The sequence below is a fragment of the Amblyomma americanum genome, chromosome 11 (assembly GCF_052857255.1).
Source record: "Amblyomma americanum isolate KBUSLIRL-KWMA chromosome 11, ASM5285725v1, whole genome shotgun sequence".
Taxonomy (NCBI): domain Eukaryota; kingdom Metazoa; phylum Arthropoda; class Arachnida; order Ixodida; family Ixodidae; genus Amblyomma; species Amblyomma americanum.
Genome location: NC_135507.1, coordinates 57,174,662 through 57,246,381, shown reverse-complemented (window position 1 = coordinate 57,246,381; position 71,720 = coordinate 57,174,662). Strand labels below are relative to the sequence as shown.

The window sequence follows — 71,720 nt, the reverse complement described above, 5'->3', positions numbered from 1 at the left end:
TGCGGTTGAGGTGTCCACCGAGATGAGACAATTAATGCACCACTTCCTCTCCTCAAACAGCCTACTTTTCAAACGCCAAATTTCACCTGCCGCGATGGCTCAGTGGTTAAGCGCTCGGCTTGTGATCCGGAGTTCCCGGGCTCGAACCCGACCGCGGCGACTGCGTCTTTATGGAGGCCAAACGCCAGGGCGCCCGTGTGCAGTGCGATGTCAGTGCACGTTAAAGATCCCCAGGTGGTCGAAATTAATCCGGAGACCTCCACTACGGCCCCTCATGCTTGCTTTCTTCTTTCACTCACTCGTTTATCTCTTCCCTTACGGCGTCGGTTCAGGTGTTCACCGACATATGAGACAGATACTGCGCAATTTCTTTTCCCCAAAAACCAGTAAAGGACAATTTTTATTGTACAGGACACGGCAGTTTTTTTTTTTGCTGTTCGTCATCAACAGGTTAAAGCAAAATGAAGAGTAAAAATATCTGTTTCACCTAAATCTGAGATCCTAATATGACATTGATTAAAACTTCCATGCAATGCCACCAGTACACAATTAGCATTGAAAACGAGCAAGGGTTCCACTTATAAGTTGAATTTGTTAAGCAGAAGCCTATTACCGGACCATTCATTTTTTGTGCGCTGAATGCAATTGCTAGCGGTACCTAATCGAGGAAGCATAACTCCATTTGCGGTTCGTTTCCTCCGAGGTGCATCAACAAGAGCTTAACTTGTTTCGCCACCAGTTGGGTTTGTAACTAATTGTCTCGGCCATAATATTATGTGCTCGGGGTGCCCTTTATTGTACACATTGATTGCTGGCCTGGCGGTCAAATAAACTAACCTTTTTATATTTAGAAAGCGTATGCAGCTATGGCTAGCCTGCCTGTCTTCATAAACATCTTTTTTTTTATGAACTGTACCAAAACTTGGGATCACGTAAATTCACCTTGCAAATATGGCGCGATAGTTTCAAAGTGTCCGTGCGGTCGGTTTGGGATTCCGTGGCGCTCCATTACGCACATATCGGCAAGCTTTCCACGTGACATGCCATCCTGCTGCAATATACGCTGTCGCATATAATAATCCGTGACGCTAATTAGTGGCCCTTAAAACTAAGTTTTCCCTGAATGCCTTTTGCGCACACAGCTATGCGATCTGCTTGTACAAACCTTCTGTTTATCCTCCTCACCGAACAAACTGATTTGCGAAGTAGATTGCACGGCTCCCGACCGAAGGGTCTCCGGTATCGCTGCGCTGGACAACCTTTCGAAGCAAACGCTGTACTAGCCTAGTGGCGCCGATTTCGCTGCGTCTGCACGAATGACCTTGAACAGGAGGAGCGGAGCTGTGTAAGTAAACACGTGACGCACTACGTGACCCTCAGAAGCTGCAGTCGCGCGCTCCGCCGTCGTCGCGGCGGCTGCGCGCTGCCTATCCAGTGTCTCGCTATGGACGAAGCAGGTCAGCCGGAGCCGGCGTCCTCGAGAGTGCGTACTCGCAGACGTCGGGCCGAGTCTGATCACCCGGTGGACATTGCCAACCGTGCGAGGTATTTAGCAATCGACAGCGAGCGTAAAGGCGCTAAACGGCCAGCAGAAAGCAAGGGAGGGCGGGAGCTTCGCCTGGCTCGACGGCAAGCGAAAGATACCGAATGTAGACAGCAGCGACGAGCCTTGTTAGCAACCGAGGAGGAGACGGGCGACCCGGACCCGTTGGAAGTGAGTTCTCGCAGTGCGGAATGCACGACTCCCACGTGGTCCGTCGGTCTGTCAGACTGCGCTTCGGCCGCGAAAACCTTAAAAAGAGACTTTACGTGTAATTCATGCTTTCGTTTACATAACTATGGTTATCTCAGCTGAGCCGCAGCCATTTTTTTTCTTTGCGGCGAACCTACTTTTCTACGTCACTACAACCAATCAAGGAATCTAGATTTTTCCAGTCCCGCCGATGCGGGGTTTTCCTCCGAACGGGACCATTAGCGCTCTTGCTGTAATGGGTGGTGGTGAAAAACTTAATTTATTGAAGGTCAAAAAAGAAAAGAAAATTATGATGCTGCCGCTCCGTGGGTGGCCTTCCTGCTGCCGCTCGTGGCCTCCAAGTCATGCCTGGTGGCGACTTAAGCTGCTCAGGTCGTAAACCGTAATTGCATATACGGCTCCGAGATGGCCAAAGATGCCCCCCACAGATGCGGACTGTTAGGTTGACATCTCGGATGGCAACGCGTTTGAAAAGATGTTTGAGATCAAGAAGGAAAGCACTTTGGAGGTTAAACAACGGTATTCGGCAGGAGTGACCATTACCGAATTGATGACGGCGTGTAAGCTGGTCAGTCGTGCTCAGCAATAACCTGACGTTGTGGACGATGGTAGCAAAGAAATTGGACCTTCCACCTCCGCTGATAATAGTAACACTGTAGTCAGCCAGGTGGAGACGAATGATAACAGTGAGTTGCCACCAGCGAAGGTGCCTTCGAAAGTTGTGTCTGGAACTTGCCATGGTGTTCGGCGAAGAGATGATGTCATTCCACTTGAAGACTTCTATGTTCGAATGAGAATGTTTAACGACAGAACAAGGGGTGCTATTGTGGCAAGACATTTATACTTCGGTTGATTATAGATGCGTATAGTCGCTACTGCCGAAACCGTACGATACGTATGGACATGATCACGATAACCGTGCTATTAATGCACATGTAGCCTGTGCAACCACCGGCAAAGCGGCCGTGGGTTTGAGTGGAGGGACCGTACACTCAGCATTTAGAATTGTGATGACAAACAAGAGAGAGGAAAATGGCCTTTCAGCCCACGATTTGAACACGTTTAGGACGATGTTCAGAGACGTTCGTTGTATCATTATAGACGATTTTTACATGATGTCATGAGGCTTGCTAAGACAAGCGGATCTCCGCCTCAGAGAAATTCGCCTCTCGCGCATGAGCGAACCATTAGAAGGCTTTGATGCCATTCTCAGTGGGGACACGAGGCAGCTTCCTCCTGTGCGTCGCAGTGAGGTGTGCAAGAGGCCGCGTAAAGGCGGGAGCGTCTACAATACGGTCATGCTCCACTGACACCATCTATCTGTGCTACTTCCCCCTGACAGAGGTGGTGAGACAGAGTAACAGCACGTTCTCTTCGTTGCTCACCAGGATTGAAGGTGGTACAGATATGACTAGGGAAGAACTACAGATGCACACTGGACGCTTCCTTATTCGGGAACTTTCTGATATACAGTGTCCCACTGCCATACGTCTTTTCTTCAGAAATACAGACGTTGACGAGCCTAACAAGCTGGTCGCCGAAGAATGTGAATTTAGCGTTACCAACAGTGCCAGGCATGTCGTAGTCGGTCATCCGAGCAGGCAGCAAGAATAGCAAACTCTCAAGAACATTGAAGAATTGGGCCGGGCGGACAGTGGGCACCTACCATTGGTCGTCACCTGCTGTGTCAACAGACCGTACATGCTTGTCAGGAGTATCGATGTGACAGATGGCTTGGTCAATGGCATGGTCGGCACGCTTGTGGAAATCGAAAGAGACGTGGGCGATTCAGTGAAGAGTGTGGTCGGTATGTCCTGCATGGGTAGGCCTTGTAACCAAAGCAAAGATAAGTTGCTGTATGCGTGTAAGGCGGTACGGACCCTGGGTTCCCATCGAACAAATAACAATGTCCTTTACAATTAAGAGTAAGGCATTGAGACACGTTTCAATGAAAAGAATGCAGTTCCCTTTGGTTCTGGCCAGTGTCATGACCACCCATAAGTCGCAGGGTGGAACCTTTGACACGGTGGTTTATGAATATTGCAAGAACCATCCTCACAAGTTGGTTTACGTGATTCTTAGCCGTGTCACTGGTATTCGGGGCTTGTATCTTACGAACGAGGAACACGATCACTGCTTCTACCATCATCTCAGCAATCAAGACAGAACGTTAGCCAAGGAATTTCGCGCCTCAAACAGCACGCCCTTGACACGGCCTATGCGCGCTGTGAAGCGCTGCTCACAAACTCCACCACAGTTCACAGAATAGCTCTACTTAACGTTAGACCACTGAGGGCCCACATAACTGGTGCGTGTTCAGACCGACTATAACCAGAGCTGATGTCCTCGTGTTTACACAGACTGGTCTTACAACGAAATGTATATCTCTTCCAATCGCCGGCTACAGCTTGGTTGCTGACGCCAGTCGTGTTAGTTAAGGAGGCAACCCGACAGTTAAGGAGGCAACCCTATCACCTCGTATACTCAGCAGGGAGCCCATGATGACAACGCTCGACGCAATAATGTTGCAGGACGTCACCGACGGGGACAACCTCGACGTCGTCGACTACCTGGGGCCGTATTCCGAGTTTGTGCCATAATAAAAAACATCATAATCATAAACATCACTGTCCGCAGCGGCCGCACCTGATTGGTAGAAACGCCGGAAGCGGATGTCGGCTCGGTTGCGACTGTGAGCGGCCACAGGATGTTTGTGCGTTTTGGTTGCTGCAGCGAAACGTCCAGTGTCGCTATTACTCTTTACCGACAAATGGAATGAGACCAGTGCCAGCCGCCGCGACTGCAGCTGCTGCGAGTCACGTGGTGCTTCACGTGGTTACTTACGCAGGTCCGCTCCTCCTGTTCAAGGTCATTCGTGCACACTCAGCGAAATGGGCGCCGCTAGGCTAGTAAATCTTTTGCTTCAAAAGGTTGTCAAGCGGAAGTGAACCGGAGTCCATTTGATCGGGAGCCGGGCCTCTACTCCACAAATGAAGATGTTCGTTCAGGAGGATAAACAAATTTTTACAAGCAGGTCGCACAGCACTGTGCGCAAAAGACATTAAAGGGAAACAGTTTTTTGGGCCACTCATCTGCGTCACGGATTATTATGTACGATGAGGTGTAATACAGCAGGATGTGATTTCACGTAAAAACATGCCGATATATGCATAATGGTGTGACAAGGAATCCCCACCTGACCGCACGGACACTTTAAAACTATCGCGACATACTTGCAAGGTGAACTTAAGTGATGCCAAGTTTCGGAAGAGTTTATAAAGTAAAGAAGTTTATGAAGACAGTCTGGCTAGCCACAGCTACATGCGCTTATTAAATACAAATAGGGAAGTTTATTTCACCTCCAGGCCAGCAATCAATGTGTGCAGAAGAGAGTACATGTGACATGGGAGAACATGATATATCTGGCCGAGGCAATTAGTTACAAAGCCAACTGGTGGCGAACATCAGCACGAGAATTTAAGGTAGTGTTCATACAGAGGTAATAATAGCTAAGATGACATCAGATGAACATACCGCAAACGGAGTTATACTTACTCGATTAGAAACCGCTAGCCAATGCATTCAGCGCACAAAAAATCAGTGGTTCAGTAAGAGGCTTCTGCTCAACAAACTCAACACATAAAAGGAACCCTTGCTTGCTTTCAGTGCTGACTGTGTACTGGCGGCGTTGCATGGAAGTTTTAATCAATGTCAGATCAGGATCTGAGATTTAGGCGAAGGGGATATATTTTTACTCTTCATTTCCTTTACTCTGTTGGTTGACGACAAACCGCAAAAAAAAAACTGCCGTGTGCTGTACAATTAAAATTCGCCTTTGAAAAGAAGGCGGTTTTCAGGAATGGAAACGGTGCAGTAATTATCTCATCTCGATGGACACCCTAAACGAACCGTAAGGGAAAGAGTTTTGAAAGTAGTAGTGAAAGAAGAAATCAAGAGTTGCCGTAGTGGAACGCTCCCGAATAGTTTAGGTCACCTGTGGATCTTTAACGTGCACTGACATCACACAACACACAAGCCCCTTTCGAGTTTCGGCTCCATCAAAACGCTGCCTCAGCCGACGATTCCGGGTACTCTTGCGCAGCAGTCAACTCCCCTTATCCCTGAGGGGCAGAAGCTTCGTGGACTTGATGAACTGCAAAATTCTTGGTCACCCTCGCCTCATGTTCACAATGTAAAACATAGGGTCTGCCTCTTACATGCTCACGTTAACTTTCAGTTGTTTAATGATAATAATAATAATTGAACTTGGGGGAAGGAAATGGCGCAGTATCTGTCACATATATCTTTGGACACCTGAACCGCGCCGCAAGGGAAGGAATAAGCGAGGGAGTGAAAGAACGGAACAAAGAGGTGCCGTAGTGGAGGGCTCTGGAATAATTTCGACCGCCTGGGGAACGTTAACGTGCACTGAGATCGCTCAGCACACGGGCGCCTTAGCGTTTCTCCTCCATAAACACGCAGCCGCCGCGGTCGGGTTTCAACCCAGGAACTCCGTATTAGTTTATACAAGTGGATTTCTGCTTAATACCATTTGAATTAAGGAGTAACAGACTTATAGCGGAAATCCTCAGCCGCTACGTGAGTGAAATAATCCTGAGCTTATCATGCGAAGGTTGCATTCAATCATTGAAACCTGCATTCTTGCAAATCGATGAACGCGAACGTCTACGACCCCGCCGCGGTGGCTCAGTGGTTAAGGCGCTCGACTACTGATCCGGAGTTCCTGCGTTCGAACCCGACCGCGGCGGCTGCGTTTTTATGGAGGAAAAACGCTAAAGCGCCCGTTTGCTGTGCGATGTCAGTGCACATTAAAGATCCCCAGGTGGTCGAAATTATTCCGGAGCCCTCCACTACGGCACCTCGCTCTTCCTTTCTTCTTTCACTCCCTCCCTTCCCTTACGGCGCGGTTCAGGTGTCCAACGATATATGAGACAGATACTGCGCCATTTCCTTTCCCACCAATACCAATTATTATTATTATTATTATGAACGTCTACGAGGCATGTAACGAAGCTGGGTGCTTCACCACGAATGCAAAGAAAATTTCTTTACTGGCAGATTGCTTCTTTCACTCCCTCCTTTATCCCTTCATTGACGGCGCGGTTCAGGTGTCCAGCGATATATGAGACATACTGCGCCTTTTCCTTTGCCCCCAAAACCAATTATTATTATCAGATTTTACTGCCAAGCACAAGCTACGAGATGCCGTCTGCCCCTCAGTGGCTTGTGCTCATCCAAAAAATATAGCTGGAAATGTTAATTTCTTTAAGCGTGTCAAATTCACTTGTTTAGTGGCTGTATTCAGCTGTTTGGAGCGTTACTCAGCCGAGGCTGGTAGTTAGGCGACTCTAGAAATTACAGTGAAGACAATTCACCTCTTTCAATCTTCATGCTGCAGAAATCAGTCTGGTCTTGCCACAATAGGAATGCGATAAGAAAATTGCGTTTTTTTTGCCGAACGTTTAGCCGAGCAAAAGCACTGAACAAAGGGCAGACAATGGACATAAGATGCGCACGGTACACGAAAGGAAATTTTCGTCGACATTCCGTGCGATAACTTCTCATGCACATCCGGCGTCAGTGGCGCGGGCAGCTTTCGAGGAGCTGCCGAAAGGGTACTATTATTAGCCGAGCGTTCAAGTATGTGCGTATGTTCAATTATTCCACATATGGATCAACTTATTTTATCCAGGCTGTGGTTCTACTCAATTGAAGGATTAAACCATGCCGAATCGCAAAACAATTCCCATGCCCCTGATGGTGCGAACACCGTTCCGTCCGTAATAATACTCTGAGTTTTGGCGCTGCCAGTGCTCATCATCAGGTTTGTTTTTTTTGTTCAAAATTCACTGTGACGCCTCTGTGCATTAAGAGCGCGAAATTAGCGCTGAGCGCTGAAAATACACTACAGGTAATAAAAGAGTTCAAGGTGGATTTCTATGCCACAGACAGCGGGATAAGCTGAACGAAAAAATTTCTCGATACAAGAATAGCACAGCTTGAATGAACAAACATACCATGATCATGCAAGGTATTCACCAAGGTAATCGTTGAAAAGTTTGAGGAAAGTTAGATTTTCATTGACCAAAGAAGGTGACCGGCCTTTCTAACGGCGAAGCTTGTGCGTTCAGGACAACGCATCAGGTTGGAACACTGTCGGCAACAAAATGGCGTCGGCAACACTTCCACCACGCTCTTCTCAAGAAATCTCTCTCCAGCGAACGACAAGTGGCCATCTGCATATGGGAACTCCAAAGTGACGAAACAGTTGTGGAATATCTTGCCGATTGGTTTAACTCAACCATGAATTAAACCAAAATGACATTGGCGTAAGTCTGCGATAACTGTAGGGGATTCATTTTTCATGCAAGTGAACAAAAATCGCAAAGTAGTTTTGCCTAGAGTAGACTTGTTATGGTTTATGATTTATGGATAATGAAGGTTTGACGTCCCACAACGACTCAGGCTATGAGGGACGCGGTAGCGAAGGGCTCCGGAAGTTTCGACCTCCTGGGGTTCTTTAACGTGCACTGACATCGCACAGTAGACGGGCTCATAGAATTTGGCCCCTATCGAAATTCGATCGCCACGGCCGGGATCGAACCCTCGTCTTTCGGGTCAGCAGCCGAGCGCCATAACCAATGAGCCACCGTGGCGGCAAGGGTGGAAGATGATCCTTGAAAATATTTCAAAGAAGTATGAAGCTTACTCAATAGCCTTGGAAGGGCTGAGGACATTACTTTTGAAAACGAAACATGAATGCATCTACTTAGGCCAGATAGTCGCTGATCATAAGGACGGGATCGAAAGGACCGCAGAACAAACGCCACTTACAGGCACACTGCGGTCATGAATAGCACATTTCCAATACCCTTCAAGACGAAAGCATTAAAAACATTTTTCTTTCCTGTAGTTACTCTGAAGCGGAAACCTTGTCTATACTAACATAAAGCCTTGTAATTAGGTTGTGAATAGCACAGCGGACTACAGAAATAACATGATAGTAACAACGTTAAGACTCGGGAAGAGAGGAGAATTGGACAGAGAACAAACTCGACGAAATGACAGCGTATTTGAAATCAAGGACCAGCGTAATTGCAAGCAGATGGGATGTGAAGGCAGACAAGCGATGATCGTAGGAGGAAGGAAGCGACTCAGACGGCGGCTGAAAATCTGATCGGCAGAGGAGGTTAAGTAGTTACCGGAGATAAGGTGGCCAAACCTTTCAAAAGACGCGATTATTTTGAGGTAGAAGCCGTTGTCCTTAACTGGGATTAGGCTGATTTACAACAGGGTGAAGATTAAAGAGATAATACAGAGGGCGCGGCCTCATAACGACTCCAAGAGAAGCGTGAGCCATTTAGTAAAACAGCAGAGGTTAGAAGGGCGGTTTTAATGCATTCGCTGTGACTACACGAAATAGTTAAGTTTGTAAAAAGACAACAGCTTTAAAATGACGTCAGCAACACTTCCTCACACTTCTCAACAAATCCGTCTCCTGCGTATGACGAGTGGCCATCTGCACAGGTGAACTGCGAAATGACGAAATAGTTTTGGAATATCTTGCCGATTGGTTTGACATTACGATTAATTAAACAAAAGGGACAATTGTGTAATCCGGCGATAACTCTACGGAGAATGTTCACTGTTGCCATGAATCGAAAAATGACCTATCAGAAATCGACATGTTTCGGCAATATCGAATATAGAACACAATATTCCAGCGGAGACAGAAAGACGAGACGAAATTTGGGTAATGCTCTAGATCTCGTTTTAATATATATATATATATATATATATGTGTGTGTGTGTGTGTGTGTGTGTGTGTGTGTGTGTGTGTGTGTGTGTGTGTGTGTGTGTGTGTGTGTGTGTGTGTGTGTGTGTGTGTGTGTGTGTGTGCGTGTGTGTGTGTGTGTGTGTGTGTGTGTGCGTGAAGGAAGCCGACAGGTTCCTCCGTGGGACCGAATTTAAATCGGAGGTCGTGGTTTGTCGTGGTCGTGCAGGTCGTGGTCGTGCATGGTTGATTTTTCTGCTGCTTCATAATTATTTCCTTTAAGTGATAGATTCATGGGCGTATTATTCTCCCACGGCTCAGCACTACAAATTAAAAAGTACAAGCATTCGCCTATGCTTGGTTTCGGTGACTGTTGACATTTTTTGCACGTCACTGACGGCAGGAAAAAAAGAGAAAATATTTGAAAAGCGCACAAAAACGTCAGCCGCTGTGGTGCAATCTGAAGAAAGGCTCGTGGCCGTAATAACAAAGCACAACAATTGTAATTAAGAGTAGGCCCGTCTGGCAGAAGTTAAATAAAAGAAAAACCGAGAGCAATCTACATAGATCACTTAGAGGGTGACAGGTAACAAGACTAGTATACAAAACATTTTTTTATGCACTTCTAGAATATTCCCGTAGTGCAGCTTCAATGCCCTAGTCTCAGAATTTATAACTTCATTGGGTAGTTTTTTCGTCATCTATTGTCCTCACGAGAAAAGAATAATGAAAAGAGTCTGCCCTGTAAAGCAATGGTTTGATATGTTTACTGTGTTTTGTGCTTGACTGGATGGAACTGTCTGCCAGAATGTACCTTTCGAGGTTTACTTTGCAATAGCCACGTAAAATATGATAAAAGAAAACAATCCTATTTTGTTCCATTTTCTTAACAATGGTTAAACCAGCGTTTATTCCTAGTTCCGGAACTGACTGCATTCTAGAATAAGCATTACAAATGAACCTAAGAGCTTTTTTCTGCACAGGTTCACATTTCAAAATATTCTGCTCAGTGTATGGCTCCCAAATGGGGCTTGCGTAAGTAAATAGTGGAAGGACTGTCATTTTATATGCTAACAACTTGACATCTGGCGTGGCATCAGTTAGCTTGTTCCGTAGCGTCCAAAGCTTTCTGATCGCCTTATCACAAACTTGATCTACATGCGATGACCAATTTAGATCATGTCTGAGACACAAGCCCAAGTACCTGAACTCAGGGACATCTTTTAGAATGACATCACGAATTTTATAAGAAAATACAAGGGGTTGTTTTTTACGCGTCATATGCATACAAACGGTCTTCTCTGTGTTCATGTCCATTTGCCACCGTTTGCACCAGGTACTGATTATGTCCATATGGTCATTCAGTCTCTTCTGATCAGCACAAGAATTTACATTACAATAAATAATAGTATCGTCTGCGCAATGTTTAATCGTTATCTCTGGCGAAAAGCCGGTGCTCATATCGCTAACATACACAGCGAAAACCAAAGGACCTATCACAGCACCTTGTGGAACACCTGAACGTACATTTTTATTTGAGCTGGCAACGTCATTAAGAGAAACAAACTGCTGTCTATGCGTTAGGTACGCCTCAATCCATTTTATTACAATGTTATTTTTTAATAAGTTGTGAAGTTTCAGTAGTAGCTTTTGGCGGGATATTCTATCAAACGCTTTCCTAAAATCGATAAAGATGATATCTATTTGCCCTCTTTCATCGATACATTCGGCAATGCCATGTACAACTTCACCTAATATGGTAATAGTGGAATATCCGCGCCGGAAATCATGCTGGTGGCTTCCCAGCACCCCATTTGCTTCAGCAAATTTCATTAAGTGCTTAGTTAAAATGTGTTCAAATGTTTTGCAACACGTACTCGTCAAAGATATTGGTCGGTAATTTGTTACATAATGTTTTGCTCCTTGCTTATGTATTGGTATTACTTTGGCATACTTCCAGTCGCCAGGGACGTCACCAGGTAGAAGAGACTTGTTAAATATTTCTACAATATAGTAGGAACATCAACCTGTGTACCTTTTTTGGAAGGTATTAGAAATTTCGTCCGGTCCTACGGATTTTTTTGTGTCCAGATTAAGGAGAAGGTTAAGAATTCCGTCGTGACTAATTGTTATATCCGGTAAAGACGGTATGTTGGTGAGCCTTCTAGATGCGATGTTGTACCATCATCCCAGGTAAATACGGACTTGAAATATTCGTTAAAAAGGCATGCCATTTCACTATTATCACTAACTGTGCAAGTATCATTTTTTAAGAACGGAATGGGGAATTTCTGTTTTGACAGGTACCGCCAGAATTTTCCCGGAGATTTTTTAATGAACGTAGTCAATGATTCATTCATAAACCGCTGTTAGCTCTCTCAATTTCTGCTTTAAATGCCTGGGAAAGGTTTTTAACCCTTTCGTCTGTTGCATTTGAGGTTGTATTTGTGCATTTTGTTCTCATACGTTTCAACTGGCGCTTCTTGTGAATAATATTCCGCGATATCCACGGATTTTGCAAACTTTCTTTATGCGCATAGGAATGAAGGATTTTATGCATTTGTGAATTACTTTTTTAAACCGTTCCCAAGCCTGATTTACAGATGTTGATTCAAGAGTTACAAAATCACTGAAGCCGTCGAAGCCTTGTTCTAGACAATCCAGTACTCCTACATCGTCTGCTCTAGAAAAATCAGGGACTAGCGCAGTTTTTGCGGGGTGGGGTTTTTGACGCTTGATGGCTAGCCGGAAGATTAGCATCATATGGTCGGAAAGACCACTCATGACGTCACAGCGTGAATGGTATTGTGTTGCTGACTGACTCAGAAAGACTAAATCAAGTAGGGATTTTCCGGATTCATGCATTCGTGTACGCGTGCTGACAAGCTGAACCAGATTTATGGACAATTCGAGATCTATAAAGGCACGGGATGTCGTCACATCAACCGTACCTTCCTCATAATTTATCCAGTCTATATGGGGCAGATTGAAATCCCCAGCCATTATAATTTTCTTTGTTGTGTTAGCAAACAGGGGTATTACATAATAATTTAGTGACCGTATATAATCTTCGGCGGTACCCGGGGGTCTATACACCGCAATGACTGTGAAAGAGATAGTACGTACCGATTTTCATATTGCACAAGACGCACTCTAGGTCTGGTGGTGACGGTATTTCAACGCAGATAATACTGGATTTGTAAACAATGGCAACACCTCCACCTCTGGTTCTACAGTCTTTACGGCAAGCTGTGTAATTAGGCGGGAAAAGCTCTGTACTATCCATAAACTCGTTAAGCCACGTTTCAGTGACAACGACTATGTCTGGTTCATGCTCAAGAAGGATGCTTTCGAAATGTGAAGTCTTATTCTCTAAACTTCGCACATTCAAATTTATAACGGTTAGTAAGTCAGGAAGGCGACTCCGCTTGCTCCGGGGTGTTATAGTTTGAGCTGTGACGAGCTACCTGATAAGCCACACGCGTCGCGGCATCATCGTCCCAGTAGTACGCCTTATCATTGACTTATAACTTGTCGTGCACTAGACGCACACGTGCTCCATTCAACTTGTCATTTTTGGCACTTTCCCAGAGGCATTTTCTGCGATAAACCACACCCTTTGAAAAATCTTCGCCAACAGAAATGTCCGTGTTTTTAACCTTTTTGCAGTCTTGTAAAATTGCAATCTTTTCTTTGAAGTCGCATAATCGGGAAATCATCGGCCGGCGCGATGCTCCTTTTTTTCCTATGCGATGCATTCGCTCTATACCGTGTGGGGACCTGCCTTGCAGCCCCCTGAGTTTGCTTTCCCGCGAGGCACCGTGCAGCCGCGGTCTCACCTCGAGGCTGAGTGCATTCCCTTGTGAGTTACATTAACTGGCAAGAGAGGGCGCCAGCATCGCTGCGCGGAGACTGCCAAAGCCCGCGCGCGGGAGAGGGGTTTTTGGCTGGGATCGTCGGCGCGACCGGACGGGCCGCTCGCGGCTCCGCTCTTCGCCGGCGGAGCGAGGAAGCGACGGGGAGACAGGCTCCCGTACTCGTCCCGTCCGGCCTTCGGAGTATATATCCCTTGCCCTAGCGCGGGCGAATATTCGCTCGAAACCTTGCTGGTGAGTCGGACGACCTTGATTCATTAGCGTACCTTGTTGCTAGCTGGCGTTATTGTTTCTGTAGCAATAAATGCCTGTTTGTGTGAGCCAATGTGTCGTACCTTTGTTCCCCCAGAGCAAGGCCCGCCGTGGTCGGCGAGCGCTCGGTAGCGTACGCGATCACGGGGTGGGGTCCGGGTGGCTTTGAACCGTGTCAGCCGTGATTGAGTGGGGATAACGTACTTATCTCCCCAATTCAACCCCACAACCGGTAGGGCAGACACCAACCACCGTGAACAATTTTTCATTTACAGCTTTTGACAGATCATCAGGGGTTTCATCTTCTTGGGGCTGTCCAAATACGATCATCTACCTTTTTCTAAAGCTAAGTGATATCTTTTGTTAACTCGTTGACTACCTCTTGTGTCTTGGTTACACTGGAAAATGCAGATTCAAGATTATTTAGACGGTCTTCGTGAATTTTTATAGCAGTACCATTTTTTTAACGTCCTTTTGCACTGCTCGCTGGTCGCGCTTAATATCATCAAGCGTTTTTGTATGATCCTTAAGTGTTTGGAGAATTTGTTCCAGCTTTTCATCAATGATAGGGGAACTCGAGTTCAACTCAGCATCTCCAGTTGTTAAAAGCTTAAGAAATACAAACCAGCAATCACATAAAAGCAGGAACAGTGTGCATGGGCACGGCACAACAATAAGAGACAAATGGTTGATTGATTCGAAACGAAGGTGCACTCGGTCTTATATGCAGACAGGCAAAGATGAGCACAATTGAGGCCACGTTCGGATGCGTGCCGTGCCCACAACTGAGTAGGATCCAGATGCTTGCTTATGTAGAGAATCGGCGGAACCGTGGTCGACGGTGATTGATGAATACTTCTGGGGTAGATTCCGTTGTAGACAGCGCACCTCGCCGTCACTGACAGCGGCTGAAGATAAGGCTAGGCGATCGGCCTGTAGTCCAGCTCGCTGAACATAGTTCATGGCTTTGTAAATGCATCGGTCAATAGCGGAACCTACACAGAGGCAAAGATGAGCACATTTGAGGCCATGTTCGGATGCGTGCCTGTGCCCGCAACTATGTATGTATGTATGTATGTATGTATGTATGTATGTATGTATGTATGTATGTATGTATGTATGTATGTATGTATGTATGCATGTATGTATATGTATGTGTATGTATGTATGTATGTATGTATATATGTATGTATGTATGTGCGTGTGTATGTATTTGTGTGTGCATGTATTTGTGTATGTGTGTGTATGTAGACGTTGTTTAAACAATGGTATTCATCTGTGTTTTCATCTATCTGTTTTTTTTTTCTGTTGTTGTTCGCCTGTTGGCACAATAAGCCTTAAAAACGAACAGTCGCGTTTGTCGTAATAGTGTAGTCTCTCTCTCTCTCTCTCTCTCTCTCTCTCTATATATATATATATATATATATATATATATATGTGTGTGTGTGTGTGTGTGTGTGTGTGTGTGTGTGTGTGTGTGTGTGTGTGTGTGTGTGTGTGTGTGTGTGTGTGTGTGTGTGTGTGTTATATAGTTATATACAGTTCTGACTATATAGTGTATTTAATTTTCCAGTCAGAATATCTCCATTCCCTTTTTTAAGAGTTACCTCTTACTCATCACGTTTCTCGATTTCAAGGGGTGTGCTACCACCTGCCTTCGACATGAAATTTCCTAAGTCCGAGGAATTCAATATGGCGGCTAAGTTCGGGTGGCAATGATGAGATCAAAATCCAATGTGGCGGACAGAAGTCAAACCACGTGATATGACGTCGTATTCGAAGATCTCCGGTGGCATAGTTTTTTAGTCTCAAATCGAAAATGGCGGCCAAATTCGGCTGCCAATTGTGACGTCAAGGTCGAATATGGTGAATAGAAGAGAAACCACATGATATTCACGCCATGGGGACGAAATGGCCGCATAGGTTTGTTTTTTTAAATCCAAAATGGCGCCTTTCCTTGTGACGTCAAAGCTAAGATGGCTCGGCTAGGCGGGGTGCGCGCAGCCGTATCTTAACAACTGCCTCCCTCGGGATCCTCTCTCAGATGCAAGGCGTACCTCACTTTAAAACAATTCATTTCAATTTAATAAATTAAACAGGTAGCACTCGTTGCTTCAACGACTTCCAGACGGTGCCGGCATCTTTTTTAAGGAAGGGCGTGCCATTATCGGCGTCTATGAATATATGTATGGTGATCATTCGATTACAAGTGCAGAGTGACCTATGAGCAACGCGATGTACATTTCCCGCTACGTCTCAGCTAATGTTTTGCGCTTGCTATCCATAATATGCAGCGACGTGTGTATATTTGGTTAATATTTAATCAGTCCTCGCCTATGACGACACTTTGATGGTCATTGCACGTGACAGCGAGAGATCTGCTGTGTAACATAACTGTCATTTAGCCAAGCTGTTAAATTTCTCACGCCGACTTTCGACGACTGCTTACAGCCGTCACTACGGCGTGTGCCATACTGTCGCAGCCAATTCAAGGAATTTCACCGGGTTGAAAACCGTTATACTTTTCTTGTAAACTAGCCTTACTGTAATCGCGGACCTTGCCCAGCAAACCACCATGTTCCTCCGTGGCCAGTTCGATGCCATAGATTTACAATTCCAGCTAAAGCCTGTAACTGTTACTTCATTAATCCAAACCCGAGCAGGTTAGAGGATCTACAGCTCGCCCTCTTGATTATTGCCTCTTCAATTTTTTATAGTCAACATATTTTAAATGACACGAGTGCATTTGATAGCTGCGGTACTTATTACTGGCAATAAGTAGAAGTCAGAAAAATCGACGCCACAACCACCGACAGCAGGCAGACACTAAGTTTATTAACGCTGAAGGTCAAGGTGGCCGGATGTCCAAGAGCTTTCCCGCTTCGAGGACACAGTTAGCCCGTTACACGACCAGAGCTTCAAGGCCGTTCCACACTGCGCAGCGCGATCTCCCATTGCTCCTCAGTAGCGATTATTAAAGGGATTGCAGGCACGTCGGCTACTGCGTAGGACTAGAATTTGCGCATAACTTTGCTTAGAAAAAAATGAATGCTAATTAGCTCAGCTAATCCAGGATCCCAAGCGAAAGCTATTGGCGTTTATTGCGTTCATTGACGTTGGCGTTGACAACGAGTAGACGCCGGTGATTTCGAGGAAAGGAAGGGCGCATAACTGGCTCCCTGGGTCAGTGGACCACCCGCCCCGGTGGCTCAGTGGTTAGGGCGCTCGGCTACCGATCCGGAGGGCCCGGGTTCGAACCCAACCGTGGTGTCCGAGTTGCTCCAGTTGCGTTACAGTTGCTCTGACGGATCGTTGCGTTGCGTCACAGTTGCTCTGACGGATCAGGGATAAGTTCCGCAGACAACAACGTTAAACCCGCCTCGTGCTGTAGAGGCCCATTTGTGGCGAAGACCCTTTTCCCAAGCATCTCACCCAGAAGAGCCGAGTTCCAGGCCGGGGGAAATCTTGTGCCCATTAAAAACCGGTGGGTGCACTGCGGATCGAACCCAGCACCTCCTGAATGCGAGGAGGATGCTCTGGAGAATGGAACTCGGCCTTCAAGCTCGGCTTGTGTAACGGGCTGACTGGGTCCCTGAGGCGGGAAAGCTAATGCACATCCGGCCTACTTGAACTGCAGCGTTAATAAACTTGGTGTCTGTCTGCTATCAGTGATGGCCGCGAACTTCCAATTTCGCCGTGGCGGCGCTCCGAGCAGGCACAGACGTCACAACGCGCGCCTCACCGCGCAGCCGAACCGGTCTCGCCGGGCCGGCGGCGGCTCGTGCACTGGGCGCGAAATAGAGACGTCCTCTAAGTTTCCGCCAGTGCGGTCAGAGTGCTCCGAAGCCGCCGAACGCGTCGGCGGTGAAGCGCTGTTTTGAGTATAGAGGGTCTCGCTTTGGCCGACGTGACGTCGCCGTGCAGCGCGCTCGTTACGCAGGAGTATAAGCGTGCCTTAACAGAGCCTGCGCTTAACTGCTAACCAACGTATTCGGTGGCGGCATCTATAGGAGCAACCCCCCGCACACTAACTGAATAGAATAAAGCCCTGTGACGAGGCTCGGAATCGAACCAGTGCCTCAGGCACTGGTTCTATCACAGGGTCTGAGTCGCAGACGCTACCACTCCGCCACGACTGCTCAAGCCTAAATCATGAATAAGGGTGCATCTTGTGAATGCGCTCTTCCGATGCAGAAGTCACCGCGCTTTCGCTACGTATATCATGGCCTAACAGAGCTGGGTCAACAGCAATTTTTTTCTTATTACTATTTGCTGCTAGTAATAAGTACCGCCACTTGCAAATGCACTCGTTTGATGTAAATTATGGTGAATTTGTAACAAATTCAGGAGGCTATCATCGAGAGGGAGAGCTGTAGGCTTAGGAAAACTCAAGAGCACTGCAACTCAGACGTTCCGGGGATATAAAAGCCGCGTCATAAAGGAAAGAATGTTGAGTAGAGTGGAGAGCTGAACGAGTCGGTACATGATTGAAGAAGGAAACCAGCGCAAAACACGAAGACACAGGAACAAAGAATTACGCACCGCACACAGAGTACATCGTGCCTGCTAACCTACTCAGTTCGGGTCTTACGTAGCCACAGCTACAGACTTGAGGAAGATGGCTGTCTGTGCCTTACAACTGGCGCCGAAGGAACAGGGTAGTTTGGTGGGCAAGGTCCGAGAGCAGGGCAGTGCAAGTTTACAAGAAAAGCTGAACAGTTTTCAACCCGATGAAGTTAACTTGCTGCCAGATCTTGGCACACGCCGTATTTTGTAAGTAATGCTCGAAAGATGTGATGAAAAGGGAAACTGTTTGCTAAATGACAATTCTTTTACACAGGAGATCTCTCGCTGACACGTGAAATCACCATCAAATTGATATCAAGGGCGAGGACTGGTTAAGTATAAAGCACGTATTCACACCTCGCGTATCATATTATGGATACCAAACGCAAAAGCTTGGCTGCGACGTAGCGGTAACTGTACATCAGGTCGCTCGTAGGTCACTCTACAGTTGCAATCGAATGATCACCAGACATATTTTCTTGGACGCCCACAACGTCACGCACTTTCTAAAAAGTGAGAATCGAGATATTCCGACTTAAATATTATATAAATTATACAGTTAAAGCTATATTTATATATTTGCATAACACACACAGAGAAACAGACACACACACACACGTATTGTAAGACAGACAATTGGGCTTTGATGCCCCAGCGGCCAGTGCCGACGAAGGAGACAAAGCAGACGGAAAACGAAGCTGACGAAGTTCAGTTTGGCGCTCACGAACGCTTGACTACTGAGCTGCGCTGTGCTAACAAACAAGAGATGTGGACGGCCACAATCAATCTTTGTTAGCACAGCGCAACTCAGTACTGAAGCGTTCGTGAGCGCAAAACTGAACTTCGTCACCTTCGCCACACTTCGCCAAACCGCCAGCACCGTCAGAAAATTACCCCCGCCAGTTCTATCTGTCTGCCATTGGCCTACCTTCCTGAGTCCTTGGTTTGGATTTTTGTGCCCTCCTCCAGCCCGGGCCAGTCTACAAAACTTCTGAATAAATGCCAGTGCCCTCATCGCGTAGTTCAGCAGACATCTCCAGTTAATTATTTCGCCGGGCCCTTCTGCCTTCGCCTGATCATCGCCGCCGCGGCCGTGAAATGATCCACTATGGCCGGCTGAAACCCTATTTCGACCCCGCTATCAACTCGTGCCCTTAGGCCACGAGGATGGCGCCTTTTAACCCCGGTGCTGTTGTAAGACACAATTGGGCTTTGATACACCAGTGGCCAGTGCTGAAGAAGGAGACAAAGGAGACGGAAAACGAAGCTGACGAAGTTCTGTCTTGGCGCACACGAACGCAGTGCTGTGCTGACAAGGATTCTGGCCGTCCACATTTGTTGTTACATTTGCGTCGTCACACTATACAAATAGTTGTATTATATACTGCATATAATAAAACTCCCAATCTGGAGCATTAACCAACTTTTGTCTCGTGTTTCCGTCTCCGCCGTGATTGTTTGTTCTATGTTCGATTTTGCCGAAACATGCCGGTTTATGATTCGTGGTTTTTTCGATGCATGACAACAGTGATCTTTGTTTCGTACAGTTACCGCAGGCTTACAACAACGTCCCTTTGTTTTAATTCATGGTTTTGTCAAACCAGTCGTCAAGATATTCCAAAACAATTTTGTCACTTCGCAGTTCACATATCCAGATGACCACTCGTCAATTGGTAAAGAGGGATTTGTTGAGATGTGTGTGGAAGTGTCGCCGACTTCTTTTTGAAACTGTTGTGTCATTAAAACATCACCATTATTTCATGTTGTGACACAGAATGTATTCCCACAGGCCTTCTAAACTCTGCAGTTTTTCTGAATGGCACAAGCTACTCTCGGAGTTCTCTATGAGGCCGCGTCCTCTATAATATCTCTCTAATCATCACCCTCTTGTAAATCAGTCTGACTAATCCCAGTTAAGGGCAACGGCTTCTCTCATATCCCTCAAACTAATCGTTTTGTTTGACAGGTTCGGCCACCTTATCTCCGGAACCTGCTTAATCTCATCTGCCCATCTGATTTTCTGTGACCTGTCTCACTTTCTTCTTCCTACGATCCATTGCTACCACTTATGACCAACGGTTATGTGCCTTCACATCACATCTACTTTCAATTACGTTTCTCCTAGACATCAAATACGCTGTCATTTAGCCGAGTTTGTTCTCTGGCAAATTCTCCTCTCTTCCTGTGTCTTAACATTGCATCTGTCGTGTTATTTCTATAGTCCTTGTGCTGTCCGCAATCTAATTCCAAGATTTTTCGTAACCACAGGCATGGTTTTCGCTTCAGAGTAAGTACAGACAAGACAAAATTGTTTAATGCTTTCGTATTGAAGGGTATTGGGAATGTCCTATTCATGACCAGAGTACGTCTGCTAAGTGACGTTTATTCTCCTGTTATTTTGATCCAGTGGTCGTAATGAGCGACTATCTGCCCTAAGTAGATGTATAAAATATTCACCCCTTTTGAGGCTATTGAATTAACTTCATACTTGGAAATACTTTGAACGATCACATTGCCGCCGTGGTGGCTCAGTGGTTATGGCGCTCGGCTGCTGACCCAAAATACGCACGTTCGATTCCGGCCGTGGCGGTCGGATTTCGATGGAGGCCAAATTCTAGGAGCTCGGGTACTGTGCAACGTCAGTGCACGTTAATGAACACCAGGCGGTAAAAATTTCCGGATTCCTTCACTGGGGCGTCTCTCATAGCCTGAGTTGCTTTGGGACGTTAAACCTTCTCTAACCACAAATCTTAAGCCGTAACATGCATACTCTAGGAAAAACTGCGTTTGCGATTTTTTGTTCACTTGGATGAAAAATAATTCCCTATATTTATCGCAGGCTTACGCTAGTGTCCCTTAAAGTTTGTTTTATGGTTGAGTCAAACCAATCGGCAAGATATTCCACAACTGTTTCGTCACTTCGGAGTTAACATAAGCTGATGGCCACTTGTCGTTCGCTGGAGAGGGATTTCTTGAGAAGAGCGTCGAAGTGTTGCCGACGCCATTTTGTTGACGACGTCGTTCGAACTTCTGGAGTTTTCATGAATTTCAAAAGCTTCGCTATTAAGAAGGCCAGCCGCCTTCTTTTGTCGACGAAAGTGTAAGATTCCTGAAACTTTTCAACGATTACCTTAGTGAATAACTTGCATGCTCATGGTAAATTTTCTGATGCAAGCTGCGCTACTCTTGTATTCAGAAATTCTTTTGTTCAACTTAACCCTCTATATGTGGTATAGGAAATCGATCATGAAATCTTTTATTACCTGTAGTGTATTTTAAGCGCTCAGCGCTAATTTCGCACTCCTTAATGCACGATAGGCGTTGCAGTGAATTTTTGAAAAAAAAATTGATAATGATGACTGCCAGCGCCAAAACCAAGAACATTATTGTGTTGTGTTGTGTTTTATGGCACATAGGCAACTGAAGCCATCATGCGCCAAGAACAAGGTATAGGAAAAGTCTTTTGTTGAATAATATAGAAATGCAAGAATCATCACTGCTCTAGCGGCCCTCAAACATTAATATTACCCAGTGAACACATGCACAAATTTTATAAATGGCTACAAGTAAAAGCTTTAAAGAGGGCCGGGTAACCTCAGCAGCCTTCCTTGGCTGCGGAAGGATATCGAGGCTCCCAACCAATCAAAATAAAGCCTCAGCTTTCTTCTCAGGCATGAGAAATTGGCTGAGGTGAACTAAACCTAAAACTAACCAGTGGGTAAAAAATTTAGAGTCTCATGAGACATCCCGTTTCGTTAAGAAAGCTAAAAACAAATTATACATTAACAATAGCATCATCTCCTAAAAGCAGTGCGGGATGAAGAGGAATGCATTTATTATCAAATTCAGTAAAATACGTTTTTCCTAGTTCTTCTAGTTCCACACAAGAGAATAAAATGTGGCTAAACGTGAGTTCATCTCCACATTCTTGGCAAACAGGTTTGTCTTGTTTTGTTAGTAGGAAGTTGTGCGTAAGGTGCGTGTGGCCTATTCGGAGGCGGCATAAGATCACTTCCTTGAAACGTTCTTGGTGCACAGACGACTTAAATTCGCCTAAAACTGGTTTTACCAAGTGTAGTTTATTTTTGACCTCATTGCTCCAAGCCGACTGCCATTTTTTTCTTACTTTCCTTGCTACTAATTTCATGCAATCATTAAACGGCATATTTACTTTCATTCTTTTCTTGCCACGTGCTTTACCAGCACACACATCTGCTCTCTCATTGCCTTTTATTCCCACATGACTCGGGACTCAGCACAGTTTTATATTTTGTCCTTGAGCTGTGACAGTTACTATGTTGTGTATGATGTCACCAAGCAGAGGGGAGCTTGCATTTTTAGAATGGAGAGCTCTAAGTACACTTAAGAAGTCTGTGCAAATAACAGCATTTTTGAGATTCTCACATAGTATTTTGTCTATGGTCATACATTTTTATTTTTTTATTTCCAGAAGACAACTGGATGGTCTCTTGGGCTAAAAGCTACACAAAAGCTTGACGAGGCCCAAGAGACCATTACAAGGCAGCAGCGTAAAGAATAGAAACATAATAGATGAATAGTACATAGGTAGACAGTAATAGGGAAATAATAAAACAGTTACTGTGACAGGTAATAATGATGTCAATCACATAAAGCTACCAGTAATGAACTGAAACCAAAATAAAACAACTGAAAAGCACATACGCGGAAACAACAAACAAAAATTAATGGATCACAACTGCACAAAACAGGAATGTAATTGTTTTTTGTTCAAGCCCACTGTGTCTCTGTATTTGTTTAGTATTGTAGGGAGGTTATGGGTAAGTGACTAATATTTATAAAATGTACGAAAATGAGGAACTGCCCACGCATCAACATTTCTTGGTTGCACACTAATATTTCGTCGCTCTAAGGATGCCAAGGACTTTAGAAGGTTAGTAACTTCAGGGGAGGAAAAGTAGATTGACTGTAATAGGCGAAATTCATACAACTTGTCTACACTTATGATATTGAATGATTCAAATGCACCTTTTGTAGTTTCCATGGGCTCAATATTTGCTATGTAACGGATGATTTTTTTCTGTAAAACCAGGAGTTTTTTTTAAATTGGTTTTTGTGGTTGTGCACCAAACTAGACTGCAGTATCTTAAATGAGAGTTAAACAAAGCATGATATACTTGAAGTATTATCTTGGGTGGAAGTACAGTACGACAGCGCGATATAACTCCTGTAATCGAGGAAAGTTTTTTACGAAGGTGATCAATGTGAGCATCCCAGGTTAGATGTGAGGAAAAATGTACACCTAATATTTTATGGTTGTCAACGATTTCAATTTCTTGGTGCTCATAGGTTATAGTGTGATTTATTTCAACTAATTTGTTTTTAGCGCGGAATATAATAGCTTTAGTTTTAGTGCAATTGATTTGAAGTCTGTTTAACTTGGACCATGTGGATAGCTTAGCTAAAAATTCATTACATTGCATGATTAAACCATCAGCATTTGGGCCATAAATAAGAATAGTACTATCATCAGCATATATCACTAGATTTACTGTATTATCAATATTCACCAAGTCATTAACGTATGTATTGAACAACAGCGGACCTAACACACTTCCCTGGGGTACGCCAATCTTTATCGGAAAAAGGGACGAGCTGCAGTTTTTGACAAACACTCTCTGAAACCTGTTGCTGAGGTAGCATTTCAGCAAAGCTAGACACGTGCCGCGGATCCCGTAAGCTTGTATTTTGGATAGAAGAATGTTATGGTCCAGACAGTCAAAAGCCGTGCTGAAATCTATAAAAACAGCCAACGAGAACAAATTACTTTCTATGTTTCGTAAAATATTTTCTTTTAATGTTAGTAAAGCAGTTTCCGTCGATCTGTCCTTCCTAAAACCGAACTGTGCTTTTGTTTTTATGTTTTCTTTGTTAAAGAAGTTAGTTATACGTAGCACTCCGTGGTGAAGATAGAGGAACACTGTGGTAGTCTCACTATTTGCTCCGAATTTCCTCTCACCACTGCGCTTCCTACGCAATTATCTGTTTTTGATCTGTCAGTACAAAATTCTGTAAAACTGCTGTATTTTTCTTCAAGGGCACGGAATTCTTGTAATATATGTTGCTGTGGAGTTCGTTTTTTACGGAAATGTGCAAGAGTGGGGTCACAGATTGCAGGAAAATTGAACCATGGAGCCAGTGGGCCACGTCTTCGAGCAACGCCAGGTAATGCATCTATTACGCCGAGGTTTTTGCACATATCTTCAGAACGCAGGAGAAGTGGCATTATAGCTAATGGTTTGTTGTTAAATAGTGTTCTAGATGAGCACTTTGTGACTATTTGTTGACTGATATGTTTAGGCAGTGAACGGATTTTTAAAACGTGCGAGCATGTGAGCAAGGTTTTTCTCTCTTTAAGTGATGGTTCGTTGGTTTCCACATAGATACTGTTTATTGGTGACGTCCTGTATGCACCGGTGAAAGACGCAAGCCTAAATTGTGTACTGTGTCTAGCCGTTTAAGGTACGATTGCCTCGCTGATCCATAAACTATGCATCCGTAATCTAATGTAGAACGTACTACAGAGCGATGAATCTGTAAAAGACAAGCCCTATCGGAACCCCAGTGTTTTCGTGAAAGTACTTTTAGTATATGCAGAGATCTAGAAGCTTTCTTTTTGAGTATGTTTATGTGTGGTAGGAATGTGAGCTTTTTCTCATAAGTTATTTCTATAAATTTGTGCTCATCTTTAATGGGTAGTGCGACTTCATTTAAATACAGGGAGGGATCAGTGTGCAGTCCTCTTCTAAGCGAAAAAAGAACAGCTACTCACTTTTGCGTAGAAAACTTGAAACCGTTTTTGTCTGCCCATGTTGTTATTTTATTTACTGTCATCTGTATTTGCCTCTCACACGATGTAACGCTAGAGGATGTGCAAGCAATCCGGAGATCGTCGACGTAGACAGAATACATGATACACTTAGGGATTATTTTTGCTAGGGAATTAATTTTTACTATAAAAAGCGTGGTGCTTAAAATGCACCCCTGAGGCACGCCGTCCTCTTGAATGAAATTCTTAGAAAGAGTGGCACCCAGGCGTACTTGAAATGAACGGTTGGTCCAAAAGTCACCCAAGCACTTTAGCATTCTACCACGCATTCCGAGGTCTCCAAGGTCCCGCACTATGCCAAACCTCCACGTGATGTCATAGGCTTTCTCTAAACCTAAAAAGACCGCAAGGCAGTGTTGCTTGTGTATAAATGCTTCTCGGAGTGTGTTTTCTAGGCGGACTAGATGGTCGGTTGTAGAGCACGCCTTTTTAAACCCACGCTGATGGATGTCAAAAAGATCACGGGTTTGTAATATAAACATTAATCTAATGTTAAGGACGCTTTCGAAGGATTTGGCAAGTACACTTGTTAGGGCTATAGGCCTGTAATTGCCAGGGGAGGTAGGTACTTTCCCGGCTTCAACAACGGTACAATAATGGCTTTTTTCCATGCCTCTGGAATATCTCCTGATAACCATATTGTGTTAAAAAATTTCAGAAGCGAGTCAACAGCATGTTCGGACAAGTGGGCAAGCATTTGGTAATGGACTTCATCTGGTCCTGGTGCAGTCTGTTTACCCGAAGAAAGTACACTGTTAATTTCTTGTAGTGTAAATGGGCTATTATATGCTTCGTGAGCATGGGCCCTTCATCGGCCGTCTTTCTTTTTCGGCTGTGTTTTTATAATTTTAAAATGATTCGGTATAGTTAGAGGACCTAGATACAGTGTAAAGATGTTCGCCTAGTATGTCTGCTTGTTCTTTTATATTTGTCTGTACACCAGGGGCGGTCAGAAGAGGAACTGTGAATGGACAGTTGCGACCATACATTTTGTGTACTGCCTCACACATTTTTTTCGAAGAGACCTGGCTGTTTATCGAGGAAAGGAAACGCTGCCAGGATGATTTTTGGCATTTCGACGTATTTACCGCGCTTTTGTTCTTGCTTTTTTCAAGTTTATAAGGTTCTCCTGTGTGGGGTATCGGCGAAATATACCCCAAGCTTTATTTTGTTGTTTTTTTCTTCTTTGCAATCTCATGTCCACCACATTTTATGGTTGTGTTGTACTATTCCTGAAGATTGGCGGATAGCCAAGCGTGCGGCAGAAAGAATGCAATTTGTGGTCTTTTCATTTATTTCATTTTCATTCGGATTTTCTAACGTAATACTTTGTAACGTGGCTGCTGTTCTAAAAAGCTGCCAGTCTGCTAAATTGAGCTTCCAACACCGTGGTTTTTTCTGGGTGACTGATGGTGGGGGTGACAGGCAGATTTTAACAGGGAGATGATCGCTTCCGTACGGGTTGTCGAAGACATCCCATTTAAAATCGTTAAAAACTGAAGTAGAGCTAAAAGACAAATCTAAAACACTCATTTTTCCTGAACTAGGGGAGCAATAAGTAGGTTTACCGGTGTTCAATAAACAAATATTGTTGGATAGTATAAAATCGTCAATAACCTGACCTCTGCTATCGGTTTTCTCGCTGTCCCAGAAACAAGAGTGTGCATTAAAATCGCCAACTATCAGGTATGGCTCCGGTAACTGTTGTAAAAGGCTCTCTAATTCATGCTGTCTTACTTCGAGATGTGGTTGAAGATATACGCTACAAACTGCAATGGTTTTGTAACCAACCACGGTGGTTGCTACGGCTTCGAACCTAGTTTTCAGTTTGATCTCGCTAGCTGCTACGCCAGGTTGCACAATGACGCCTACGCCTAAAGAAAGTCTGCTCACCCCCTCTCGGTCCCGGCGGAAGATAGTAGACTTCTTTAGCACATTTGTGTGCTGAGGGCCTAGATTGGTTTTCTGCACACATAAAGCAATAGGGTAAATTGTGTTTAAATTGTCTTTTATGTCGTTATAGTCATTTACTGGACCTCTGCATTTCCACTGTATTATGAAAGCCATCTTAATGTTGTGTGCGTGTGTGCAGATAAAATTAGATTAAATTTGATTTGGCCCCTTGACTCGTAGCCTCACATTTCTTTGATCGATCCAAAGACCTCCGCCGTCCGCCCGATGTGGACGGGAAGGGGGTCTCTGGGTCGTGTCCATCGCCTCAGCAGAGGCGCTGGACGACCGCGAAGGATGCAGGCTGACTTTTGAGTTAGACCTCGACCTTTGGGAAGAGGTCTTGAGGCCCGCTGACCCGGGGGTCTGCGCAGCCTGCTTTGGGGTTGGCGAAGTAGTATCAGCTACTCCACCAGGGGACGCGGATGGCCCTGCCATAGGCCCACTGCGTGCGGCCTGGACAGGTGCCGAAGCCTGGTGTGATGCGCTGCGCCCACGCACCACATCGGCGAAGGTTGTTTTCGCAGTGAAGGAGAATCGGTTTGTTTCGGCGTATCGCCTTCTCGCTTCCTTGAAAGAAATGTTTTCAGTGGTTTTCAGAGTAATTATTTTTCTTTCTTCCAGGACGGACAAGCCCTAGAGTATGCACCATGGTGTCCCTCACAATTTGTGCACCGCGGGGCAGCAACACATTCATCTGACTGGTGGTCCTTCGAAGAGCATTTTGCGCATGTTCTGCGGCCGCAACAACTCTCTGAGCCGTGGCCGAACCTCTGGCAGTTGAAACATCTGCGTGGGTTGGGTACATGGCCTTACATTCATTTTCAGGTACCCGACATCAATGCTTTCAGGTAGTGTGCTGGTGTTGAAAGTGTGGATCATGTGGTTCGCATCTATTTCCTTGTTATCCTTCCGGATCTTTATCCGCTGAACATTTATGACATCTTGGTCGGCAAGGCATTCAAGCATTTCTTTTTCAGAGAGGTGAACGAAATCAATTTCTTATATGACGCCTCGGACTGTGTTCAAAGATCGGTGTGACGTGATGGAGACAGGAATTTCCCCTATCCATATAATTTTTGCAAGTTTCGAGTGCTGGACAGTGACACGTATTTCGAGCAGTAAGTCGCCACTACCCATTTTTTATACCTTGTACCAAAACCCCAAGGTATCTGTCAGGCACTTTGCTACAAAGAAGGGGAAATCAGTCTTGCTTGTTGTTCTTCAGCTTTGCAGTGAATGACATGAAATTTTGGGAATGACACTTTTCTTTTTTGAAAAAAATCTTCATCGTTCCGCCCTCTTTTTAGAGAGCGATCAGATGGGGAATGGAGGGGAGCCATAAAAAAATTCAGTTTTTCAGCCACGGTGCCAGCCATCCACCACGGAGCCCAACAAGGGGACGGGACAGCAACTTGCACGCAAGTCCTGCCCACGCCAGCTGTACACCTCAACTATAACCAAATATGACGAAACCCAGGGTAGTTCGTCACACAAGGTTAACCCTAGCCGCCCATGAAGAAATGAAAAAACTAAGAAACGACGAGGAGACAGGACAGTAGTCAGAACGAAGATTGGAAAGTAAAAGATGTAGATGACGACAGGAAAAGGAGACTGCCGATTTCCCCTATTCGGGTCAGGCCGGAGGTGCCGTCTAAAGGAAGCTGGGGCCAAAGTGGTGTGTTGCCTCCGCCGAGAGGCCTTAAAGGTCCAAACGCTCGGCATCGGCTCAACCACCAGGATCCCCTTTTCCCCGGACACGGCGATGCCACGCACGGCGAGGCGCGGGTGCTCGGGCCCGTAGTGATATACGGTTCATCATCATCCCCTTGGGGGGATGTCCCTGCGGATGCTCGGGAACCCGCGGTGTCGCAACTCACTGACGCCTGCAAGCTGCAGACGCCCCCCTGCGGGGACCAAGAACATTATAACGGACGGAATGGTATTTCTTACCCTCGAGGTAGTCGGAATTTTTTTCCGATTCGGCATGGTTTAATCCTTCAGTTGAGGAGAACCACAACTATGGCTAAGGAAGAATTCAATGCAGATGTGGAATAATTTGCACATTTGTCCATACTGCAACGCTCGGCAAACGATGGGACACTTTCGGCACCTTCTCGAAAGCTGCCCGCGCCACTCACGCCGAACGTCCATGAGAAGTTATCGCTCGGAATGTTCACGAAAATTTCATGTGGTGTACCGTGTGCATCTTTATTTCCTTTTTCTGCACTTTGGTCAGTGTTTTTACTCGGCTAAAAGTCCAGCAACCGAAACGCGTTTTTTTCTCATCGCATTCCTATCGTGTCTAGATCACACTGATTTCGAACTGAAAAAGGTGCGTTGTCTTCAATGTTATTTCTAGAATCACCATACTGCCAGCTACAGCGGAGTAACACTGCAAACAGCTGAATGCAGTAACTCAACGAGTGAATTTGCCACGCATCTCGCGTCTTGTGCTCGGTAGCAAAATTTGCCATAAGAGAAATTTTCATTTGTGTTGAACCACCTAGCATAGCTACATGCATTGTAGATGTCCAGGTTCAACGATTTGCAAGAATGCAGGTTTGAATTCGAGAATCTTTGCTAAAAGTAAAGTATATTGCTCCTTAATTCAAAAGGTATTACGCAGCAATCCACATGTCTAAACAACTGAAAGTTGATGCGAGGATGTCAGAGGGAGACGCAATGTTTTGCAATGTGAATATGAGGCGAGGGTGACGACGAATGTTGCAGTCCATCATGTCCAAGAACCTTCGGCATCTCAGTGATAAGGGCACTCGACTGCTGCGCCAGAGTACCCGTGATCAATCTAGTCGGCTGAGGAAGCGCTTCGATGGAACCGAAACTCGAAGTGCGCTTATGTGCTGTGTGATGTAAGTGGATGCTAAAGATCCACAGGTGGTCTAAATTATTCCGGAGCTCTTCACTACGGCAACTCTTTAATTCTTCTTTCAATAGCACTTTCCTCCTTTCTCATACGGTGAGGTTGGGGTGTCCATCGAGATGAGAAAATTTTTATTTTATTATTCGAGAAGTGCGCCATGAGGCATAAGAAAGACAATTACTGCACCGTCACCTTTCCTCAAACAGCCTATTTTTCAAAGGCCAATTCTCGTTGTACAGCACACGGCTGTTTCTAACGCGACAGCGTTAAGGAGCACGTGTCGCAGAAAAGCCGGTGTCGGTGTCAGCGGCGTTGGCCGTCCGCGAAAAATCCTCTTCTTCGCACTCATCCGCCTCCTCCTTTTCCTTCCCTTACGGCCCAGTTCAGGTGTCCACCGAGATATGTAAGACAGGCGTCCTTTCCTTAAATTTTCCAATGGGCCACGCGTCGCGCCGAACAGGAGATGGCATTCCGTGCACACCTTGGCAACGCCTCAACACTCTGTCGCGTCTCACTCTCAGAGGCGAAGCTTAAGCGTCCGCCATTTTTTCTTGTGGTTCGTCGTCCACAGCGTAACGCAAAGTGAAGAGTAAAAATAATATCTCCTCTTCGCCAAAATCTCAGATTCTAATCTGACATTGATTAAAACTTCGATGCAACGCCGCCAGTACACAGTCAGCGTTGAAAGTAAGCAAGGGTTCTAGTTAGACGTTGAATTTCTTGAGCAGAAGCCTCAAACTGGGCCAGTAATTTTTTGTGCGCTGAAAGCATTAGCTAGATTTACTTAATCAAGAATGCACCGGCTCCAATAGCGGTCAGATCTAGCGATTCAATGTCCGCCATCAGTTGGTTTTGTAACTAATTGCCTCGGCCAGATATGTTATGTGCTCTTATGTACCCTTTTCTGCACACATTGATTGCTGGCCTGGAGGTGGAATAAACTACCTTTTTGTATTTAATATGCGGATGTAGCTATGCATCCGGACTGTCTTCAAAAACTTCTTTATTTTTATGAACTCTTCCGAAACTTGACATCACTTAAGTGCACATTGCAAATATGACGCGATAGTTCTGTGTCCGTGCGGTCTGTTGGGGATTCCTTGGCGCACCATTACGTCGCGCTTTTCACGTGACATAACATCGTGCTGTATTACCCGGCATGGCACATAATAATTGGTGACGCTGATTAGTGGCCCTTAAAACCAAGTTTTTCGTTAATGTCATTTACGCTCACTGCTGTGCGACGTTCTTTTACAGATGCTCTGTTTATCCTCCTGAACGAACATCCTCAATGGTGACGTAGTCTTAAGAGTGCCCGGCATTGACCGAAGGGACTCCGGTTCATTTCCGCTTGACAACCTTTCGAAGCAAAGGTTATACTAGCCTAGTGGCGCCCATTTCGCTGCGTCTGCGCGAATGACCTTGAACAGGAGGAGCGTAGGTGCGTAAGTAACCACGTGACGCACCACGTGACTCGCAGCAGCTGTAGTCGCGGCGGCTGCGCGCTGCGTACCCAGTGTCTCGCTATGGACGAAGCAAGTGAGCCGAAGCCGACGTCCTCGAGAGTGCGTACTCCCTGGCGTCGGGCCGAGTCTGATCACCCGGTCTATATTTCCAATAAAGGCAAGCTAGCTTGCTCGAATAACACTGCGTTTGGCATTTATCGGGAGGGTAAAAGCGAACTGAGACGAAAATTCGTGCCCACTCTCTCGGTGCACAATGCGCGCTCCGTGCCGTGCTGAACCAAGATGCCATAATAGTCCGGACCCCGTAGAGTATCTGTTACGAGTCCAATTGGACTCAGTTTTGGAAATGTGGCGGAAAGTTTGAAGGTTGCTTCACTTTCGCCACCGGATGGCCCGGTATTGCACTGCCTCCGGGATCGGCCTTGTCTTTAGCGCATCTTTACTGTCCTGTCTTTTTATCCAGTCTTTCAACTCTCGTACTATCTGCACGTGGTAGCGATAGTGGCTCGGCTTGAGCCAGTGAGCAGGCCTGTGCATTTCCCTTTCCTTTCTTCCTGCGACAACAGACAGACCAAGATGCCATGACGAATTGCCGCCTGCTACATCGCTGAACGTAAGTCGGCGCTGTTACCGGATGGTTGTGCAGACGGTAATTTATTTTTGTCATTACTTTTATGCAGGCCCTGCAAGAACCGCGAGATGCCGCTGATAGGTTTTTAATTTATCTGCCGCCAATAAATAAAACGTATGAGCTTAAAAATCGTCTTGCTGTGTTTGTCTTTCCAGGTGCGTTGGGACACTTCGCAGACGAAGTTTTCATAGGTTCGCCATGGTACGAAGTGAAGGCATGCCCACACTGACGCCTGGAAACTCGCCTGCAAGCTAACTCGCGAGCTCAACGCAGAGCCACACCACCGCGGCTATCGAGAACCGTAAAGGACGCCGAAAAACCACCTCTGGCATGTCAAACGCGTCGGTGTAACAGCGCGCCGCAGGCAACTTACCATCCGTGCACGTGAGCGGTTTCACACTGGCAGACATTCCACACGATCATGACGCAGGACCCTTCAACAGCTAATAGAGAGCTCTAGAACAGGAAATACCCACTTGCGCGCAGTAAACGCAAGTATTTTGCGCGTGATCACGCTTTATGTTACATCATTCAACATACGCAGACGAGATAGCGCCGGTGATAGCGGCGCCATCCGGTTTGAATGAAGAGAACAATTTCTACAACAAACCGGGGCTCGTTAGACCTTGCAGTTCCCCAATAGCCCAGCGAAATAAAAAACAGCCCAAAAGTATCGTCTATCCAATTTTTTGTAATCAGGATAAGGGGAAGCGAAAAACCAGTAGCCAGTTTATAGCCAGTTCACGTGCCCAAAAACGCGTTAACACCGACGAGTTCACTTCGACAGGCTCCGCTTCTGAGCTCGCCGCCATGTTTGCTGTCACTGGGCATCTGCCGCTAGAGGAGCGTACGCTATGTGTCTGACGTCACCATCCGATTTCTTCGACCTTTTTCGCTGCATCCGAAACACCACATCCGCTCCTGCGTTTCGACCAATTAGGTGTAGCTGCTGCGACAGACTATAACGGTTTTTATTAAGATACAAAAAACGGAATACGGGGCCTGCACTGCAATCTAAACAAGAATACTCCGATATGGAAGGAAAAATAAGTCAGCTGTAATCTAGTGAAAAGAGAGTGCGATAGAGGACACCTCGCTACATTTTTGGACGTTTCTGTTTAGAATGTGCAGTGCGCAGAACCACCTCGATGGTTTGTTAGTTTTTGCGGAAGGAAATGACGCAGTAATTGTGTCATCTCGGTGGACAGCCCAACATGACCGTATGAGAAAGGAGGAAAGTGGCATTGAAAGAAGAAATAAAGAGTTGCCGTAGTGAAGTAGTGAAGAGCTCCGGAATAATTTAGACCACCTGTGGATCTTTAGCATCCACTTACATCGCGCCGCACATAAGTGCACTTCGAGTTTCGGTTCCATCGAAGCGCTTCCTCAGCCGACTAGATTCGTCCCGGGTACTCTGGCGCAGCAGTCGAGTGCCCTTATGACTGAGAGGCCGAAGGTTCTTGGACATGATGGACTGCAAAATTCTTCGTCACGCTCGCCTCATATTCACATTACAAAACATTGCGCCTCCCTCTGACATCCTCGCATTAACTTTCGGTTGTTTAGTCATGTGGATTGCTGCATAATACCATTTGAATTAAGGAGCAATATACTTATAGCGAAAATTTTCGAGCGCAACGTGAGTGAAAAAATCCTGAGCTTATCATTCGAAGGTTGCATTGATTCATTAAAACCTGCATTCTTGCAAATCGGAGAACCTGGACATCTACAATGCATGTAGCTATGCTAGGTGGTTCACCACAAATGAAAATTTCTCTTATGGCAAATTTTGCTACCGAGCAAAAGACACGAGATGCGTGGCAAATTCACTCCTTCAGTGACTGTATTCAGCTGTTTGCAGTGTAACTCCGCTGAGGATGGCAGTTAGGTGATTCTAGAAATTACAGTGAAGACAACGTACCTATTTCACTTCGAAATCAGTCTGATCTAGACACGATAGGAATGCGATGAGAAAAAAACGCGTTTCGGTTGCCGCACTTTTAGCCGAGCAAAACCACTGAACAAAAGGCAGACAAAGGAAATAAAGATGCACACGGTACACCACATGAAATTTTCGTGAACATTCCGAGCGATAACTTCTCACGGACGTCAGGCGTGAGTGTCGCGGGCAGCTTTCGAGAAGGTGCCGAGTGTCCCATCGTAAGCCCGGCGTTGCAGTATGGACAAATGTTCAAATTGTTCCTCGCATGCGGAAGGTGCGGGGTTCGATCCCCAGTACCGCGAGGTATCCACCGGTGATAAAATGACTACATGCTTCCCCATGCCGGGTGCTCGACTTATTCAGGTTGAAATGCTTGAGACTTTTGTCTTTGACCTCACCTCGAGTAAAATGAAAAATATCTTGTGCCATGCAGCACTTTGGCCGCAGATGGCCTTGCGCCATATAAATTCGCTATCATTATCACCATCAGGAATGTTTCCGAATACTTCAGAGGACTTCGGTTTCAGTTTGACCTGCAAGGCCGGCTTCAGGGTCTATGTCGCTGCGGGACGAAGTTCGGCTCAAGTCGTTTAGGAGCTCCTCGTTATGTATATAAAAACATTTGATGCCTAAATTGTATGCCCTGGAATAAAGCGTAGACGTACGTCAGTTTCTAAAAAGAAATAGCGGCGTGTAAGGTTTGCATTGCTCTAACTAAATTCTGTGCTAAGTGCGACAATGGTGGAGAGTTTTAACTTCGAATAATAAGGGTCTTTGCAAATAGACACTCCCAATTGTGTGCAGTCATTTTTGTTGCGAAGATGCAAACAACATGAGGTTCAGAGAGAAACATGTCATTATTACGGGCGGCCAAATTGCTGACAGCCTGCATCGCAGATCACTGTGATGTGAAAGATAATTTACCATATTTATTGGTGTATTTACTAGTGTACCCAAGACAACAGTACCAGTGCCTCGGCAATTGTGCATCGGCTATGTTTGCGGTCGGTGCTCTTGGCCACTTTTTGATAATATATACACGTAAGACATTGCAGGTGGCCATACGCACACTTTCTTAAAAAGCACACTGCTTTTGGCTAGTGGCACTTAAAATTAATCATTCGTCACTCGGGAAGACCAACCTGGGTCGCGCAAGAACCATCGCTGGCACCACCTACCATCGCAGGGCAGCGGCTCAAAACGCGTTTTCTTTGCGATGTCATTGTATGTACATTTCCTCTCGTGTTTGAAGAAAACATGAAGCATGGTTTTGAGGAAAGGAGGTCGCGCAGTATCTGTCTCGCATATCTCGGTGGACACTGGAACAACGCCCTAATGAAGGTATAAAGGAAGGAGTGAAAGAAGAAAAGCATGAGGTGCGTAGTGGAGGTCTCCGGATTAATTTGCGTTTCACCTCCGTCGAAATGCGTCCGCCACGGTCGGGTTCGAACCCGGGTAATCCGGATCAGTAGCCGAGCGCTCTAGCCACTGAGCCACCGCTTCGGATTTTCTTCGAAAACCAATTTTCAATTTTACGTTTAGACAAAAGAGTTGAAATATGTGTGAGGAAAGATGATAAGGGCAGACGCGCCTCGTATCCGCCGACGCTACGACGTTGGCTATAAACTCGCCGTCCGGTTACGGTTTCCCCTAAACCCTTCCCCTTCCTGAGAGGCATGGGAGGCAGCCCTGCTCAACTGGTCGGGGCTCGAGTCTCAAAGAGCTCTAGTCCGACGGGCGCGAGTAGTGGTCTCGTGCACTGGGGTCACGGACTGAGGACTCCACCTATACAAAGTGCCATTTTTTCCCTCTAAGCTCTCTTTCCATTCAATGAAATGTTTCCATCTCCACCACCTCCCCGACGTCCGTGTACATCTTGCTGTCTCGTGCTGACTGCCGAATCTGTGGCCACGCTTTAGCGACTTTCCCGCAGGAATCCCCACGCGCGCAGCTTCGCTGCCCTTACCAAGCCATCACCGCGACAGCCACACGTGGCGAGCAACAGTTCGGTCATGCGCAGTTGCGCTGCCTGCGCGCACACCTAGAGAACGCGCTAAAAAATTGGCTGTGGTTTAGCTCTGGTTAGCGCTAGTTGAATTGCAAAAGCTTCGTTTCTCCGGCACGTCGTCTACACAGCGCTTCATCCGACGCTCTCGAAAACTCAAACCGGTTTCTTCCACAGTTAAGAGTCACTCCGGGACGTGGCACGACTTCTTCTAGCGGCATCTTCGTTACTACGCTTCTCGAGTCGTGCGGCGCGTTCTTTTGGCGTCTCTTGAGCGCATTGTCTCTTCGTTCTGTCGTTGTTGCGTCTCTTTCGCGTTCTCCATAACGACTAGAATACACTGCTACTACTGCTGTTGCTAATAGAAAGAAAGGAAAGTGCACGGGCCTGCCTACTGGCTCAAGCCGAGCCACGCCCGCTGCCGCATGCTGAAAGCAGGAGAGTAAAGGATAGGAGAGCAAAGACAGAAAGAAAAGGCGCCTGCTAATAAGCCCCGGGCCGATGCCGGTGGCAGTGATATACCGGGCCGACCCGTGCCAGAGTGCTTCAAGGTAAGCACGCCGCCTTATTCCAAAACTAATTTTAATATCTTGTGTCCAAGGGCCCACTACAGATATTAAATCAGGTACCAAATATCACGGTAGTAGCTACCGTACAATACTCTGACGCGAAACGCATGTATATATGCATATCCGCCGCGGGGCGGCACCCCCTCTACACCAGCGGAGGACATCTGGGGCCGTATTACGCAACTGTCACAAATTCTGTCAAGTTATTGACAGTGACGTCAAAATGACGAAACTATGAGACGTCACCGCTTGACGCAACGCGGAATCAGCTAATTACAGCAGGGCGGCGCCCCAGGAGCATTTATTGGCACGACGAGGGGCCGTCTGTTTTTTTTTTGTTTTTTTGGGGGGGAAAGGAAATGGTGCAGTATCTGTCTCAAATATCTTTGGACACCTGAACCGCGCCGTAAGGGAAGGGTTAAAGGAGGGAGTGAAATAAGAAAGGAAGAATAGGTGCCGTAGTGGAGGGCTCCGGAATAATTTCGACCACCTGGGGATCTTTAACGTGCACTGACATCGCACAGCACACGGGCGCCTTAACGTTTTTCCTCCATAAAAACGCAGCCGCCGCGGTCGGGTGCGTTTTTATGGAGGAAAAACGCTAAGGCGCCCGTGTGCTGTGCGATGTCAGTGCACGTTAAAGATCCCCAGGTGGTCGAAATTATTCCGGAGCCCTCCACTACGGCACCTATTCTTCCTTTCTTATTTCACTCCCTCCTTTAACCCTTCCCTTACGGCGCGGTTCAGGTCTGCTAAATTTTTGTAAAATACGCAGCAATAAAAGTAGCTAATATTTTATTTTGCCAAAACATTGTGTTTAAAGTTGGAAAATATTAAGCAAAACAAAAAGCGTTCGAAGATACTTTTTGAAATTTGCTGGTGGGCAACTTTTGCTGTCGCAGGGACGTGCTGACGGCGGTAAAACGTCAAGCCGCTTTGCACGAAAGCAGCCGATTCTACGCCATAGCTATTTCCTACTCGGCGTCTGAAAAGAAGAAACTGTGCGGTTGACTTAAGTGTGCAGAAAAATTTGAACAAATGCATTGAAGGCTACGTGCCTTCCGAGTGAACTTGCAAGAACTTGGTACGAAATCGACGAAGACAACTTGTTGAAGGCTGTGTTGTTCGGCTCTTTCGATCGATGACAAAAATGCGAAAAGGTGAGATGGTGCAGTATGTGATGGTTGACGCGTTTTTTTGTTTTCTTTTTCTTTTTCTTTTGTTTTGTTTGTTTGTTCGCCCTCTACTTGCTGCTCTAAATACTCTTATGCACCCACTAATGATAGGAGGTCCCCCTGGCAGTTCCTCACTCTGGGACCTCCTGATGCTGTATATAATATTTAAGCCCGTTTCTTGTACATGCAATAACAATAAACTTGAACTTGAACTTGTCTGTTTATTTTCCTTTGGGAAACATAAGACGAACACGAAGTGCGATTTTCTGGGAAAAATAAAGTGCTTTAGCAGCATAAGCGGGTTCTATTTATGTGGCGCAGAGGTGACCGCTGGAGCCTACACCCTTATGCGCGCTAACTTTGCAGATTGCCGCCAACGCCTGCCGCACGCATTTACTTACTATCGGTTGTGCGATGCCGACGTGCGCCTCGTAACCAATGGCATCTTGAAAGCCGCCGGTGGCAAAGAAAAGCAGTGCAAAAAGCACCTGCCGCCGCACCGACAGCGCGCTCGCAAGCAAATTTCCTCCCAGTTCATTGGCGAATTCGACGCATAGCCACTCCACAGTCTGCTTCGCCAGTCGAAAAAGGCGTCGAAACAGCTCGTCCGGCAAGTGAAACGCGTCTTCGTGCCCCTTTCGCCGTTGCTCGCGCCAGCGCAGCCGCCTAAGTCGTATGGCCGCGTGCACCGCCTCCATTTTCTGTCGAAAACGCAGCGGTCAAATTGACCGCCTCGAGGCTCTCACAAAAACTTGTCTCCATTTCCGCCAACATCAACGCTTCTGCGACATCTGTGACGTAATCTGCAGCTGCCCATTACGCAAAAAAGCAAAATGGCACGACCGACCAATAGGAGGGAGGCTTATTGACACCTTTTTGACAATTTTCCTAATTCACAGTTGCGTAATCCGGCCCCTGGTGGTGCGGGTGGTGACGGCAGCGGGTTCGACGGCGGCGCCATCTGTTGGAGCGCGGCTGCAGCGTTGCTAGGCAACGGCAGCTCAAGGTGTTCGTGGGCCACGGCATACGGCTGAAGTGCTACCACGCGACGAGCCAATCTGGCTGGCGTAGTGTTGCTTTCGCAACAAAAGAAAGGGAGGGGCCCAGAGGACTACAGAAAACTCAAAATCAAAATCTCAAGCAGAAATCAGGCTAGCCAAAGCGCGCCACGTATATGATGGGTCAGACGAGGATTTTATGGAGGGAATCATACAAACATACGTAGGAGATGTAACTCGCTCTAGCCTACCGGAGTATAGGGGGCCTCCCAGAGAGGAACTCGATGCGCCTATAACGGAGGCGAGATAATTAAGCTCAAAACGAAATCCGCTCCGGGCCCGGACGGAATCACAAACGCAATGCTGCGGAATCTAGACGACGAGTCGATCACAGCAATTACAAACAACATCCAGCAAGTGTGGGAAAAGGGTGAGCTCCCCAAGCAGTGGAAGGAAGCTAGTATTATACGAATTCCTAAACCAGGCAAACCACCTAAGCTGGAAAACCTTAGACCGATCTCTCTTACGTCCTACGTAGGAAAGTTAATGGAGCACGAGATCCAAACGAGAATGACTCGATTTATGGAAGACAACGAGCTATGGATAAACGAGATGATCGGCTTCCGATCTAGCTTGAGCCCCCAAGATGTAATGCTCAGGCTTCAGCACGAAATCACAGATTCGCGGTCGAGAGACGCAATGGTAATCTTAGGATTAGACTTAAAAAAAGCATTTGATAATGTCAAGCACGAGGCAATCCTAGCAGAACTTCAAGAAGTAGGTGTAGGCTGTACAACCTACAACTACATAAAAGACTTCCTGTCTGATAGGACAGCGCGTATAAAATATCAGGACATAGAATCAGAGGAAATTATGTTGGGAAGCAGAGGTACCCCCCAAGGCTCTGTACTATCCCCGCTCCTCTTTAACCTCGCAATGAGAGGCCTCCCCACGAGACTCAAAGAGACAGAAAACCTAAACTTCAGCATGTAAGCGGACGATATAAACGTTTGGACTAACCAGGGTAGCGACGCTGACATCGAGAGCAAGCTGCAGGAAGCCACGAATATAGCGGTGGACTACGCAGCAGCTAGGGGGCTCTCGTGGTCACCAGAGAAGTCAGAGCTCCTGGTGTACAACCCTAAATCTCTGGCACTTAAACAAACCAATGACTTTAACATCACAGTCGAGGCCAAACCGGTCCCCAAGGTGGACAAGATCAGGATTCTTGGTCTCCATATCCAAAGCAATGGATATAATGATGCGACTATAAAGAAGCTGGAAGGCTATGCGGCACAGGTCATAGGAATCTTTAGGAGAATAGCCCTCAAGGGAAGAGGGCTTAAAGAGAGGAGCCTAATTAAGCTGGTGCAGGCCTACGTTATTAGCCGTCGGAGCTACGCCACACAATACCTTAATATACGGGCCTCGGAACGAGACAAACTAGATTCGATAATCAGGAGATGCTACAAGCGAGCACTCGGTATACCCATAAGCACTTCAACCGAAAGACTGTTAGGAATGGGAGTTCACAAAACATGGAGGGAAATCGGCGAGGCTGTTAAAATAGCCCAGCTGGAAAGACTTAGCCAATCCAGCACAGGTAGGGCTATCCTAAACATGGTAGGACTACAAATAGACAGGGTTATGCAAACGAAGCAGGACAACCCAAGAATAATTAGAGAACAACTTAGGGTGGATCCTCTGCCTAGGAATATGCACCACACCTTTCCCAAGGAAAGGAGGGAGAAGAGAGCTGAGGCGCTAGTAAGGCGCTTTAGCGAAGCAAACGAGAAAACAGTAGCATACACGGACGCGGCGAGTGGCAAGCTGGGAGCGGCGGTAGCCTCGGTGGTGGATGGCCGGGGTGAGGCAGTCTCATCAGCAACCATACGCAGCCGCAATCCGGAGTCAGCAGAAGAAGCTGCAATAGCGCTTGCTTGCGTAGGGACAGAAGCAAAATTCATAGTTAGCGACAGCAAAACGGCCATATATAACTATGGTAGAGGTAAGATTGCACCAGAAGCGGGGCGGATACTAACAGGAGGAAAGATTGACAGGAAAATTAGCCTCGTATGGGCACCAGCTAGCACGTCAGTTCCAGGCAATGAGGCGGCACACGCTCTGGCTCGAGATCTCTACTTCCGAGCCGGAGCAGAACCGCCCGACTGCAAAGTACTAGACGAGAGACTGCAGAATTACACGGAAATAACTGAAAACTACAGATTACAAAGGAGACTAGTCCACCCACCGGACAGAGAGCTCGGAAACAAAGAGGCGACGATCTGGCGCAGATTACAGGCAGGAAATTACATTCATCCGGTCTGGGCATCGCACGTCCTCAAAGACGAAGACATAGATGATAAGTGCAAAAAATGTGGAGAGAGGGGGACCCTCGATCACGTAATTTGGGAATGTGTAGACTCCCCATGGGCTAACGAAGGAATTGATACTAGAGAAGCCTGGGAGACCCTTCTGCGGAGCACGGACCCCGTCAAGCAGAAGCAAGCCATTCATCTGGCGGTGGAGGCCGTGAAGAGCCAGCAACTCTTTGCCTGCTTTTAATCGCGGGGGTCCCGGCCCATACCCCCTAAGCCTGCGTGCCGGGTGTAGGGAGTACGGGGCCTGCCTTTTGATGGAAATAAAGGTTTTTGGAATGGAATGCAATCCCTCCCTGAAATAAAGTGCATGAATAGAAACACATGGCTATATTAGCAGTCATAAAATGGCTTTTTGCCCAAGATATGAGCCACTTCTCTTCGGGGTCGACACACTCGTATCTTGTCACTCCATCATGGACAACTTCGGAGTTCTGTCGACATAGTAGGCGAAAATATCTTGCATGACCCGAAGTAGCGGCGAAATCTTTTTCCCTCAGTCCACAGTGGTGAATGGGTGTCCAAGCACAGACTCGGTGTTATAGCTCGCTTGTATTCTGTGTGGTGTCGACGTCGATTGTGGTGTCAATCGTCGGTGCGCTACTCGTCTTGAAGGTGCAGCCTGTCGAGATTCTTCTGCGCACTGCTCACTCTAAACAGAAAGGCGGAAAAATGTAGTAAGCTGTCCTCAATCACACTTCCTTTATAAATTAGAGTGCGCTAGATTACAGATGAGTACTTTTTTTGCCTCCATATGGGCGTATTCGTGTTTAGAGTCGAGTGCAGGGCCCGTGTTCCGAGTTTGTGACATAACAAAAAGCGTCATAACCTACCGCAGCGGTACACCTTATTGGTCGAAACGCCGTTGCGGATGTGGTGGTTCTAATGCAGCGAAAAAGGCCGAAGAAATCGGTTGGTGACGTCAGACACATAGCGTACTCTCCTCCAGCAGCAGATACCCAAGGAGAGCCAGCATGTCGGCGCGTTTTGAGCCGGAGCCATTCGCTTCAAAGTGAACTCGTCGGTGTTACTGCGTTTTTCGGCACGTGAACTTGCTATGAACAGGGTACTGGTCTTTCGCTTCCCCTTATCTTGATTGCATCAGATTGGATCGAGGATATTTTTGGGCTGATTTTATTTCGTTGGGCGATTCGGTAACTGCAAGGTCTAACGAGCCCCGGTTTATAATAATAATAATAATAATAATAATAATAATAATAATAATAATAATTGGTTTCAGGGGGAAAGGAAATGGCGCAGTATCTGTGTTCTCTTCATTCAAACCGGATGGCACCACCATCACCGGTGCTATCTCGTCTGCTTATGTTGAATGATGTAACATAAAGCCTGATGAACCGCAATTTACAGGCGTTTACTGCACGCAACTGCGCATTTCCTATTCCAGAGCTCTCTATTAGCTGTTGAAGCGTCCTGCGTCCATGATCGTGTGTAATGTCTGGCAGCGTGAAAGCAGTCGCGAGCACGGATGGTCAGTCGCAAGCGGCGCGCTTCTACACCGACGCGTTTGACATGCCAAAGGTGGTTTTTCGGCGTCCTTTACGGTTCTCGATAGCCGCGGTGGTGTGGCTCTGCATTGACCTCGCGAGTTAGTTTGCAGGCTGGTTTCCAGGCGTCAGTGTGGGCATGCCTGTGCTTCGTACCATGGCGAACTTATGAAAACGTTGTCTGCGAAGTCTCCAAACGTATTCATAGAGAGAAACACAGCAAGACGATTTTTTTAGCTCATACGTTTTATTTATTGGCGGCAGATCAATTAAAAACCTATCACCTGCAATTCGGGGATCTTGCAGTGCCTGCATAAAAGGAATGAGAAAAATAAATTACCGTCTGCACAACTGTCCAATAATAGCACCAACTTGCGTTCATCGGTGTTGCAGACGGCTATTCGTCACGGCGTCTTCGTTCAGCACGGCACGGCGCGCACATTGTGCAGCGAGTCAGTGCACACAAATTTTGCTCTCCGTTCGCTTTTACCCTCAAGATAAATGTAAAACACAGTGTTATGCGACCAAGCTATCTGCCTTTTATTTACCATCGGCGATCGACGGCTGCAGCGGGCGCTGTCACAAAAAGCCATGCGTTTTGAGTTCAATATTTTCTTCTTTAAGTACACCTCCGGCCTTTACAGTACTAAAAGAGTATTCGAACAATTACTTCCATTTGTTGAAGTCCAATGGACAAACAAAGCACTATAGATATTACCCCTGTACAGTGGCAGCCGATGGGCAACTAAACTTGTTGGTGAATGTTTCTTCTCTCGCTTTAGTCCCGTTCCATTTTTCGGTGAAGAGCAATAGCGACGCTAGACGTTTCGCTGCAGCAACCACAACGCAGTGACATCCTGCCGGCGCTCAAAGTCGCAACCGAACCGACATCCGCTTCCGGCGTTTCAACCAATTAGGTGCGGCCGCTGCTGCAGATTATGACGCTTTTTATTATGACACAAACTCCGAATACGGCACCAGGTAGGCGACTCCGTCGAGGTTGTCCCCGTCGGGTACGTCCTGCAACACTGCGTCGAGCGTTGTCATCATGGCCTCCATGCTGTGTACGAGGTGATAGGGTTTCACAGGATCGCCTCCTTAACTATGGTTATGGTTTGTAGGCGGAGGCAAAATAGGGCAAGATCGCATCCGATGGTCTGTGTTCGGTGTCAGCGTAGATGGAGTGTACTTACATGCAGTTGTTTCCACCGTCAGGTTGCCATTGCGATGCCTACGGCAAGTGAGAGGTACAGCCGTCTAATTGTGTTTTATAGAGTCAGCATAAGTTATCTCACAAGAGTGGGCTGTAAACAGAGCAGCTTGTTACTACTAGTAATTAAGCAGCAAAACTGAAACTAATTAAATACATTTACGCCTGTCAACTGCCATGGAATATGACCTTTGTCAATTCTTGATTTGAGAAGACATCAAGGCGCTAACATCGCATTACCTATTCCTCACATTCCATGACATCACCCTTCATCGCCGCATCTCCCGCCTATAACTCACTCCCCCTCACAAGTCCCTCTCTAATCTTCAGCAGAGCAGGTGGCGCCATTTACAGGCGGCCACATTTTCCTCTCTCCTGCCCGCGTCGCCCTTATTCACCCCGGTGCCTTCTCACCGGAATGCACGCTCTGCAGCCACCCCGAGCAGATTATGCTCACATTATTTATGTCCGGCACTTTCGGCCCCCGCCTCCTGGCACCTAAACAGTCCGCGGCTGTTCTTTGGCCAGCTCGGAGCCGTATATTCAACTCCAGCTTACGACGTTGGCAGCGGACGTCGCCGCCAGGCATGACATGGAGGCACGAGCGGCCGCCGGGGGGCCACCAACGGAGCGGCAGCATCATAAATCTTTTCATTTTTGGCATTCGGTAAATAAAGTTTTACACCACCACCTCTTAAAGCAATAGCGGTTCGGAGGAAAACCCCGCATCCGCGCGACTGGGAAATCCAAATTGATGGAATGGGCGCCGTGATGTATAAAAGTACGTTCGCTGCAAAGAAAAAAATGGCTGCGGCTTAGCTCAGCTAACCTTAGTTATGCAAGCGAAAGCAAAGATTACACGTGAACTCCCTTCCTGAGATTTTTCTGACAGAACGACGGACCACGTGGGTTGTCGTGCATTCCGCGCTGCGAGAACTCACTTCCAGCGGCTCGCCAGTCTCCGCCTCGACTGCTAACAAGGCTCGTCGATTTCTACATCCGCCATCTTTCGGTCGGCATCGAGCCAGGCGAAGCTTCCACCCTCCCTTGCTTTCTGCTGGCCGTTTAGCGCATTTATGCTCGCAATCCATTGCTGAATCTCTCGCACGATTGGCTATGTCGACCGGCTGATCAGACTCGGCCCGACGTCTTCGAGTACGCACTCTTGAGGATGCCGGCTCCGGCTGACCTGCTTCGTCCATAGCGAGACACTGGATAGGCAGCGCGCAGCCGCCGCGACGACGGCGGAGCGCGCGACTGCAGCTGCTGCGAGCTCGTAGTGCGTCACGTGGTTACTTACGCAGCCCCGCTCCTCCTGTTCAAGGTTATTCGTGCACACGCAGCGAGATCGGCGCCGCGTAAAAAGTGAAGCGTTTGCTTCAAAGTGTTGTCAAGCGGAAGTGAACCGAACTCCCTTCGGTCGGGAGCTGTACAATCTACTTCTTCACAAATCAGTATGTTCGTTCAGGAGGATAATAATAATAATAATTTGTTTTTGGGGATCAGTAGCCGAGCACTTTAACCGCTGAGCTAACGCGGCGGGTTATTCTGTGCGATAACGTGTAATACAGCAGGATGTGATTTCACGTGAAACGCGTGCCGATATCTGCTTATTGGTGCGCCAAGGAATCCTCAACCGACCGCACGGGCACTTCAACACTATCGGGCCATATTTGCAAGGTGAACATAAGTGATTCCAAGTTTCGGAAGACTTCACAAAAATAAAGAATTTTATGGAAACAGGCTTGTTAGCGATAGCTACATACGCTTAATAAATACAAAAGCAATTAAATGTGGATTGCCTCAGCTAATCCCGGATATACAAAGCGGAAGATGGCGGCGTTCAGTGTGTTAATTGGCGTTGACGCTAACAATGTTCTAGATGACGATGGCTTTGAGCAAAGGAAAGGCGCATAACTGGCTCCCTGGATATACGGACGCCTCTTTCGTGCTTTGATAAATGTGGCCGTGGTGAGAGCGAGATGTGGCCTGAATGCATTAGTGCTGCAAGCGTTGTGGCTGATATGCGGCATTGAAGCAATAGCTAGGCCGCAGCGTTCCTTTTGTGATCAATCTCTCGCGATCAACCATTAACTGCATGCCACCTCCCAGGGTGACAGGGAGGGCGCGCTGCCTATCCAGTGTGCGGAACGCAGTCAAAGCACACTTTTGCAGTTGGACACCAACGCCATGTACATGAAAGCGAGATTGAGGTCTGCACTGACCCACGGGGCCGGTTGCGCGCCTTTTTTTTCGCGAAAATGAACGGCCTATGCAAAGTTGACAACGCCAGTGAACGGAAGGCATCTATCGACTTAAAGCGGTGAGTTCGTGCTGTGAAATTCACTCAGTTGTATTAAGAAGTTTCATGACAATGAAGCGGCTGCTATTGCGACCCGGTGAAAAACACTCGCGAACGCCGTCGGCTTAGTTGTTTTTTTTTTGCTTTTGAGGGAAGGAAATGGCACAGTAACCGTCTCACATATCTAGGTGGACACCCGAACCGCGCCGTAAAGGAAGGAATAAAGGAGAGAGGGAAAGAAGAAAGAGGAAACAGAAAAATCGAAAGTTGGATTTTGAGGAAAGGCGCGGCGCTGCGCAGCGGTGGAACACCTGTGGCTCGGTGCTACTAGTGGCGCATGCGCAGTAGTGACTAGGGAGTGAGAGAGAGAGAGAAATATCCGCGGCGAAGCAGGCGTTGTGACGTCACGTGCCTCCTCGGAGCACAGCCACGGCGTAACCACAAGTTCGCGGCAAGTAAAGCTTTTGCTTTAAAACGGAGGTTTAACCGCCAGACCAGTAATGAATGTGTACAAAAAAAAAGGTACATGGGAGCACATAATACATCTGGCCGAGACATCTAGTTCCAAATCCAACTGGTGGCGGACATCAATACGACATAATAAGCTCGTGATCATGCGCAAACAATAGCCGAATCTGAAGCGGCGTCAAGAGACAGCAAAAAGAGCCGGAGCTTACTTGATTACTAACGCTAGCTAATCCATTCAGCGCACAAAAAATCAGTAGTCCAGTAGAGGCCTCTCCTCAATAAATTCAACGTCTAACAGTGGAACCTTTGCTTGCTTTCAAAGCTGATTATGTACTGGTGGCATTGCATCGAAGTTTTAATCAATGTCAAACTAGAATTTCAGATTTAGGCGAAGCGGAGACAATATCTTTACTCTTCATCTAGCTTTACCCTGTCGACGAACAACAAAAAAACAACCGTGGGCTGTACAATGAAAATTGGCGTTTGAAAAATAGGCTGTTTGAGGAAAGGAAACGGTGTAGTAATGGCCTCATCTCGGTGGACACCCCAACGCACCGTATGGGAAAGTAGGCTAATGCTTGTGAAACAAGAAATAGTGTGTTTCTATAGTGGAGGGCTCCGGAAGAGTTTAGCCCACCTGTGGGTCTTTAACGTGCACTGACACCGCACGGCACACGAGTGCCTGTCGAGATTCGGCTCCATCGAAACGCTGCCTCAGCCGACTGGATTGATCCCGCGTACTCTGACGCAGCACTCGAGTGCCCTTATCAATGAGAGGCCGAAGCTTCGTAGATTTGACTGCAAAATTCTTCGTCACCCTGGCCTCATATTGACAGTGTAAAACATTGTGTCTGCCTCTGACATCCTCACAATAACTTTCAGTTGTTTAGACTTGTGGAATTGCTGTTTAATACCACTTGAATTAAGGAGCAATATACTGATAGCGGAAATCCTCAACCGATACGTGTGAGAAATAATCCTTAGCTTATCATGCGAAGGTTGCATTCATTAATTGAAACCTGCATTCTTGCAAATCGATTAACCTGAGCGCCTACAATGCATGTTGTGAAGCTAGGCGGTTCACCACGAATAATAATAATAATAATAATAATTGGTTTTTGGTGGAAAGGAAATGGCGCAGTATCTGTCTCATACATCGTTGGACACCTGAACCGCGCCGTAAGGGAAGGGTAAAGGAGGGAGTGAAAAGAAAGTTTATTCAAAGGCAAAATTTGCTGCCGAGCACAAGACGCCAGTTGCATGGCAAATTCACTGGTTGAGAGACTGTATGCAGCTGTTAGGAGTGTTGCTTCGCTGAGGCTGGCAGTTAGGCGATTCTAGAAATTGCAGTGAAGACAACGCACCTCTTTCACTCAGAAATCAGTCTGATCTTGCCACGATATTAATGCCAGTGCTGTGGCATGTTGCAAGTTGCGCGTCCGTGCCGTAAGTGTCGCCACGGTCGGAACGATTGCAGCGATCCTAGTATCTGGCGGCAAACGCGGCTGGAGTCAAGCCTAATAAAAAGTAAAATTTCTCGACCATAGTAGACAACACAAACATGCTTATGAATGAAAATATAACCAGTCGTAAGCATTAAAAATAGTATATCAAAGAAATAAATTGCGAAAATGACACAACGCGTCTGCGCCGCCAGCGCCGCCGCGGGCAACGCTGCAGCGCAGTGGCAGCAGACGACAGCGACCGGCGCAAGCATACCGAAACGCCGAAACTACGCGAGCGACTGCCGACGCGACGTGCGCACTGGACCAGCGTGATTACCGTCCTCAGCGTCATGTCGCATATGTATTGTTGCGCGAAGTGGTGCAGCACATCCGGCAAGAGTGGAGAACATCTCTTCAGATTTCCTTCTGACCACAGGTATTTATGAATTCACTGACTATCGTATCCCTCTTTGCATAGCCGTTGGCGACCGTTGTGCCTTTGTTTTGACCGCCCTTGGTCGTTACCATTTGAAATTGCCGACGGAATAGAACTAGTTTTACCTGGCGCTGTTTACTGCAGTGGCTTTGGTTTTGCGAGATGAGTTTGATAAGTACGTTTAAGGACATTAAAGCAAAATTAAGGGAAGGTGCTGCAGTTTGAGATGGCCCAACAGCCGTTGCCTCTCATAAGCGTGGGACCGTTAGTTACCTTGCTTGCTTGTTCGCATGTGTGTGTGTGTGTGTGTCTGACTCACTGACTTTTCTCGCTGCCTTTAAAAGCTTATTCCCCGCAGATTCCGGTGCCCCCAGAGTGTATTTTAAATATGAATATTCTAACTTCTGTGCCTATAGCGTCGTCAGCGGAGTAATTGTAATGCTCAGTTTGGCTGTTTCTTTACGGAGTTCAGCGCGCTTGAATATTATTTCTTGCGTGTTCGTGCATGGTTTCTGCAGCAGTGATGCACGTCACATAAATTATCGAGCTGTTCAGACTAACACCACTAGTGTTGGACACCGCGCTGAAAGTCCATTGCACGCCGTGAGCCATTTATAGAAAGTCTGCCGGTCTTGTTTTTCTTACTTTTACCGGAGCTTTTCCTCGCGATATCCGCGCTCAACCACCCATGTACTCCGTGGAAGCGTTTCTCGAAACTATTGCCTACCGTAGTGCTGCCGCTCCAGCATTGTAAATTTCGCTCCACACTCCACCCCGGCTGTCCTCTACGCTGCTCGCTCGCGGGGCGCACGACTGACCTTGGAGGGCTCTGAACTCTCCGCATTATTCCCATCTCCTCACATATGTCTCTTATCTCGCGCCTTGTCCTTGACAGCTTTTGGGAAGCTCGCAAATAGTTTCGCCTAGTACGCCGGAAACGCTCGTTTCCGGCGGGTGGGTGAGGGGAAGGCGAAGGTCGCCTTCTTCTTGTCTGTGTCTTTTTTGGGACATTTCCCTTGCTTAAGCACTTTTTTCCCCTTCTTCTGGACCCATGCTATTTGCCTGCACCTTCAGTTTCTTGAAAGAGCAGTGTTTCCTGTTGATGTTCTGCTCACATCCCTTTCACACTTCCCATTTGATCACAGTGAAAGCAAAAGATGAAAAACTGTGCCTACTGGTTCATTTACCTGCTGTTCTTAATCCAGACTTCAAATTTGTGGGCAAGCAGCTGTCTGCCATAGCATAGCTACATTGGCACTTGTGTTTAATGGAGGAATTAGAAAAGAACGAATCATGGGTGGTGGTTAGTATGCAGTTACCTAGAGAAAAGTGTGAGTGGAATAATTGCTATGATCAGATAGAGCTTAAGTCTGCAGTGAAGCTCTGTCCCCATTTTTATCTGCTGCACAAAATTATGCCGCACCCAAAAAGCAGTTGGAACAAAGAACTAGTTATTGTTACCTAAACCAAAAGCAGATCACAAAAGAAAACATAAGCTCAAGAATTTTAAAGGTTCTGGCTTGTCGATCATAGCCAGACATTAAAAAGGTGATTTCATTCATCGTTTCGATTGGCCAGCATAGCAATAGACTAGCAGGCTGTGGCACATTGTTACAAACTGCTGTCTTATTTTGCTTGCATCCTGCCACAGTTGTTTTCACGCATATATGTTATATAATGTTCGTACCCCTTTGCTGTGTAAGGAGATGCTAATAAGCATTCCTGAAGTGAGGTATGCAAACCTTTAAAATGTATGAAATCATGTTGTTTGGCTGTTTTTCAGATTCTCCATTTGGCTGAAATATGCCAATAGGCTTGAACTCCTGGAGACACCAAGGGAAAAGGTCTACAAAACATACAGGCTCTGCTCAAAGCACTTCACGAGGGATTGCTTCACTAGTGATGCCTGCACAAGGCTCACGCATGAAGCAGTCCCTTCCGTGAAGGTGCATGAGCCTCGTCTGAGAGCCTTGGTGCACCCGGGTAAGCAAAATTCCTCTCCCAGTAAATTCTTCCCAAGCTTGATCCCTCAGTATATCCTGTGGCTTTTTTGTTGCAGATTTCTATGAAGGAGGTGCGGCACAAGGTGAGGGCACTATTTTCAGAAAAACCCATCCTGTAAATGTAAGACCAAAGGGAACAATTGCATTCATAGAGGCTAACTGCAAACATCACTTCCCGGGCACAAAACTTTCCTGCTTCAATGTCATGTGGCCATTGTTTCAGTTGCATCAGACTGCAGTTGTGTACCATGTTGTAGCTTAAATTTCTCTTAACCATATTAACAATCAGATGCTGGATAGTGCACTCCAGCAGCAGTGAGGAAAATAATTTTTATAACTCTATGTTTAGTATTCTTGTCATTATTACTTACTGTTCGCTGCGGTGAATAGAGGGCAGACTGCGCGAATTCACTCCAAAATAGCACACAGGGTCAAGAAAGAACACACACACGCACAAACTGCCAGCAGCTTATTGTGACACACGAGGCGGTAATTATACATGAAGTGGCCGCATATTGTGCAAGCATGGAGGGTAAACATTTTACCGGTTTCTAAGGTAAAAATGGTTCTTTGAGGAGCAACCCGCCAGGATATTTAGCGATGCACATGTCACTTAGGCTATCTGATTTCTTCCTGAATGATTTCGGGAATAAGTTTGCAAGCATTAATAGTGGTGACATTGCACGCTTCATAGATAGGTTTGCAGTTTGATTTGTATTTCCTACAATGCACATCAAGTGAATTTATGGCCTCGTGGTTCACAGTAAAGTGTTCGTTTGTGTGTTTTCATTCTTCTTCCTGTGTGCTGCTGCGCTATTTTGTATGTCGCGGTATATTGATCGCACAAATTTTTCCTTTTTAATTGTAACTGCCTACAAACTCACAAAAACGATTTAAGCCCAATTTAAGATCACACTAACTCCCAGCAAGAGAAACCGTTCCAAATAGAACATCAAGGCCATACTGTGCACTGAGCAGAAGGTGCTTCTATGCAGAGCTTGATTGGCTATCTTTTTTTCCTTGTTCGCATAGGCATTGAATCCGCTTCACCACTACAGTCCACTGCTGCACCAGTGGAAGTCATGCTTGGTCACGGTAAGTCTTCCTGCAATCTTGCATAGGAAAACATTCCTAATGTCTCACTACACCAGTTGGTTTGTTTTCCTTGGGAGTAACTAAGTGGTACCTATATTTCAGACTACTTGCCGTTGCCATCAACACTTGGGCTAGGCACAATTGCTGGTGCAGATTCTGCTGTCCATGACACAGGTAGGTGCACTAAGTCAGGATCTGTTTTACATTACAGCTTGAAATGAAGAACTTTTCATTTGGTTCAGGCTAACCCTGTAATGCAGTATTACTTATGCTGAGGGCTCTGTCATAGCACAAAAAAATAAACATATGTAATTACTTTGCTGGCTGATTTCTTTAGATTGGGAGTGTCTAAGCGGTCGTTTAATTGCAGACGACCCACACTCTTCACGTGCCCCGCAGCTCACTGATGTGCAGACTACGCCCCCTCCCCCAGCTGACGAAGAAGGTAGGTGCAATGCACTAATAGTGCAGTGATAATCTATGAAAATTCAACAATGGACTGCAGCACTATTGCTGCAGATTTGCACGTAATAAATTAACCCTCTGCAATAGCAGCAGTGTGCAATTATGTCGTGGTGTGCAATAATTAGGTGCACGTCGGCACATCTTACTGTACCACTACTTCGGATGCCAGACATTTGTTTCAGAAGAGAAGAAACAAGTGTTAACTTTATGCTCACCAACTAGTATTTCATATATTTTTCTGTGTGCATATGTATGAATGCATTGTTTACGTGGTGGACCCCTGTGTTATCTGTACAGAATTATATTTACAGGTAATTTTTCATTCAGCTCAATGAAAACATTGGATAGCCTTCTCAGGTACTTGTTGTGGAAATTGCTTCACTAGCCTGTTGCTTACCATTCACATACACGCTGCGTAGCCAGGCTAAAAATGTGCACCTGAGAATTAAAATACTTGGTTGAAGCCTCCCACAGTGTGTTTATTTATTTGACAGGTGCTGCCCAAAGCACACCCATCAGAGTGATTGCATCAGCATCATGGGACTCACCTGATTATGGTAAGTACTCAAGAAAACATTAGAATTTATTGCAAACTACAACCTTCCACTGCAATGAAAAAGTATGCATCGGTAACCTTGATATAATCATGATGGGTATCGGCAGGCCCGTAACAGCGTGTAGGTATCGCTTTACTGCACATAAATATTTCTGGTTTTTTCCATTTGCTTAACTCAAGCTTGTCATGAAAAATTGCTCTGAATATTAAGCAGGCAAAACACATGGATAACAATGAGATCCATTAACTATTACCCTGTCTGTATTACGAGCAACTAGTTTCCATTTAAGCGAGGCGTAAAGTTGGTCGCCAGAAAAAACTGTCCCTATCAGCGAGGATCATATTAACGGGGCACGACTGTATTCATCATTTCACACAAAAACATTGCCCTGCAAGTTTGGCAACCTGTAGCCCTGTGACTGCACCCTAATCTTGATTTTGTGAGGGATGTAGATGTAGGTCTCGCTCTGAGGCAAACATAAATATGCTTTTTTTATATATTTTTTGCAGCTGAAGCTGGTCCTAGTGGCCTCAGCGGTGCCAAAGAGAGTGCCAGACAGCCAGTGATGACACCAGCATCAGGAACGCCCAAGAGTCGGCGGAGGAAGGGCGCAGTTGTGTACACCCCTCGCACCAAAAAGCGCTTCGAGAAGTTGCATTCTCGAAGCGACAGGTACCGAAAGGCACTGAGTCGGTTTAGGAAAAGGCACGACACAAGGCGAGTAACGCAGCAGGAGGCTCTCAACAAGCTTGAACCGCATTTGCCACAAGACCTTTTTGAATTGGTTAAAGCTCAAATCAGGCTCTGCTCATTTCCGAAATCCAAAAAGCACTGGTCAAAACAAATGAAACAATTCGCTCTCAATTTGTTCTTTCACTCTCCAAAAGCTTATCGCTTCCTCAGAGAAATGCTCCATTTGCCACATGTGAGGACGCTAAGGCGCTGGCTGGCAGACATCCCAATGACACCTGGTATCATTCCAGGTGCCATGGATGCAATAGAATCAATTACAAAAGATTGGCCACTACAAGACAAAGCATGCTGTCTTTTATTCGATGAAATATCCTTGAAAAAAAATTTGATGTATGATCAATCAAAAGATATTGTAATTGGCTTCACAGATGATGGGAATACTAGGACTTCTCGTGTGGCAAACATAGCCCTTGTTATGGCGGTGTCTGGCATATCAAGAAGTTGGATGCAGCCAGTAGCCTTTGCAGCGTCCCACAATGCAACTTCAGTTCTTGCAATGCGCAAGCTGCTATTAGATTTAATTCAGCAGCTTCAAACCAAAGGTCTTCTGGTGAAAGCGGTCATTTGTGATCAAGGGTCGAACAATGTGAGTCTGTCAAGAATGCTCATCCATTCTATCCATGAACCATATTTTGTTGTCAACAACCGCAAAATATACTTCATGTTTGACACCCCACACCTAATCAAATGCACAAGAAATAATTTGCGACGACATAAGCTCACCATTGGCTCTGAGGTTGTTGACTGGACACACATCGAAACCCTTTACAAAAAAACTCGTCACATTGATCGGGCCTCCAAAACACCAGTTGAGCATCTCAAAAGCAGATTGGCAAAAAAACTAAAAGAGCAACACATCTACAGGATGCCCTTTGCTGACATGAGAGTGAAGTACGCCACACAAGTGTTCAGCGAATCCGTATCTGTGGCACTCCTCACTCTCATTGCCATTCAAGAGCTTCCTGTTGATGCAAAATTTACAGCAGAGTTCACGGAAAGGATGGATAAGCTTTTTGACTGCCTGAACAGTTCGGCCCTGAAAAAGCAGGACGACAAGTTGCGGTACGCAATGACAGAAGGCTCGGAACATCATGTCTTCCTTGAGTCGTGCATAGATTGGATCGCCCAATGGCATTTTGGTGGTCCTCTGGACAAGCAACCACACACCATCAAAGGTTGGCAGATTGCAATCAAAGCCTTACTTCTGCTGTGGACAGATCTAAAGGCAGATTTCGATTACACTCATCTTTTCACTCGTCGGTTGCAGCAGGATCCGTTGGAAAATTTTTTTGCAATAGTTCGTCAAAAACATGGCTGCAATGAGACACCTAATGTGTACCAATTCGTGGCTGCTGTAAAACATATTTGGATTGGCCAACTTTTCAAACTTTCGCAAGGAAACTGCGAAGTGACAACACATGCGTTCCTCACCAACTTGGAGAGTGTTTCTGCAGTATTGTCACCAAGCAGCACTCCAAGCACAAGCCACAGCAGGCAGCAAGGCTCAGGTTCATCTGACTTGCAGGCGTCTTCACAAGATGCCCCTGACATAGTATACGAAAATGTTGTGTACCATGTCGCTGGCACTCTTGTGAAGAGCTTTCTTGACCAGAGAACCACAGAATGCACATGTGAGGGAACACTCCTTGCAGCAGACGGTGGCTCTCTCCATGGACGACACCAATTCTTTGCACTACTCAAGGAGAATGGTGTTCCCGAGCACCTTTTCCAGTCAATTGCCGCAACTTCTGAGGCATGTCTAAATTATATAAAGAAATTGGATTCGGCCTTCAGAAAAGAAATCTCCTGCTGTGCTCATTTGTCCAATGTGTCCAGGAATCTTGTTGAGAGGATGCCTAACCAGCAAGCTGTTTTCTGTTCATTAGGCTGCAAAATAAAATTCCCTAAATTATTCTGCCGCACAAGGCTGCATTGGCACCTTTCCTTTTTAAACAGGAGCATGACGTCAAAAACAAAACAGAGTGCTCCCGCCAGAAAGAGGCGCAAATTAGCCGGCTAAATTCATGAGGCACTGTGTTAGGATATTATTGTATTTGGATTTTTAATGCTGCCTACTTACTACACATGTGCTCTCTCTTTAACTTTTTGTTGTACTATTTATTTTTTATGTATATAAGTATTTATGTACCTGTTTATCCATAATTCTGCTCCGATTGCACATATACTGTACTGACTGCTTTTGCTCCTGCTGCGTTACTTCTTTTACAAAGTACAAGTTTGCCTTCTAGAAGCCTTGTGTGCCTTGTTAGTATGAGCATTGCTATGACCATTGGTTCTCAAATTAATATTGCTGAATGCTAACAACTTACAAGAGGTGCTAGGGAAACCGTTTTGTTTTGGCTTCTCTTTCTTCCTGCGTGACAAGTATACAGGCTCAGTGCCCTTCAAGGAATGCCAGAATTCAGTTAATGACTGGCTGTATGCTAACCATAGTTCTTATGATCAGTAACAGTGCCATTTGTGCAAAAAGTAAATTTGTGAAGCACACCATAATGTTGAAGCATACATCGATTCAGGTGCTCGCAAAAACCAAAAAGTGCTCTGCGGAACCCAGGAGTTCTTGTGGTATATAACTTGGCAACCTCTGGTCATGGCTTGCCCTCTGTTATGCTGCTGGGAAAATTGGTGATAGCTACAGTTCATTTCATACATAAGGTACAACACAGTGAAATGTACGAAAGTAATCAGCAAGGAAAAATGAAGGGAGGTATGTTATTCCGTGCTTGTTTTGTGGCCGAGTGGTCTGAGGATTGACAAAGCAACAGCGTGTCGTCAGCAATAACAGTGCATTTAATCAAGCTCATGACAAATGCGTCATGTAGTAAGCCTGTAGGCAAAGCATTCACCATGTTTCGCTCACCACAAGGAACGCACTACTTTTTGGTCATGGATGCAGGCAGCGCAAACAAGAGCGCTAGCTTTGACAGCATTGCACCTGATGTATGAAACAGAGAGCAGAACCCACAGGCAGCAAACGCGGACTGGCTCAGGTGCTCGGCTCTGTAACATTTAAGAGGGGTGTACGCATAAGATGAAAAATGTTTGACATGTTTGCTGGTGTCCAATACAAGCGTGCTCGAAATATGCTGCGGTGCTATTTGTAGTTGCTTTTTTTTTCCTTCTGGAAGTTGTAGCGTTTGGGGTTTCACCTTTTGGAGCAACACATGGGTCATGAGGGGCACAATAGCAGCGGCCGGCGCATTACGCTGAACTGTGTGGCGTCCATAAGCGTTTGCAGATACTGTACAGTACACGGACCACTTGCAATTTACCATTCAGTAATATAATAACTGGACATTGTGGTAGATGCAGTATAACGCCACATAGAGAAACATTACTGGCCTGTTACGAACCCTGTGCGTTTTCATTTCTCAGATGAGTTATTTATACGCACGCATATTTTGTTACACCCCAATGTGTCATCGCAAGCTGAATTAATGACCTCCAATTACTGTTCGTCACCAGCCACGGCCACAACTGTTCAGAGAATTTTCATAAAGTCGCTTCTCCACACAATTCTCGGCCTGCCCTGGTTGCATCTTCCTCCCCTTGGTATCTACAAAACAAAGAAACCAAAATAGGGCATGGCAGACGAGCTGTGTCCTAAAGCATGCAAGCCTGTAACTCATCTGCCAAGAGCTAAACGTGCCCAAGGTTACCTAAGTTCTTTTCATGGCATCTGTTTACTAAGTTATAGCACTGCAGCATATTATGTTGTCCTTAGTCTGATGCAACGAGTGAAAGGCTGAAACTTTTCGCTGCCCTTCTCTGTATGTGTGTATGCATAGCCACAGACAGATACATTTCAATACATCTCGGATGTTGTACTTCACTGCTGTTCATCTGAACCTGCACAAAAGCATATGCTACATGAATGTAGCACATGCTTATATGTACCGGACCTACCTTGGTAGTACCTTACCTCTTTGTACTCTGTATATATTCTCTGTGCACTCGCTCATGTGTTCTAGGTTTCCATAATGGAATTTATTAATTTTGATTTTTAGAACGATTGTCACTGATATTGCAATGCCCAAGATGCCTAAAATCACTTTTGTACATCGATTGTCACTACTGATGTTTCCTTTAATAAACTGTTCTTTGGAGAAAACTATTTACGTTTTTTGGTACTCGAGCGAGCGCCCTAAGCAGCTGCTAATCAGCCGCGCTGGCCGCGCCGCTCGCCACCATGCACCGTGCTGCCTCAACAGACACATCGAAATGCAAAAGCGGGTAAGCAGATGTCGTAAGTACTTAGGAAATCAAGCGGGAATGCAGCGCGGGAGCAGCAAGTCACCAGTATTTACGAAGCTTGCATCGAGCTAGCGGCCGCCAGCACCACGAACGCGCGAGCAACCGCCCGCAACCAGCCGGGTAAACAAAGAAGCGTTTCGGTGCAGGTGGGCTGGAAACGCTGATTGGTCGATGGGATGCGCTTCTCCGTGACGTTTTTCTGCTTCTCCCTCGTTCTCAACCGGACGTGGGTTCGCCGCGCCTCTCTCGGCCTGTCCCTAGAGTGCCTAGGGAATCGCTAGGGCCGGCTGGCCGGCCGCCGGGCGTGCGTGGTCTGCGGGCATTCTCTTCGTGAGCGTAGGCGGCGGCGCGCGCGTTTCGGAAGCTGTCCAGGTATGGCTTTTTTTTTTTTGCGTGGTGCGCTCGTCGGCGCAGCCAGCTGAAATTTCTGTACAGTTCTTGCTTCCACGACATTGCGATGACCCCCAAAAGGCGCTGACCCGCGAGAAATCGCCAGCGACATAAAGGTACGCATTTTATCTCAAATTTCGCTTCATGAAGTGCTGTACCGCTTACCTACATGCCTTGCGCATTCCAGGACCTCGTTTTCCTGCTGCAGGAGCACGTCGTGCTGGTGTTCAAAATTTTGCAACTCCATTACGACGACCCACATAAGGTGCGGTTTGAGGACCGCCGGCGTCGCCATCTGAACCGCCGTCTGACAGCCACGATGAAGCGCTTGTCGGGCGTGCACGTTCTCAATCACGAGGTAAGGGTTGAACAACGTTTTCGCAAGTTTTCTCGTGCAGAACTCGCCAAATTGCGGCGCTTGTAACGTAACTTTTTTTGCAGCATCGTTTCCTGGATGCTTCTGGCGAGCCGATGCTGTCCTTGTTTGCCGCAGACCGGGGCATCGACCAGATGTCAAAGATTATCGTCGCGGCCCTCGTCAAGATCTACGGACCAGGGATAGCGTCGGCTTCAAGGGCAAGACCAGGAGAGGTGTACGTCGTGCACCGGTGTCGTCGGTGCGGAGCCAAAGGGCACAAGACGGACCACTGCTGGGCCTACTGCTCACCGCGCCGCCACGCCGCTGCAGGTCGCGGTTGAAGTGCTCCTGCAAACGGCCCTTTTTAGGGACACCTCATTGTTTCCTGGCAGATCGCGAGCGTCCCGTTTCGTGCCCGTATTCCCTCTCTGTCGAAATCGACGCCAGACATCAAAATCGCGCGGTGTGAGCTAGTAAATCGCTGGTAGAGACAAAAACTCGTGCTTGTATAGACTTACCCATCTCCAGTGCGCCTTTGTTTATTTCCGTAGGCACTACTCGCGCTTTGTAGAAATCGACGCCAGCCGCGAAATTTTACATGTTAGACCTCGCTACAGCATTAGCGCAGCGTGCCTTCGTTTCTTTACGTTCTAACTTTTATGCAGCGCACCTTTGTTTGCTCGTTACTTTTGTTCTTTTCAGTCGTTTCCTGAATCCGTCCAAAGAGCCGGGCTAAATGGATGATTATGGAACCACATGGCGATTGCACTGCATACAGCACGACTTTGGTCCCTGTGTTTTTAAATAAAAACATCAGATGTCGAAGGTCATGGTCGTGTCCGAGGATGGCTTCCACAGCTGGGGCCTAACCATAGGGAGCGCACACGCTTTGTCGTCGTTGCCGAGTGGAGAGGCCCAAGATGGCTGGCATCCTTAATAAAGATCCCTTCTCGGGGCCGCTTTAGTGTTTCCTGGCAGATCACGCGCTTTCCACCCTGTGCACATGCTCTCATTTCCAATTAAAAAGGTCCTTTAATAACAAGATGTTGCATGGTACTTGAACAATAGCGGCTACAATGACAAAGGTGAAGAAGTGCTGGAGTTACACGGAAATAAAAAAGGTTGGGGGTGCCCACATAACAACCTGAAATGGTTTTGGACAGGACTCCTAGTTAATTGCATTTGGAAGAGAAAGACAAGGTTTAATTTTGCAGTGTAAGCTTGCTTCTCTAGAATGAACAGAGAACGTTGCCTCGCACTGTTTGGGCCACCTTCCTTGACCCCATGAAAAAAAAAAGGATGCCTCTGGGAAACTATTTGCGGAATTTCCGCCCCCCCCCCCGCCCCTCGATTCAGAAGGGGAAGGGGGGGGGGGGGGTGACGGCCTTTTCTTTGTCGGGCTCGGCGCGACGCACGATGGACAAGACGGCGAAAGGAAGGGGGCTGTCAGTGACGCATATTCCGCGCTCTTCGCTTAGCCAGCGTACAAGTCCCTTCGACAGCCTGAAATGCCTTCGGTGGGCATCGTCACGCATGTCGAAAGGATTGTCATGCACGTGCGACCGCCGATAACATTCCTTGCAAGCTTATTCATTGCCGTGAAAATCGGGCGGTGAGCATTTCTGGTGCGAAGTGAAGGAACTTAGTAAGGTCTGCAAGGAAAGACCTTACGCAACTTTACTGGGGCATAGCCGCCTTTCCGAAATTAACCGTGACAAGTGCCTAGCTGTCTTTGGATTCCAGCGAAGTTGCAGCTGTACCTCCGAATCCTCCTCGCCCGTTCCCACGCGGCTTCGCATGCCATGTCGCCATGTGCGGTAAAAAGAACAGTTTGCAGAGTTTAAATGGTTCAAGTATGAAGCTATGCAATGAAGCCAATTACAGACTTCTGTACAACAGCTAGAGGAATTTCAAGAGCATGCTGTGTGATGGTAGTCAAAACTAATGCCGTCAACTATTATTTCGTATTTTTTTGACCAAACAGACATGAAATGTCTGAAGATGAATGTGTACCAAACACATCGGTGCATCAGTTAATTGTGATGCGTGAAAAAAATTGTACTAACATATAAATGCCCATATGTCGTCATAATCAGGAATACTGAAGAATTAAGGAAAATAAATGGGTTTTTTTTTGTTCAGGCTCACACACCTGCTACAAACATCTTTATACGCGTACGTAACAATTTATGACTCTGTAAGAAGCATTTTGGGTAAAAAGTACAGTATGGCAGAAAGGAGTCTTTAGGAAATGCACTGTGTAGAAATAGCCATACCAATTTCATGTGATCGTTCGATAAATGTAACAAATACCGTGCGAACAAGCTCGCTGCATAGTATAGTTTTTTTGCAAGTTACTGATTGCAGACCGCTCTGCAGTCACTGGACTGTGATTGTGTAAGTACTGCATGACAGTGCATGGATTGCACAGCAGTTGCTTGTTCATTTCGTTTACCACCATCATTTGTAAGAAGGGGCCATTTCTCATATACATGTGTTTCTCTGCGAGTGTCGTTCTGCGCAGCGAGCGTTCTTTTGTGCCCGCATGTGTGCTTTCGGTGCGGGAGTGCGTCCTTGGCGGCACCCTCCGTTCTGCGAACGGACCGATGGGCGCCCGCTTCGTTAGCTTATTGGTGTGGTCGTTAGGGCCGCGGGAAATGCCGCCGCTGCCAGAAGTACGAACCGGAGAGCCGTGCGGCGTCTCCTTTCAAGTGGACCCATGCACGTGTGCGCGTGAGAGTGTGTGTGTTTGTGTGTGTGTGCGCTTCCGGTGCACTGCAGGTGCGCGGTAGCCTGCAGCGCTTGGAGGCGACTCAGTCAAGTGACAGACGACAAGGAACCCGTGAGAGTGTGTGTGCGATGCTATTTTAGCTTGTAAATAAGTTTTCGTAAATATACCCTTTTGTATTTCCTTCACATGAGAGTTTAATCGTTTCATTTCTTCAGCGCGTATTTGTAACATTAATTTAATCTTAAGCCTCATTTCAAACACAATGAAACAGGACGTGTAACTTTTTGACATGTTCCTTTTTGGCAGCCTCTAAAAATATTTCCGCATGAATGGAATGGGCTAGCTTAATTGTTTTGCAGCAATATAACCACGGGACTGCTGTAACTTGCAACATTTTCAAATTGTGTGAGTATCACTGCATGTGAGGGGTCACAACCATATCCTAGCTGTTTCTTGAAGGTCCCGTTGCTTTGATGGCAATGCTTGGACAACCATGACCATCTTCCGCATTCATGCGCACAGGGTATGCCCATTACGTGCATGCCTTTCTACCTATTAATGCCTTACAATGCAAACAGACAACAAATAAAAGGAAGAGCACAAGTACAGACAGTGTTTGTAGCCCACACTCTTCTTCTTCACGTCAGTAAATATATATGGCACATACCCACGCGGGGGGATTTGCCAAGGTACAGTGGAGATTGCCAATGAAATATTTGCACGGGGGAAAAAAAAGACGTGAGGCGGCGGCGTAGAAGACTGAATCAGAATAAAAATTGGAAAATTCAATAAAACTTAAGAAATATGAATTACCGAGAATAGAATCAAGCATTTTAGACATGCAACAGAATTTTGTATGCAGCTAACAAGGTGACCGATCAGTCGCACTTATGCGATCATGAAGGTAGCCACAAACACTGCTTAACGGGAATTCCTTGGCGCTCGCACCGAACGAGAGAAGAACTGGAAGAGATAGAGGGAGGCCTAACCTCGAAAGAGGGACCTCCAAATACTGCTTTCCTTGAACTGCAAACCGCCGGCAAGAGACGAGAAAATGACCTATTGTTTCAACTTGCCCACATGAGACACAAAGGTTTGTCGCAGCGAACCCGCATCGGCGCAAGTATAAATTTAAGTGAGGGATTTTGCATCGCAGAAGCGTCACTGACACCTCGCAACGCCTTGATTTACACCACTGGACATTCCATGGGTAATTTAAGTGGTGAAAATCCACGGTATTGAGCAACGGATCACTCAAGCTGGCTGAAATATGTTGGAACCGCTGGAAACGTGAAGTTTCCAACATAATGAGGTGAAGGACAGGAAAGATTACAGGAGCGCTGAGAGCTGACCTTGCCAATAAATCAGCCACCTCGTTAAAATAAACACCCGAATAGGCAGGTACTCAGACCAAGTGGATCTCACGCACTGTGCACGGAACATAAAACCTAAGCGACCAATTCAATAACGATTTTCCGGAATTTTGGAGACTAGAACTGAAAGGCAGTCTGCAAGAATGAGAACTCAAGCTACATGCCTGGGAATTAAGAGAAGAGCCAAAATAACCAAAAAATCTACGAAGAATATAGGAGTATAATCAGGGATACAAACAGAATAGCTCCAAGCCAGATCCTGCGAATATATCCCAATTGTAATGTTTAGTAGCTTCTTCTGAATTTAAAAGTAATGCTACTACTTTGAACTTTAAACTTTGGGGGTTCGAATAATAGCTGATAAATCACAGGGGGACAAAAACTGAATAACGGTAACAGAAACTTTGGCTATATTCAAGAAACATTACAAATGTCTTCCTTCGACGACTCTTCTTCCCGCACTGCCCCGTCCACCCGTTTTCTTCAGCAACTCGTTGCAAGGAGATCAGATCAACTTGAAGCGGAGCTAACAAATTCTGCGTGAACCTAACTTGCGGAAGCTGATAGCGTGGCCAATGCCTCCCATGCCTACTACGGATGGAATCAATACAAAGTCGAAGAAAAAGTATACCGCAGCACACATGATTGGAAGTGAAAGACGAATTTTGTTGATGTTGTTAGCCTATCAAAAGATGGCACATACCTACACTGGGCGATCAGCCAAGAATCCGGTGGCTATTCACCTGTACTCAGTTAAAAAAAAGAAAGCCGCGCGGGAACGCAATACTGGTGGATGTGCTGAATTTCAGGAACAAACGTATCGTGCAACAAGTAACAAAAATATTCGTGAATCAGATTTTACATTGCATAATGAACCATGACTGCACCAAAGCAATGAGATATAAGTGAAGCATTTCGTTGCTTTCGTGACAGAAATGAGTTATGAGGTTTGTTGAATAAAAAAAAGTGATTTTTGATGGCAGCCAGCATGAGCCATTTAAAGTTATAGCTCAACATTAGTCACATCTGATATAGATGACACGCATGCTTTGAAAACAAGATAATGTTTTTCTTTTTTTTTATGAGAAATGCACAGGCAGTTTCAAGGCTTGCTTCACAATTTCATTTCTGGCGTATACACAAAGGCATGCCTATAAATTTTTCGTGTGTTACACCAGAACCAACACTACTTAAGTTGGTAAATCATGTTCATTACCTGGGTGTCATTAATAGCAAACATATACTAATGCTGCTAATCCTATAGAAGAACAAACAGCGGTTTTATGAAGACGTTAAATAATACGTGACACTGCATGTGTCCATCAGGCAATGAACTGTGCGGCAGTTTCAGTTTCTCTTCTCTTATTTTCAGTTTCGGTTGTCTTACTTTCAGTTTCGCTTCTTCAGAGTTTCAGTCACATGCATGTCTCTTGACACCACGTATACGTGACGCAAGAAAAGTAGAGGGGGGGGGGGGTTCGGCGGAAACTTGGCGTCATCATGACATCGGTCGCTCCTGTGTGTCGTTCGATCTTGCATCTACAATACAACAACGTGTCGACGAGGTAAACAGTTACTATGAGTTGCACGGGATCTTACGCCCCCTCGTACATTCCTAGAAACACCGGGCCAGTCACCAGTACCATGGAACCAGTGGAAGGCACTGTTTTCTACCTACTTAGAGGCGTCTGGCCTGAGTTTGCTGCAACCCGGCGCAAAGCCATGCCTTTGCAGTCGCGCGGCGTCGAAGGTCAGCGTCGTTCCGCAATTAACGCCTCCTGCCACGAGCGCAAAATGAAGGAGCAGGGACCTAAATTAATGGCGATTTCCACTGGTCGTGCTGGAGCAGCTTTTCTTGCTCCGCGACGACGAATTCGAGTTCAACTGGTCGACCTGGACCGACCGCGCGAATTCCGCTGGTCGATTGGAGCAACTCCGTTCCAACGGAGCTCACAAGGTTGATACGCCGACCAGTGGCGGATCTGCTCCGAGGCGGTTTGGGGCGCTCTTTTGCGATTCGAGCGCCTCACTTCAGATCCACCAGTGGAATTCGCCATAAGTGAAGTTACGAAAGGCGAAGATACGTTTCAAACCGCGCTCAGCACTTGCAACCGTCTGTCCTCAGCCACGACGGAACGCTACCGCGGTTCAAGATATGTTTACAGAACCCTGGCGAGCCTGTCAGCTGCAGGTTTACATTGCTCAGTTACGCGAACCTGCGTAGAACTGCGACTTCGACAATTCCGTGAACACTGCTGTTGATCAGCTCGTTTCTGGCGTTGCGTCGGACAACTTCATAGGATGAAATTGTTGCTCGAAGGTGCAGGGCGAACCGGGAAAAGGCGATTAATCGCTTGTACAAAGAGGCACTTTTTTTTTAAAATTCAGTGGTCACTTTGGCGATGTAAAGTGCGCGAGGCGAAAGCCTTTCTGCGCCCACTGTGGCTGCTTCTTTTAATTTTTATTTAATTATTTTTAATTTTTCGCTTCTGAAACTGCATTGTCACATAAGTTAATTTTTCCTTTTTATTTTTGTTTCTTTAAAATTGTTATTTATTTTTATTTTTAACGTTTCGTTTTGAGCTATTAATTTACTTCACAAATTAATGTGTAATTACAAACTAATGCGCAATTTCTAATCACCAATTACTTCTTAATTGCTAAGACTATATGGGTTATATCAATTATTATACCATTGATGACGTCATAGTGTGACAGATTTCGCGGACGGATGGATAACGAGAGCCATTAAAGGCTTTCGCTTTAAATGTTTGCATGAAGTCGCCTATAGGCAGCTATTGGCTCTAGATTGCAGTTATTCGTTTCGGGCCCCTGATTATACACCTATATTCGCTGTTCATTTTCTAGGGGTTCAGTTGGCCCTATAGATAAGGTCTCTTGCATCGTTACTGATGTCATTATACTTGCTGACAGCCTTTCTGTCCTGACTCACTCGAAGGCTCGAAGGACGCTCTTCTGGGCCATTCTCTAAGATTTTTCATTCCACTACATGTTAAAGAAATGCGCTTTCACTGGATACCTGGACACAGCGGCATTGATGCTAACAAGACGGCCGATTTTTTAAACAAAATCTGCGCTTTGTGGGCCTGTGGTACCATTTACTCTAAACACTGTGCATTGACAACAGCTTGCTTCCAATGGTTCCTGCATCTGCATTTTTTCAGTCATGAGCCTCTTCGTGCTGCAGCGGATTTTCAACATTCCCTTGGAGTGTGCTTTGATGCTCCCCTGCTCCACGTGTTTTATAAATACTGTCGAAAATCGTACTCGAATAAAACAACTTCGAATTCATCAATCAACACTATTCACAAATTAACGGCACAGCCATGGGTACAAGGATGGCCCACACCTACGTCAACATCTTCATGCATAGTAATAAGTCTAAATTTTTGAAAGATTGTCCCATTAAGCCCACCCTATACAAACGCTACTTGGATGACATCTTTTTAATTTGGACTGACACACCTCGTCCACCCCAACATATCTTTCACTTACACGTGCGCCCACACCACAATTAACTTCCTAGATGTTGAGATTTTGGTAAACGAAAGCTCACTCACCACCAGTGTATATAGAAAACCGACGGACCGTCAACAATACGTACACTTCCAAAGCTGCCATCCTCGTCACTCTAAAACAAGCATCCCATACTCTCAGGCACATCGATCTAAAGGAATATGTTCCCAAGATGAAGACTTCGTAAAAAATTCCAAACGCATGCAAGAAGTCCTCATTAAGCAGCGATACCCGTCGCCTTTGCCGACGATGCCATTCAAAGGACATCTAAACCCAACCGAGAGCAAATACTGGAGTGACGTTGATACAGCGAGCAAACAGACCATCAGGCAAATCTCGTACTTCCCTTCACCAGTAACCCAGCCGCCTAACGTACGTAAACAAAATCTTCAAAAAAACATTTCAACATTCTCAAACAAAGCGAGCTAGCGCCTCGCCAAAATTTTCACTGCTCTCCCTCATGCAGTCTACAGACGACCGAAAAACATTCGAAACATTCTAATACACTCAGTCACATAAAGAGCCGGTTTTGGGGTGTCGACCTTGTGGAAAAAGTAGATTCCAGGTCTGCAAACACATTACAAACATCAAGCTGTGAAAAAAGCACAGCTTCAGGATTCAAATGGAAAATTAATGACAACTCTGATTGGGATTTCTGCAACGTAATATACCTCCTAGGATGCAGTGTGTGCAGTACGCAGTACATTGGGCAGGCCGTTAACTTTATACGAATTCGCTTTAATAACCACCGCGCGCATATTTTATCCCTACCTCCCCTTGTTAAAACACATATATTAATGAGAAAAACGACCCATTTGATGCAATTAAGTTACCAGTCCTACAGGGTGGGTTCCACAACAAAGAGATCTCGAGCAACGCGAGTCGTACTTTATTTACAAACTTAATAACAATTCCTCACGGCATTAATGAAAGTCCGGGTGTATTGATCTCCATCGCCCCTTGCAGAGCCAATGCTGACCTTAGGAATTCCGGCGCGACAAACCTCGGTCGTTTGCCGCCAGCGGCATCTTTTTCAAGCTTCGCTGCCCGTCCGCTTACACAAAGCTCATAATTCATCCCCCACCCCTGTCTTCCCAGTTCGACGTACCACCTTGTCGAGCGGGGTGCAATTGAAGGACCAAGAACCCTTGATGGGCACAAAAGAAAAATACTAGAAAAAGGAGAAAGAAATAAAGAGAAAAAGAAAAACGCTTTGTCCCCTGCCGCCCAGCGAGCTTGCGCGGGAGGCCAGCTCGGGGGAAAAAAGGAATAACGAGGGGAGGGAGGGCATCCGGGCCCTCAAAGCAACAATGACAGACTTTGGCGGAGTCCCGGAGCAGATAAGAATCATAGATGCATGTGCTGCCCGTGCCGCCGGCCAAAACGAGCAAACAAATAAACAATAAATTCAGACAGGGCAGGAGACGTTCCAGGAGCGTCTTCGGTACGAATAGTGAAGGCGGAATCAGCGGCGCAGTTAGCTTAACTACACACACGTGCACTGTGCATGAAACACACACACAAAAGAAAAAGAAAAAGAAAAAGGCGGCAAAACATACGAGTTCGCGAAAGTGTCCTGTGGGGGGGGGTAAAGGTGAATGGCAGGAGCATTTAATCAAGGGTTCTTGGTTCTTCAATTGCACCCCGCTCGACAAGGTGGTACGTCGAACTGGGAAGACAGGGGTGGGGGATGAATTATGAGCTTTGTGTAAGCGGACGGGCAGCGAAGCTTGAAAAAGATGCCGCTGGCGGCAAACGACCGAGGTTTGACGCGCCGGCACTCCTAAGGTCAGCACTGGCTCTGAAAGGGGCGATGGAGGTCAATAAACCCGGACTTTCATTAATGCCGTGAGCAATTGTTACAAATTTGTAAATAAAGTACGACTCCCGTTGCTCTCTTTGTTGTGGAACCCACCCTGTAGGACTGTGAACTTAATTGCATCAAATGGGTCGTTTTTCTCATTAATATATGTGTTCTGACAAAGGGATGATGGGTAGGAATAAGATATTTACTTATGCAAGAGTGACTAGCTATGCGCAAAAATTTCCGTGTTTCAATTTTCAAAACTGCGAACTTTGACCGCAGCGTCCCGGACAAATAATTCCAACTCCCGACCGCGTTTTTAAATTCATTCTAAACGGGGTACGTGTTTACTGGTACCTGCAGTGGTCGGCTGCGCAACTATATATATAAGCTATCGCGTGCAGCTGTCATATTATAAAAGAAAATCCGCACAAAACAAAAATTACGCAGCAACGGGCTGTGGCGAATGATTGCGCGCAATATTTTTTCGCGGGTTAGTGAAACGAACAGTTTTGTTTTAAATCACGAGAGTTGTATCAAAAGCCTTTATATGTCGTCATTAATTACGATAGGTACGACGACACAGTGAATAGGAGTTTATATAGACTGTCGTCCTTCAAAGACCCAATGCTTTTCTCCTCCAAAACGTCGTGTAGAACAAAACCGGACCGCCAAATTTTGACACGGTTGTACGAAATTTCTGCACTAACGAAAGCTATGAGTGTAGTCTCCTGCATGTAGAGAATGTAGAATACAAGGAAAAATTATAATATGTATGCTCTAGGTCAGGTGCATAGTCTTACAGCACTCGATTGTAAATGCAGGCACTCGACGGAACGCTGATAGACGGGCGTGGTCACCTGTAGGCGCATTTGCGTGGCTTTGCATGGATAGTACGTGTTTAACCTCTCAGGTCTGCAAAAGCTGTATCGGGTCCGTCAGGCAGTGGCGATTATAATAAATGCACAACGAAGCGCGCCGTTCGAGCGCACTAAAATAATACACCAGCAGTTCAAGGATATCATATATAATAAAAATATAGAAACGCGCATGCAGTGTGTGAAAGCGCGGCGCATCAGGTGCGCTTTTTGAACCCGCGCGCGCTGTCAAAAACGTGGGGAATTCCGAGAAAAACCTAGGGAAAATATGTCTCTTCGCAACCGGACACGACGTCATTAAAAGTCACGTGGCCATGACGTCACGTGACGTTTTAGACGTGACGTCACATTTTGTTTGACCAATCAGCGTTTCCAGCCCGCCTGCACTGAAACGCTTGTGTAAACAAACGCCGCCATATTGGATTTTTCTGGATTGGCTTGGCTGAGCTTGTTTCAAAAAGTTTTGAGCAATTTATGCCTTTACCGCCAACTCCCAGGCACCGCCACCGTCGCATTTCAAAATCGTCCCCATTGGCTCTACGGGAATGTCACACCCTTGTTAATGCGATAAGAAAATGTGAGTTTCGGTTTCCGCACTTTTAGCCTGCCAAAAGCACTGAACAAAAGGCACACAAAGGAAATAAAGATGCACACGGCACACGAAATGAAATTTTCGTGAACATTCCGAGCGACAGCTTCTCACGGACGTCAGGCGTGAGTGGCGCGGACAGCTTTCGAGGAGCTGCCGAAAGTCTCCGATCAGTAGTGGAGCGTTTAAGTATGGGCGAATGTTCAAATTATTTCAGATGTGAATCAAATTATTTTTAACCGGGTTGTGGTTCTACTCAACTGAAGGATTAAACTATGCCGAATTGTAAAACAATACCGACTACCACGATGGTACGAACACCATTCCGTTCGTAATGATGCTCAGGGTTTTGGCGCTGACAGTCACCATCATGAGTGTTTATTTTTGTTGAAAAATTCACTGCAACTCCTCGTGTTCATTAAGGAGCACGAAATTATCGCTGAGCGCTGAATATACCCTACAGCCAATAAAACAATTCATGATGATTTCTTATACCACAGATAACGCGATAAGCTAACAAAAGAATTTCTCGATACCAGAGTCGTACAGCTTGCATCAGCAAACATACCATTATCATGGAAGGTGTTTATTAAGGTAATCGTTGAAGAGATGGAGGAATCTCAACCTGGTTGAATATCTGATATGGGTCCAAATTGGACTTATTTTTGGAAATGTGGCGGAATGCTTGAAGGTTGCTTCACTTCCGCCACCGGTTGGCCCGGTATTGCACTGCCTCCGGGATCGGCCTGCGTCATTACACCGCGCGTCTTTTCTATCTGTCTTTCTATGCCATCTTTGAACTCTCCTACTATCTGCACGTGGTAGCGATTGTGGCTCGGCTTGAGCCAGTGAGCAGGCCTGTGCAATTTCCTTTTCTTCCTGGCAACAACAGACATACAGACTGACACTTTCGTTGACCAAAGAAGGTGGCTGCCCTTCCAAACCGCGAAGCTTGTGCTATTCAGGAAAATTCTAGAAGTAAAAGCGCCGTAGGCAACAAAATGGCGCCGGCAGCACTTCCACGCGTTCTCAAGAAATCCACATTCAGCGAAGAATTGGCTATCTGCAGAAGTAAACTGCGAAGTGACGAAATGGTTATGGAATATCTTACCGATTGGTTTGACACAACCATGAATTATTCCAAGGGTACTTTAGCGTATGCCTGCGTTAAATGTATGAAACAAAGTTCGCTGTTGCAATGCATAGAAAAAACGACGATTCGTAGCTCGGCATGATTTGGCAATATCGAATATACTACACAACATTCCAGCGGAGACGGACACACGAGACCAAAGTTGGTTAACGCTCCAGATGTACAGTTTTAATATATGCAGTATATAATATGAGTATATATATAGTGTAAAGATGCAAATCAAACAAGAAATGTGGACGGCAACAATCTTTGTTAGTACATCGCAGCTCAGTAGTCTAGCGTTCTTGAGCGCCAAACTGTACTTCGTCACTTTCGTCTTCCGTCTGCTTTCTCTCTTTCGTCGGCCTGGCCACTGGGAGATCAAAGCTTTATTCTCTGTCTTAATTACATTACCGCCGGGGTGAAAAGGCGACATCCTGGTGGCTTAAAGGCACGAGATAATAGCGGGGTCGTAGTACGGTTTCAGGCAGTCGAAGTGGACAGTTATCACGGCCGCGGCGGTGATGATCAGGCGATGGCGTGAGGGGCTCGACTAGATCATTAACTGGAGATGTCTGCTGAACTACGTCATGGAGTCCATGGTATTTATTCGGCAGTGGGAGGGTAGGGGTGGCAGTGTAGTCAGTGGCAGTGTAGGGGTGGCAGGCGGCTGAGGGGAGAAGGTGTCAGGTGTTGGATAAGCAGGAACAACCGGTTGACGTTGTGGCCGCGCGGTTCAGCGATGCGCCACTGCCCTGGGATGGCAGGTACTTGCAACTGTGGGCCTTGCGCGTCCCTGGTTGCTCTTACCGAGCGATCAATCATTAATTTTAACTGCCACTTGCCACGATGGGCAGCTTGATCATTTGTAGGTGGGCAGGTTGCGATGACGCCGGAAGGTCACGTGACATAGGTGGCCCACCTGGCTCCTAGGTTTCTCTCTGAAGACCACCTGCCTTAGCCATTCCCGTGATTCTTCGCTAACAACGCCGGTGTCGACAACGCCAACACCAGATTTTCAGGGGAACGCGCCTTTAACACTATGGCGTTATTAGGCGGCAGAACGCGCCCACGTAAAGCGCAAATGGGACGAGGGCAGCCAACATAATTCTCCAGTTAACACAGAACCGGCGGACCGGCCGACTTTTGCAGTTCCTACGGGAGCCAAGGAGACCGAGGAAGCTGCCAAGCTTGAATAACGGGAACTAAATAGGACCAAGGTGCCGGCAGGACGTCCGGCCCTTGCAAAACTTTTTTTTTAGGTTGTCTATAGACTTCTGTCTATAAAGTCAATAAATGCTCTACAG

General features: G+C 46.3%; 2 protein-coding genes and 1 pseudogene across 6 annotated transcripts; all 3 read left to right on the top strand.

Moving 5' to 3' along the window:
- The first annotated feature begins 48,087 nt into the window (after nucleotides 1-48,087).
- LOC144111288 (uncharacterized) lies at nucleotides 48,088-57,300 on the top strand. Of its 3 annotated transcripts, none has more exons than XM_077644528.1 (8): nucleotides 48,088-48,473; nucleotides 50,257-50,456; nucleotides 50,533-50,559; nucleotides 51,509-51,571; nucleotides 51,674-51,745; nucleotides 51,942-52,016; nucleotides 52,531-52,593; nucleotides 53,103-57,300. In XM_077644528.1, the coding sequence occupies exons 1-8, from the start codon at nucleotides 48,388-48,390 to the stop codon at nucleotides 55,364-55,366; spliced, it is 2,850 nt and encodes a 949-aa protein (XP_077500654.1). In that variant the 5' UTR covers nucleotides 48,088-48,387; the 3' UTR covers nucleotides 55,367-57,300. The 3 variants fall into 3 exon arrangements, with proteins under 3 accessions (XP_077500654.1, XP_077500656.1, XP_077500655.1); XM_077644530.1 differs by having other exon boundaries at nucleotides 52,511-52,593; nucleotides 53,103-53,186; XM_077644529.1 differs by having other exon boundaries at nucleotides 51,942-52,593; nucleotides 53,103-53,186.
- A 454-nt stretch (nucleotides 57,301-57,754) lies between these two features.
- Nucleotides 57,755-59,199, top strand: LOC144111289 (uncharacterized). Of its 3 annotated transcripts, none has more exons than XM_077644533.1 (3): nucleotides 57,755-58,127; nucleotides 58,220-58,369; nucleotides 58,453-59,199. In XM_077644533.1, exons 2-3 carry the CDS (start codon nucleotides 58,331-58,333, stop codon nucleotides 58,708-58,710), a joined length of 297 nt encoding a protein of 98 aa, XP_077500659.1. In that variant the 5' UTR covers nucleotides 57,755-58,127; nucleotides 58,220-58,330; the 3' UTR covers nucleotides 58,711-59,199. The 3 variants fall into 3 exon arrangements, with proteins under 3 accessions (XP_077500659.1, XP_077500658.1, XP_077500657.1); XM_077644532.1 differs by having other exon boundaries at nucleotides 58,199-58,369; XM_077644531.1 differs by having other exon boundaries at nucleotides 57,755-58,369.
- Nucleotides 59,200-69,914: 10,715 nt separating this feature from the next.
- On the top strand, nucleotides 69,915-70,036 carry LOC144111700 (U2 spliceosomal RNA; annotated as a pseudogene).
- Nucleotides 70,037-71,720: the final 1,684 nt, after the last annotated feature.

Bases quoted from the DNA above. Each gene is read 5' to 3' on its own strand.
- LOC144111288 (XM_077644528.1), top strand. From the start codon at position 48,388: ATGTCGCATATGTATTGTTGCGCGAAGTGGTGCAGCACATCCGGCAAG. The intron at 50,560-51,508 runs GTGAGGGCACTA...TTGTTCGCATAG, and splicing joins TGAAGGAGGTGCGGCACAAG to GCATTGAATCCGCTTCACCA. The intron at 52,594-53,102 runs GTAAGTACTCAA...TATTTTTTGCAG, and splicing joins ATGGGACTCACCTGATTATG to CTGAAGCTGGTCCTAGTGGC.
- LOC144111289 (XM_077644531.1), top strand. From the start codon at position 58,181: ATGCCTTGCGCATTCCAGGACCTCGTTTTCCTGCTGCAGGAGCACGTC. The intron at 58,370-58,452 runs GTAAGGGTTGAA...CTTTTTTTGCAG, and splicing joins TGCACGTTCTCAATCACGAG to CATCGTTTCCTGGATGCTTC.